This window comes from Mycetomoellerius zeteki, unplaced genomic scaffold (assembly GCF_001594055.1).
Source record: "Mycetomoellerius zeteki isolate Tzet28-1 unplaced genomic scaffold, Tzet1.0 scaffold122, whole genome shotgun sequence".
NCBI lineage: Eukaryota > Metazoa > Arthropoda > Insecta > Hymenoptera > Formicidae > Mycetomoellerius > Mycetomoellerius zeteki.
The window spans coordinates 2,849,355-2,921,443 of record NW_017256147.1 but is presented as its reverse complement, the minus strand read 5'-3'; the positions used below and the strand labels follow the sequence as shown (position 1 = coordinate 2,921,443).

General features: G+C 35.0%; 1 protein-coding gene across 1 annotated transcript; it reads left to right on the top strand.

The window, feature by feature from the left end:
• The first annotated feature begins 35,762 nt into the window (after window positions 1-35,762).
• Window positions 35,763-65,009, top strand: Tis11 (Tis11 zinc finger protein). The gene is made up of 2 exons (XM_018461406.1): window positions 35,763-36,518; window positions 63,541-65,009. The coding sequence occupies exons 1-2, from the start codon at window positions 36,459-36,461 to the stop codon at window positions 64,708-64,710; spliced, it is 1,230 nt and encodes a 409-aa protein (XP_018316908.1). The 5' UTR covers window positions 35,763-36,458; the 3' UTR covers window positions 64,711-65,009.
• Window positions 65,010-72,089: the final 7,080 nt, after the last annotated feature.

The window sequence follows — 72,089 nt, the reverse complement described above, 5'->3', positions numbered from 1 at the left end:
AATTAACACTCGAATATGTTAAAAAATTCTACACAAACGTGAGTGAACCGTTTCCAACACAAATACACAAATTTTTTTACTATATGTATTATGCTCGTTATATTTGAAAAATAATATCAAGCGTTTAAAAAAAAATTTAATAATGATTACGCAAGATATTCTTAGATAGTGCGTACATGTGTGTGTATGTTAAGTTATTTTATCCATTCATTATTCATTCACTGAGAATAGTAAAAAAATAAAGTTAACGTTTCCTAATTTATTAACATAAATTATTAACATATATATATATATAAATTATATTAATATTTATTTATTTGGGTCAAATTATTGTATATGTGTGTGTGTGTGTATTACATATGTGTAACTGATTCCATTTTAGTTATACGTATGTAATTATAATAAGTGCTACGCAGGTTAACTACTGATTGCAATGCACATATATTGTAACAGTCGCAACACACCGATACATGTACACATTCAATCGAAAAGTGTTTATTTCGAAAACTATGGAAAATTTGATGTTGATATATCATCATGATCTAACATATAATATATGGCACATTTACAGATTACGGGTTCTTGATATGTGTTGATTGTTTGATCGTGATAAAAAATGTGAAGTGGCATCTTATCAGTCTCACGGACTTGTCTAGAGACAAAAGAAGTAGTAGTAAATTTCCAAATATAAAATATTTGTGAAGCAAGGGGAAGAATGAATAATACTTGTTCAATGGAAGTTCAGTAAAATGAGTGTACAAGTATTATTAAATTTGTTTCATAAACAAGTGTCAAAAGGAGGAAATTATCAGATAAGAAATGTAACATTTACTATTGGATAAAAAAACGATGATAACCATGGCATACACAAACTGATATAAGAATCCAGAAATAATCAGGTATGTATCAGATTGCTTCTCGCCCTGCTGAAACGAACTTCAATGTTCACGAAACGATGGCATTTTATCAAGTATCAAAACACGGAGATAATCCGTAAACCACGTAGTCTTTTAAAAAAATCTAGAAATATATATATATAATTTTCTTAGAGTAAGAAATTAATGTAATATTAATTATGATAACAGTGAATCGTTCCGCATTAATTTACTTATATATCCCGCCTTTTTCTTATAATTTATTGAACATTAAAGCATAAAATCAATTTATACCTTTAAACAATACAGCCCCTATTTTTTTTTAAGTTGAATGAATAGAGCTGAAATTGATCTCGCGGGACGAAATAATACAGCCGTTATTTTTATCAAGGGAATTATTCGACGCGGGGAGAGAACGCGACGTTTCTCATTCATCATAACTTCAGCGGTGCCCGCCTTCACAATTTCTCATCTCGAATAATGCATCAGTTTCCAAGGTCGCAAGCGAGCCTTATGCCACCACAGTCCATTGCAAAATTCTGTGCTCGGTACGAGAACACAAGGCACTTTACAATTGGCCATCGTCGTAATTTATGTGATTTAATTCGCCAGCTTGTCAGTCATATCATCCTGCCGGCTATTAATCTGTAGGGGACACCGTTTTCATCACGTAACGTTGCAGTTATGCATTTATTTGGTGCAGCCATCTAGATGTGCGCGTCAACGCTCAAGGATTTCCGGCGTTCGGTGCTCAACATCCGTAAATCCGTATATTTAGCCGCGATGTCAGTTATGGAGCGCTTAATCGATACAGAACTTCAACGTCAAATATCAAACTGTGCTACGATCTATTGCAACACGATGTAACATTCCGAGAACATTTATTGCAACAAAATTTGTTTTTTATAGACAATATGTTTTCTAAGAACTGGTGTCGATGATGACTGATATAATCTCGATACTTGTTTATCTTCGACAACGCCCTTGACTATGCGATAACCTTTTCAATTCGAGATAAACCAGCACCATACTTTAGTTCTGTCTAATAAATTGTCCTTTATACGTTCAGCAGTATGCACGAAACTACAAATTTCTAAACTATCACCATATCGATCAGATGTGAGAAAGGTTTTTTTAAATGTAAAGTATTCCTATTAAGGGGATCCTAAAACTATCCGTATTACCGATTCAGTAAGACTTATATATTTACGTGTTATTGACATATTATACACTACTACATCAATATCGTACGCACACATTCGTACAAATTTTTTAACTATCTAATCTTTTATTTTAGGTATCTAAACCTAATTCTAAGACATCAACATTGTTCGTTCATGTAATCCTAGTCTAAATCAAAATTATTTTATACGTACAAAGTACAAAAATTTTATATAAAGCAAATATTGTTACACAAGTCGACGTCAGAAGCCGATAAAAAAATTTTTAATTTTCAACTATTTTTGTATAAAGTTTGAAGTACATTATCGTTTATACTTTAATTGTGAAAAAAAGATTTTTAAATCTGTAGAGATAAAAAAATACTTATTTGAAAAATAATTGGTAAAGCAAACGACTTTAGGATCTCTTTAATTGTATATCTGACAAATTTTGGATTTCTCTGGCCTAAATTTTCGAAATAAATTACTTTATGATAGATCGTAATACACCGAGAGTTACAATTCGCATTTGTTGCTAAGCGCAGAAATGGAAAAACGATGACGGATACGAAAAATCGCATAAAATAAACGGATTATTGATAAATATTGCAGCGGTACCATATTAGGTGCTTCTAATAAATCGGCTTCTTTCGGAGAGCGTGCAATTTCTCAACAATTCGCGCATTGAAATTGTAGTGCCATGTATGGCAGCACGGTAATCAAGGTACACCGTGTATATAAGGAAAACAGCGTATAACACACACATACACAGACCATGTGTGGAAGACTATGGTATTAAAGTGAGCCCCACGCGAGCCGCATCGGTCATGGTTGGTTAAGATCCTTCGAAAATGGGTGAACAGGACACGAGCCGTAGCGCCTCGTTGTTATGTGAGAAAAAAATAGATGGAAGGATAGATCGCGTAAGAGATATTTCGTATTACTTCTCATTACGTGCCTCGATTGCTTGCACGAGCGTTTAAGGATGCTACTATATATGAAATTTATGTATGAATAAAAAAAAGTTTTATGTATCTTAAAATTATAATTACATATAAAAATTTAGAAGTATAAAAGATCTCTCATTCTTCTTTCTTCCGTCCTTCTCTCTTTTTTAATATCCATTCTAATACATAGTAATATAGAGAAAGTCGCCGATACTGATATAGGTCTCCTAAAGAGCTAACTTAATCTTTATATAGTGTTAAACTCAAAAATTTTCTGCATAAATAAATTTTATTAAATTTATATTTTCTGTATAAATAAATTTTATTAAATAAAATTTTATATTGTGTTTCTTAATGCGTTGAGAAGCGACGCTCTAATCAAAAACACTTCAAATGAAAGAAAGCAATTCAAGATTTGCATATTTTAGGTTGTCATTTCTATGTATACCTAAAGGCGCATCTAATCCGATTTGTTAGATTTCAGAGATTCTTCAAAGTGAGAAAACGACCGCCGTTCTTCGCGCACATTAAAACCGGAAGTATAATGTTTGATAGGAGATCCTAAGATATGATATTCACACGATTATACGACCGCGACTTTTTACACCGTGTGGTGCTGCGCTCGGTGTCGCCGGCTCGATGCATTGCGTCACGCCGATGCATAAAGACGATGCCGCTCGTAAATGCATGCGCCGACGTTGTTCTCGTTCGTCGTTACGTGCCTGCATAAACGTGGCTGGGGTATCTCGACGGGTTTTAATGAGTTTCGCGGCACGACGCGACGAAGGCGGGAGCGGGAACGGGAACGAGGCGTTACGAGGCGACGCATAGGTCGCCGCGATTTTTACTTCTAGTCCTCAGCTTTATTGTTGGTGCTCCGTTGTGCCGATCGAAGGCGTGGCCGGGGAAGACGTTGCTCCTGCCTTGCATTCTCGCTCCTCGATATGCCGGTCCATATCTCATCTCCCTAATCGCGTTATTGGCGATCTCTGACATATGGCGGTGCGTTAAAAAGCCAACTGATTTGCGATAATTCATCGCTTGATTGCAAACGCTATTGTTTGAAATGCATCTCGTGCACTATTGTCTGTCCATTTAGTCATTTAACACGTAACTGATAGCGATGACTTAGAATTTCTCTCGTTCAAGTGATCTTCTGTGTTTCCATGCATTTAGTTTTTATCTTTCTACGAGCTTCATTTTTCTTCATGTTTGTGAATAAAATTTTGCTTCAAATCGTGGAAAATTTTTCATTATCAAAGATAGTCATTAGTGAAGATAAATTTTACTAAATTCGTTACTAATCGCTAAAAATATTATGTATAGCACGTTGAACAAACACTTCATTAATTTTTTGTATTAACTTGGAAAAGCTTTCAACAATAAACGATTTAAAAGGATAAAAAAGGAAAACATGGGAAAAGGGTTACAAAAGAAAAAGCACCGTTAAGTCTTAAGATACCCATATCAAAGAAGGAAAAATCTTCCATTATTCACACACACACACAATAAAGGATCTTTCAAAAGAATTCCGTCTATAGAAAATAAAAATTTTTATAAGAAACGAAAATTTTCACGTAAATATATTTTTTAATATTATATGAAAAAGATAATGAAGCTGAAAATAGAAAAATTGTTCATCTTTTTAGCGTGCTCTCTCTCTCTCTCTCTCTCTCTCTTTGTTTTGCCTGTAGATTAGAAGTATTTAGTATTAGAAGTATCATCTTTTCTGAGTGTGCTTTTTTGTTTATATATATATAGTAACATCTTTTTTTTTGAAAAAAAATTACTACAGATAAAAGAAATAAAAAAGAAGCTGTCAATCAATGAAAGATAGCAGAGAAATTTTTTGTAAATAAAAAAAAATAATTTAGTATTATTCTAACAAAATCAATACATACTAAAAATAAACACATTTTCATGTCAATTTAATTCGTGTTAACCTAATAATTAATTTATTAATATATTGCGTACACGTTAAATATTTTGGTATTCTTTTGCTGTATTAATTTGATGAATGTAATAGAGCAAATGATAAACAAATTTGCAGGTACTATCTGTTCCAAAGCAATTCTCTCTTCCGACTTACAAATGCCTTTGATCCCGGTGTCACATAAACGGTAGCGAACTCTACGAAAACATGACGATACGTTGAAGTCGTTCGGACCGATTCATACGAAGCGTACCGTATTAAGTTCCAGTAACTGACAACGTGCGCGTAAGGGGAGCCGGATACGATAAGGAATTATCGTTCGGGGGCACGGACGGCAGGCCCACACATGCGAGGTCCCGGCGTACACAGACCTCTTTTATCGCTTACACACCCGATATATCTCGCTGGCCGCGGATATACTTGGGAAACTTGGAGCAATACGAGTTCTTTGGACTTCGACGCTGCTCACGAGTTCCACATTGAAAGGCCTTCAAAGTGCTCCAATTGTATTGGGAATGATATAGAACAACATAGCGCTTCATTAAGTTTGAGATGCGATGAAAGATTTAAAAATTGCATTAAAAAAAATTTTAATATAAAAGAGAACAACTGCGAAAAAAATTTAATATTTAATATTAAAAATTTCGTAGTATTGAGATTAAAAGCAGAAATATAGTTCAATAGAAGTTAACCTACAGGATATTCATTAAAAAAAGAGATTGAAATCGTAAATAATAACTTTCAAACAAATATATACGTAAATATCTCAAAATCTAAATAGCTGCACTTACATGTATACAAGGTGTATCTGAGATTAAATCTGTCTTTAATTAGTGCTAAAAAAAATATTATATTTCTTGTGACAAAATATTTTGACATCAATATTTTACAATTAAAACATGATATAATTAATATTAAAGATTAATTTCCATTTAATTTTTTCTTTCGCGTGTGATGTATGTGTACGGATTTTTTAAACCATAGATATATGCTAAACATGTATCTCTTAATTTGTAGAACAAGCGAAGATGGACATTTGCATTTTCAATGTAAAACAAAGATAAAGTCGCGAGATATTCTCTGCATTTTGTGAAAATGTTATCACGCTTTGAATTTTGGCGAGATTAAATGTTTTCCGCGCGCTCCGCTTTGTTGCTTCATGCATTGAAATATCTTTGCACGTTGGAAAGTGTTCGCGGACCGAAGATATTTTCGGACGTGAAAACGTTTCCACGGTGCGAAGAGGTCGACGAAGTCGCGTCATAAAAGAGGGGCGATGGGCAACGAGAGAGATTTGCGAAGATGCAAATCCTCCTGTCGCAATAACCAAACGTTTTCTTTTCATTTGCGTCACGTCACGCATATACTGTAAATAATCAATGACTGCTGTGAGTTTATGTTCGTTTGCAATATTATTTATCTCAACGCAAGATTCATCGTTCAAAATGATGAATTGAAAACGTCTATCTTGAAAAAACTTAAATATAGTATTAAAATATATTGTTTGCAATGACGTAAGTTGAAATAACTTTTAGACGAAAAATAAAATTTGACGTCCACTGCTTATATTTTCACGTTTGAGTATTTTCGTTATTTTCATGCATGAAGTTAGGTACGTATATCATTATGTTTATAATGCCAGCAGTCATTTAATTTCAAATAGAATAAATTAAAGATTTTCGTTATTGCTTTAGTCAATTTGTATTAATGAAGCAACATTGCCAAGCTAGCAATAACTTATAATAAAAATGTATGTATACTGCGTCATAAATTTATAAACATGAATAGAGGTAAATTTATTTATTGGTTATTTTAATTTCTCACGTATAACATACACAACATATATGTATATGATGATGGAAAATATCTTTATACGGTATTCAAATATGTGCGAATTTGCATTAAAAATATGTTATCTCGAAATACACAACGTTATTAAGAGTAGTTTACTGTTGTTAAACAAATGACGCTCCTAACAAATTTTCACAGATGATCGCCCCGGAATCTGAACTTGTTGACTTGTCTCTCTTCTAGCACAAATATAAAATGATGCAAGATATGCTATCTGTCGCGACAAGACAGAATTTCAAAAGACGGAAGACATTATCAGAAAAGTCCTTTTATCGTCGTTTAAGTATTATATTTACCGTGGAAGATAGAAAATTCTTGAAAAAGAGATTTATCTGATCGCAATATTTCAATCAGATTTCGACTTATATGTTTTGATTTACCCCAATTTCATTTATTGTCATATCATATTGATTTTATAAAATTTAATGAATAATAGTAGAACACAGATTGATTAGAAAATCGTAATTACGCAAAATTATTACTTATAAATTTATAATTATATCCAAAATTATATTAAAATATATATTAAATGTGTGTGTAATTAATAATATATTAGCATAATTAAATAATTATGTTAAATACTCATCTTAACTATTGATATTTTGTGGCTAAAAATTAATATTCTTTGGATAATTATCTTTATTGTACTTATCTATCTCTGAAGGAATCTAAAATAAAAAGATAATAATAAGAAGACAATATAGAAAATATTTTCAATATCATAATTTTGAGTTAAAATTTTACTTCTTAATATTCCAGGATAAACCTTTCTCTAATAAACAAAGAGAACATTGTTTAACTCAGAGTAACTTAAAAAAAAAACATAATAGCAGTATTTTTATTAATCTTATAAATATATGTAGAAATTTCAAATAATTAAGTCTTTTATGGAATGTATAATAAATAGAAGGTAATTAAATGGATTAAAAGCGTCCATCAATATAGACGGATTATTCGATAGGTTCTCATAATACATCTGCATACAATAAGATTTACAAATCTGATGTCCAAATTTTACAAACGATCATCGATTAATCGAACATCGCAAGATATGAATTAATTTGGGTGCATGCATTAAAGAGTTAATTAATGGAAGATCTTCAGCATGGAACCGGCAACAGGTCCGTAGACTTGGCAACATCGCCATCGGTTAAAATGTAAACAACTGAGCATGGTACAGTTCCTGCTAGAAGTTACAGAAAAGTCGGGTCGTACAACTCATCACAAAAGTATTGTTTTTACGATAATTATCCAAAATTTAAAAATTTTCCAGAAGTAGACTAAAATAAATAGGTTCTTCGACAGATTTTAGTTCGCATTTTTAGAGTAACAGTAAAAAAGGGAAGAAAAAGCAGTTTGACCATTCTAGAAAAGGAAAAGAAGAAAGCCCATAAAGTAAGAAAGACGAGAAGAAACATGGAGCAAGATCATTGGAGGGGATGGATCCGGATAGAACGAAGAATGGCGAGGGGAGGGACAGTGAACGAGCAGGTCCCTAAGATCCCTTGAAAAATGAATCTCCCACAGGTTCAGGGTCGCCGGATTCTGGCTGTCAGTCCAGTCAGTGGACCATCAGTGCCAAACAGCGTCATCAATCTGCATTAAAATTCCGCACACTAAAATTTGTCGTTCTAGTATACAGGTATCCCAAGGCGATTTAAATATTATGGTTAACGAAAATATGACCTTCCTAGCAAGGCACTTTCGTTACTTAGGTCTCCAACAACTTCTGCTAAGATTAGATAAACTTAAGTGGAGGTAGCCTCCATCGAGACTAGTCGACAGATTATCAAAACTCTAAATTAACTTCTTGTCTTTTGCGTTTCAGAAGAATGAATGCGATTGAATCTTTTCAAAAATAATTTCTAAAATTATGTTGCTTTCCCCATATTTCCCTGTTTCGTATTTATATTAATATTTATATTTATATTCGTTATTTCCAAGCATAATTTTGAATTTCATTAATGGTATATAGTCACAAAATATGGAAAATCATTGAATTTTCTATCGCAGCGAATTTTTTAAAAATTGCATTCTTTGTACGTTCACATGTGAGGTGTATAAGGCAGGTTTATCTTTCGTGTCAAAGTTGTATTTTTCGCAATAGTATGACGATGCAATGAATGTCTAAAGATAGCATCAATTATCATTAAAATGTGACATTTAGATCGAGTATATACAAATAAAGTCTTACTTCATTGTTATTCCATCTGAAGTTTAATCTTCAATTAAAAAAATTATTTGTTTAAATAATTGATTGTTGTCATTAAATGTCGCAATCTCGGTTGAATTATTAAAGAAGTCACAAAGTTAAGTCATTTATATTAAAATACTGCATATATATGGAAGATTTGGAAACTTCTTATAGAAGATTGCAAAATTGCAACCTATTATTTAAATTACTGTCATTTAATTATTTACTTCTGCCTTTCAGCGTCAAATGTTTATGAAATTTTTTCTACATTGTGCAAAAATAATATCGTTAATAAACTTGGACGATAAATAACGCTGCAGGTAGCGCTATTATTGTAATATAAAGGAATCCGAGAGAAGGGATTTATATTCATATTCTTCTCTCTGTCTTTCACCGTGTTCTACAACGGCACTCTGTGTGTATACCTGCAAAGTATCGCATACGATAATGGATTTTCCTGGTTGGAGTACTGCGGTGAGCTGCCTCTTGTGTATTATAAGTGCCATCGAACATGACGTCCCGAAGAAACTGGACATCGGTTCGTTCGCATTTCAAAGACGTCGGCATATAATGCCGAGAGATAAGCAAATAATGACCCAGTTATTAAATCGTTAAAATTTCTTGCACACTTTTTCACATTCGTGAAAAATATCAAGTTCATAGCGAGATACCTCGTTCATGTAATGTACATTTTGCTTGTAATTGCGAAATCATAAAGCTGGTCTCACCAACTTCGACTTAATCGATCGATTGTTACATCGGAACTGACCAATCACGATTGACATTTAATCGGAGTTATTATATACTGTATTTGTTTGATATACCCTCATCCGCGATCGCTGCAATTATTACGTTATTAATAAATTTTACGTAAAATGCGTAATACTAAATTTCTCGCTTTTTATTTAATATATCATAATAATCCGATATTTAATTCGTATAATAAATGAAATATTATGTATTATGATAAATGGTTTTTCGGTATAATTTTTCTTTTGTAAAAAATAAAATTGCGAACAAAAAAATTCATCTACACGGGTAATGTCGCGCGATTACGCGATCGATTGCGATCGATGGACTCGCAAAAGTTCCATCAAGTTCCGAATTGATCGATGACAACAACATGCGATATAAATGGAAGATTTCACGATATAAATGGGAGATTCAAGAATTCGAAAACTCGCTCGCATTTTTGCGAAACTGCCTCGTTGCAATCTTGTCTTTACAATTTATATCACGTCTATTAGGTATGTGTGTGTTACGAAAGACTTTGCTAGCGAATCGACATTCTCACATCATCCTAATCTATTCCTAAAATATTTTTGACTACTTAAAAATCGAAATACTGCAGCAACATTAATATTTTCATCCTATAATAATTTTCAAACATTAATGCATAAAGCTGATTGTTATAATGTTCAAATGAAATAAGTTTATCAATACAAATAATGTCAATATGAGTCATTTAAACAGCATTAAATGCTGTTTTAATTCACAGCCGAACATCCAGCTCATATTAAATTATTTTTTTTTATATTGTTAGATTTAATTACTTGAGCCTGTTCCTTTTATTTTTTAAAATAAGTTTAATAATTAAATTTCAGTAATAAGAAAACTTTGCAAGAACTGTTCAATTGATACTTTCAATAGAACTTCTCATTTTATTGAACAGTTCAAATTTTAGGGAAGTTTTATTAAAAGTATTAATTAACGCCTGTAAACAAATAATTTACGGAATTCATTTTTAATATCTACAGACAAAAATTCATAGTTCATTAGTTAAAGTTTCTTGAACAAGCCTTCAGCTACTTTCAAATCTTGTTGTTATAATGTCAAATTACTCTTGCGCGAGAATTAATTATAATTTCTTTTGTATAAAGACGAGTTTAAAGCAAATTATGTAAAGTTGCTGAGATGCGTTTGCTTCTAATTTCCTTCAAAAGACTTTAATTACATTGTCGTTTTCTTTACGAAGGTCTTTAAGCCTTCAACGTCCTCGGGTTAATTGTCACGCGTGAGACGCTTAGCGTTATTATTGTAGAGCACAAAGAGAGTGAGAGGACTGAGAGGCATGCACGCGCGCATCGACCACCCGCTCGGGATCGTGTCATAGTAGAGTAGTAGAACATTTCGTAGCTAAGTGCTACAACAAGTTTCTAGATTACTAACCTGAGTTAACAAAAGCAGAAGACACGTAGGTGACTAGTCAGTTTATTTAAGCAATTTACGTGACAGTAGTTATAGTATCTATCATGGAATCTCGAGCAACATGGTAACAGGATAAATAAAAAACACTAATTAAGCTATTTTATTATTAATCTATGTTGACGTCATTCTAGCTTAATAATCTTCAAAAACAGATTTCCTTCCAATTAGTTTTAATTAATTTATTTTTACAGCTTTATGTAATACATATCACGTAATAAATCAAACACCAAAAAGGTCACGTATTCGATCGTGAGGCATAATTTTGGAAGCAGCTGTACCGCTGCTATCGTTCTGTTATTGCGGAGAAATTGATATAACCCTACCCACACCAGGCCCTTCGCATACGTGTAACCAAGTCCCGCCTGCGTCTGGTCTGATATCGCGGGTGTGAGAGGAAGAGAGAGAAAGCGAGCGAGAGTGGGAAGAGAGTGGCAGGGACTGAGACTAACTGCCCATAATGCCAGAACGAACAGGACAGAAACCTTCCATAAGATCCGAGCTGGAGAGATAGACCTGTGCGAGAAGGACGCGAGATGAAAATCGAAAAGAGATGCAAAGACGCCCATAAGATGAGATTACGAGGGACACGAATGATCCGCAAGATCGAGGAAGACGCACCGCTGGCAAGATCGGAGCGAGGAGTGAGAGAAATGAAAATGTACACTTGAACGAAGACTGAAGATCCTGCAAGACGATGGAGAGAGTCGGAGGGAAAAAGGGAGACCACGAAGATGAGAAAGATAGAGAGAGAACGAGAGAGACAGAGAGAGAGGGGGGGCAAAGACGATAAGAAGGGAGAGGAGGAAGTGACTGATTGAAGGAGTGGAGGAAAGTCTGGTTGGAGCGAAAGAAGGACCAAACGGTCGAGACGAGGAGGGAAAAGTGCCTCGAGCCTTGAAGCATCTCGGGGGAGATTTTTTATCCCTTCAAGGTCAGACCTTCAATATGGCTGCCGTTGGACCACGGCTCTGGGGAATGAGTGAGAGAGAGAGAGAGAGAGAGAGAGAGATAGAAAGAGAGAAGTTAGGAGTGTCGGATGGCTTAAGAGAACCGTAAACACCTTGGTCGCCCGGTATCAACCTGGTGATACCAGCTTCAAAACGCTAGTCCGGTTTTTCTCGTGGTCGTTTTCCATCGCCGAGGAAGATATGTTTGATGAGGAGTACTAATTAAACTGAATCGCGAGCGAATGAATCGTTTTGTGGTTACGAACGCAACAAGTGTACATCATAAGTCATCAGGATTTTCGTGTAATAATGGAAAAATTTAGATCTCATCATGATGAAGGAAGGAACCTATCGATTTCATTAATTGTCAAAAATTGAATCGAGTGTAATTATTTGCCAAATATCGTAAAAAGTTGCTTATACATATATATACATATATATAAATCTGTTAATAAAATAATAAAAATTTGTAGAAGCATTTCATTACAATGCTATATTGAACAGATTACATATTTTACGTTATAAATTTCTCATAAAAAATAATAATTTCTTGTTTAATATACAGTAAAATACCATTTTATAAATCATTTTTGTAAACATCATGCACAAGTTTGTATAAATACATTTCAAATACTAAATTATTTCATATGGTGCTCGACAGTGAATCCTAAGCTAATAGTGAAAAAAGAAATAAATAATTTATATAATACATAGTTTTCAATTTATATAATACATAGTTTTCAATAAAAAAGACAATTACAATAATAATAAGTTATAAAAACGAACACTTCTCTACAATCGAAAATCGTCAGACTATCAGATTAATAAATTACGGCGTTTCTTGCTTTACTAGCGTTGTTGTTTCTTTCCATCTACATACGTCATTGCGGGATCCGACAGTCGGAAGCGAGACTGTCTAAGAAGATTGCGCCTTGTTATAACTTAACCCACTTCTCGAAGGTCAAGTCGAAATTAGAAACTTCTACGATTCGCTTCCGACTTTCATTCGTATGATCGCGAGTATGTACAGAAATATTATATAGTATATATATGTATATGTATATATCTATATGTATTCGAGATGGAGAAAGTACTCTTCTTGGGATTCTTTCGAGAGACACGACCGTTTTGGAGAGGAAGCACGTCGGACAACACTTTTTTTTATTGTAAAAGTGAAAGGGAGAAAAAATAGAAAAAAATTTATTTCACATTCAATCGTTATTCTTGAAAAAGCTCACAGATAAGGTGCGCAAGTAGCGAAAATGAAAATGACTGTTTAAACTTTAAATTTTAAAGCAATGCAAATATCTAAACTATTTTATTCTTGAATTTTTAACCTTCCGTCTGCAATCTGAATCCTTTTTAGCACAAACAAAATTTCACTCACAAATTTCTTCATTTTTGTTTAAATTTCAATTTAAATGTTTTAACATATAAGTTAAAACTCTATATGTTGAAAAGTAACTCTAAATTTTTCCAGATTTTTTGAAAGTCTAACAAAACACAGTAAACATCTTAGATTAGACAAAAAAGATTCAGATTGCAGACGGAGGAAGTAAAAATATGATTACAGACAGAGGGTTAAGATTAAATAAATAAATGTAGGATGAAAAGAGAAAAGAGAGACGGGCGTGCATAACTCCGTGTAGGATTGAAACACGAGTAAGCGACACGGTGACATCGACGCCCGAGAAGCGGACCGGTTCCTTGTCTGATCTCCGTTCCTGTAATCTTCCTTGAGAGGGACACACAATTTGGAAATTGTAAAATAAATCCCGAAGACTCCCAAGTTCAAGTCATTATCCTACGCGATGCGCAGTTGCGCCGAAAAAAAGGGTCGCTCAACAAAAAAAAATATTGCTTTACGATGCTGCGGTAACATTCCTCGATCGAACCCCTTCTTGAGTACCCTTTTTGTAAGATGGCTTTCTAGAGATTTTACAAAGAGCATCAAAATTATACTTCTAGCAACCCTAAGATATAAGATATGTTGTGGTATACGTTCTCTTAACCAATAATATAACACTAAAAACATATTTCTAAATTGTGAATTTCTAAAATATAAAAAATTCTAGCAAATTAAATTTTATAGGTACTTGAAAATAGACAAATATTATTCCTGAATTAATATCAATTAAATCTGATTCTAACTTAAAAATAAAAATAGAAAATTGACAAACAATAATAAAACATGTAAGTGATTTATAAAAACATCTTAACAGTATTCGAAATATCAATATTTCTATCAGATCTTCGCTGATTCAATTTTCAATCGTTTTATTAAAAGTGACATGGAAATGACAGCTATCCAAAATATTTATAAAAGCAAATATGCAAAATATTTATGTTTAAGAATCGAGATCGACTATAAACTTCGTCATATCTGCTTCTTGCGGATGTATATGGAGATTAATTCGTCGTTGTTTACATAGCTATAACGTTATATCTGAAGCGAGACGCGACGAACCGATTGACAGTCTTTCTCAAGAATTTAACTCTGATCGTCGTTGAAATCAGCACAAAATGCAACGTTTATATATATTGGCACTATTATTTTTACTTTTTATCACGTGAACGCTACAATATTTCTTTTTAACGTTTCGCGATCGACAATGTCTTGCGTTACTAATCTACTGTTGGCCGTTAACGGTTGCGTAAATAATCGAGTTAACAAGACGAGTGCAAGTTTGCCGACGAAAGTCACGCAAGTTGTAATCGATTGTTACGTAAGAGACGAGATAAAGTAATGAACAGTAAACCTCCAACTGAGAAATATCCGTTAATTTTCGCTGCTACTACGTCTAATCGAGCAAACAAAAAATCTTGAGAATTTCTTACATATGAGAAAAAACAATAGGTAAAATTTTTTTTACAAGAAGAACTGAAAAATACTTTCGTCCAATGTCGTAAAATGACGGTATTTTACAGAGAGTTAAATATATGCGAATTGTGTTAAAAATATATTTAGACAGAAAACATTTCTATTTTCAACTAAATTGCTTGTAATATAATTGTTTTCAAACATGTCTTTATATAAGATGATTACGTTAGTAGAAATTACGAAAGCAATATCTAAGAAAAGTTGAAGGTTGTATCAATAACCTGTTGTATTCAACAATCATAATACTCTACATGCATTTTAGAAATATTTTTAAATGTAACAATTTTCCATGTAACAACCAGCACTAATTTCTTCTCATCTGTATCAAATTAAGTACATTTTCTGCTAGTAATAAGCATTAATAAATTCTTTTAAGAGTTCTAACATTTAAAAGATAATTTAAAGGCTTTTTCTGATTTAAGGACAAAATAATTATTTCAATATGCAAAACAATTATATATTACTAATATAAGCTGCAATAATACTTCCCACTATACTGTAATTATCCTTTATATTGAATATTAAATCAAATTTGGCAGTTTGTGTTTATGTCGCACTACGTATACGTGAACACTATTAAGAAGGCGTTCTTGTCCCTTCGAGGTCTTCGGCGAAGAGACACGCCGTCGGTCGAGACATTCACAAGTTTCATAATGCAGGTCGGTCCCGTCGATTCAACCGGCTGGATAAATAAATATATAGACGAGACGGTCGGGCACACAGGTGTCTCATAGAAAACAGAAAAAGGAACGGTAGAATGTTATGCGTGTCACCAATGACATGCAAGCATCTCCAAATGGATCTGGTGAAGGGCCAAACCTCGCAGCACGATCATTCTTTTTAAGGAGACCCAAAAACCCTAAGGTTCCTCACACGCATATTCTGTTGTTCATCCCTTTTCTCATTTCCCCTACCATCTTATCCGATTGCACACTACCGCATACATTTCCGCAAAGAAATGAGCTCTCTTTAATATCGTGAAAAGTATATATGATAAAGGGAGAAATTCTATTCTTGAAACTCTAGTAATCCCTAGAGAGAATCACAAAGTTAACACTTCAAACGAGCTGTTGAATATATAATAACGGAAATGCGTAACAAGATGCGCCCTTGCACTAAAAAGCAATGAACATAAGGAAATCTTAGTAACAAATATTATAATTATTAATTTTGTTAACATTAATTTCACAACTTGGATGTTTAAATTATTGAAAAATTAAAGATAAGATTTACGTACATGTGAATTTTTTCGGTATATCTAATATTGTTTAAGAAATAAATTGATTATTATGTACAATCCTGGATTAAATTGCTCAGTTATATATCACTTTATTCAATAAATAGATAGATAGACGCTCATTTTTTATGATTATGTTACAAAGCAGCTATCAATCGATTAGATCAAGAAATTCGATCAACCGTAGAACGCATCATATTAGACGTTTAAGGCGATTCCTTCATTTCGATCAAAATCACTCGTTTTTATCGTGATATTTTACTCCATCCACCTACATGCAGGGATGAAAGCCGCAGGTGCTGCGGTCTTAGCTAACCCCTCGAATCCAACCAATGGCGTGGCCATTACTAAAGGACCAAAGCATTTCTATGGCAACGCGATTGATGACGGTGTGCGCATATAAAATCAAACGGAGGAAAAATAGAAGAAGGACCCCCTATCCTTTTTTCCGTATAATCAGTTTAATCTTAAGCAAAGAAGTAACAGTTAAGATGGTATTCAATCATCGCATAATACTGAAATATCTTTCGAAATATAAAATCATAAAAGATCACTTTTACACGACTAAGATTACAATATCATAAATAATTTAATAACTAATAATGGATAATTAAATTACTTGCTGCAAAATTGTAATAATAAAATGAAGAAATGATGATAAATGATGATAAATGCGACGATATTTTATCGTCATTTACTATTATCTATAGTTTAGAATTTATAATTATTTATTTAATAGTGCACTATATTAAGCAGACATATATTATGCAGACATATTAAATTTTATAAATACTATGTGTTTTAAAAAACACAAAACTTTTTAGACTGTTTATGTAAAATTTTTAAATTGATCAAAGTAACACCTGTTTAGATTGCACATAAATTTGTACTTGAAATCATACTGCAGCCTGTCTCCCGAGGCAAGTTTATTTTCGTGCAAACATTTATTTTGGTCACGGACTTTGTCGCAAAGGGATCTGTTTCAAAGCGCGTCTACGCCCCTGCGAACGTCTTAAGCATCTTAGGGATGCGACGCACATGTACGCATTCCGACCGGACAATTATTGGCCAGCTAGCTTCGCTTTCCATCACTTTCATCCACCCGTAATTTCTGTCGTAATTACCTATTTTTAATCAGCATAAAAAGCGGTCGTGCAACACATATTTTTTTCTACGACACGATTTTCCAGACAAAATAATGCTAAATTATAGATCTCTTGCATTACAAAGTAGACCGGTCTAAAGAATTCCGTGTCATAAAAGTCTTTCCCACGAGCACAGCATTCATCCAACGATCGTTGGATAGCTCAAGATGCCTATGGGGGTGCGCAGGTCTGTTTTCACATATGGTTCGCGCAAAAAAGTACCCTTAAGCATTTTACGCCTAACGATGAAGGCCGTTATGAGGTCACACATCTACGTATCGGATGACTTATTAATGATTTACGACGAAATTTCGTTTTCCTAATTATGTACAAAATTTGAGAATAAGAGTGAGAGAAAGAGAGAGAAATTTTTCACATCGAAATATAAAATTCTTCCAGAATGCATATAATAATTATCAATTATTCTCAAGCATATTGGCATGTTTATTTAAGTTTGCCGAATAGATTGTATTTATATGTAACATGTAACGATATATTGTGCTTGTAACTATAACATGTAACGACCTAAGTGTAAATAATCAGTTCAATCACTATATTTTCGCGCGCATCGAAGCATCGCGCGATAAAAACCATTCCCGATGAAATTAAATTACTGTGAACGCGGAGGTGGTTATCCCACACCGGCGAATTATCGCTTCATCCTCCTCTAATAATGATATTAATTTCCCGGCAACTCTTCCTCGATCATTACACCCTTGACGTCCGCAAAACCAACCGGCGATTTATTTAGTCCGAAAATTGCTACTAGGCAACGGCAGAGAAAGATCGTTATCCCGTTTCAAGCTCGCGCGATCGAGACGCTATGGCGTGTCCACGATAATCTCATGATAAAGATCTCATTACAGGAGTGCGAAATTGCGAGAAGACGGCGAACGAGATGGACGAAGGGCGCAGAGAGATAATCGGAGCAAAGGTTAAACTTCTCTCCGTTAAAAATATTACATACACATTGTACTGAATATATATTATAAAATATATACTTTATACACTTATTCCATTAATCTTTATATATAATCTTTATATATTTATCTTTATACATAAAGAAAAAAACGATTTTGCTGAAGTATCTAAAAATTTAACTAGATACAAATCTGAAAATAATTTTGTCGGACTATTAAAATAATTATAAAGGACACTCAAACTGGTTGTTAGAACATCAAAATTTTTTGTAGCATCGCTCATCATGCTTGAATTTCCTATAATTATTTTAATGGTCCAACAAAATTATTTTCTAATCTGTAGCTATCTAAATTTTGTAATACTCCAAACAAAATTGTTCTTTCCGTGTAATTTTTTTACATAATCTTTTGTAACATTGTCGTGAAATTTTAATTATTGCTATGAATAATCAGCGTGGTGTTACAGTCACCGGAGAATACCTGATTCTAGCTCTCTGTATTTTTTGCAAAGTCTTTGTAACTTTTGAATGCTTCACTTGCAGTTTCTAGCGCTCTTGTACAGATGCATTATTCTGTGCACGAAAATCTTTCCACTCGCACAGTGTGCAACGCGCAATGGTAACCGATGTGAATAGTTGAATACATCTTATATAACGGCGTAATTTACGAGAAACGGACATTAATTAGGCGGATGATTTCCGGCAATCATCCGGTTTTTCCCGAGCGCCATGACGATTTCTCTCCGCGGAAGTGCACTCGTAACGCGAGTGAAGATCAGATGACGGGATTTCTTGCTGCGAATCATGGAGACGGGCTCATCATAAGAGGCCTCTTATTATTGCGATCAGGCCACGCGCGAGGAATTGTGAATGCAACCGACGGTTTACGGGATGATATTACTTGATAGAATCGATTTGGCGAGAATAGCAAATTAGACATCATGCATCGAGCTTCGATCTGCGAAGCGCTTATATAAAGATCGAAGAAGTAAGCCTTAATTGCAGTCATTTTTCAAAGCATATTGCTTTTAATTGCATGTAATAGCCTCCCATAAAAATAGAAAAAAATCGAATTTATATCCTTCATCATGTTTCTATTAAAACCAACTATTTTACAAAAACTATTTTACAAAAAGTCATATGATCAATTTCATTAAATTCATAACAAAAGTTTTTAATTTTTCAATATAATTAAGTTACAAATAAAATATCTTCAATTAGTTATAGAAACAATTTATCCTCATTAATAGTACCTAATCTTACGTTAATCAGACCGTTTTAACAATAATATTAATATAATGATTTAATAATAAGATTAATAAGATTTTTAATATAAATAAGATGTGTTTGTCAGATTTTTTATACCTATATTTGTGTATGTGGCAACTAATAAAATATTTTCCAACCGAGCAATGATCACTATAATTAATAAATCCATTCTTTTCTTCCCAGACTTGTATATATAGGCCTGTTCTTTTTGGCTGAACTTTTGCACCAGTTCATCTTTCTTCCTCTTCTTTCCTCCTTAGAGAGAAGGAAGAAAGATGAACTGGTGCAAAAGTTCAGCCCAAAAAAACAGGCCTTATGTGTCATCGATAGATTTATCGCACGGATATGGTTACGGAATGGTTTACGCGGTATCTTAGTATGATTTAAACGATATTTCGTATTCCGTCATACATATGTAACGTCGAGTTAACCTACATAACCCAGCGCATAGCTTTGTATAAACCTGCTGATTTTTTTTTCCACTCTGAATTCGACATGCGTATTTGACTTTTTAAACGGCGAAAGTATGTATCGACAATTTACCGCCCCTTCTCATGATTTGTTAAAAAAAGATGTCGCTCAGCAGCAGTGCGTCCGCAGTAATCGATACAAAGAATAATTTAGTCGTTGTTTGCTTCAGAAATCGATGCGGCGACTCGTCGAGAAGCGAAATTCTAATTTGTCATCAAAAGTCAATGAAGGCGAGCACGTATTGTAACGCAATATTGTGACACACATTGTATATGAGACAAAACTAAAAATGCCACTCGAAATATCGTAAAAATCTTAGAATATTTATGAAACAAAAAGCTTAGATGCTGCTTCATTATTTTCAGAATGAAATATAATAAATTACCCCTTATAGAATATAATTAACTTATACTATATAAGTTAAATACATATGTCTATATTTGACTTATATAGGCATATGATTAACTTATATATATATATATATATATATATAGTTTCATCTCGCAATAGTTTAACTGGCTAGAATATTGAATGTGAACTCGTCGGGACTTCACGAAGGTAGGAATTGTCGAAACGATACAGGATTTCCGGGGAAGAGAGAAGAAATGACAGACGCAGTGGGAGATGTAGGGAAGAAAAAAAAAGAGGTCAAGAGAGGTGAACGCGCGATCGATGCGATAGCGAGCGGGTCTCTCGACTTGCATGTCTCGCGCAAGAACAAGACTCGTCTGGTACTACGGGCCTTTCTTCGTCGTGTGTACGTAGAGATGCACGAGTAAGTATCAGCAAGGCCACGGGGGTGTATTCTCGGCCATGCATCGCGGACCATAACATTTTCCAGCCGCCACCAACGGAGCCTACCCTCTTCATGCTTAAAACGAATGCCGCCCGAAGCGCATGTTCTGCCTCACGTCAGAAATCGCGCAGTACGCAACTATCCGAGAGTCTGTCATATCCTAGTACGTAGAGTGATGTCATAGAGAGCATTGTTAGATATCAAAGGAGCAGGGGTAACCTAACACCTTGAGTTAAATAACATTACTTTTAATTTTTATGTATGTCAAAATGTAAATCAATTCATTTCTGTTAAATTGTTTAGTTTCTAAATAAACAACGCCCGTATTAACGCGTGCATTTAATAAATAATAATTTGAATCAAATTTAATACATTTTCTTGAATCAAGTTATTTAACTTCATTATTTTGAGTTAAATTAACGACGTAATGTAGAAGCAATGGCGATCTACAGAAATAGTTAAAAATAACTCCAATTTGATATAATTTGACATTATGAATTGAACAAGAAGATTTACGTTCTTTCTAAAAATTAGATATTAAATATTAACCATTTGAATACTGTAACTTAAATACTTTAAAATAATAATATTATATATTAACCACTTAAATACAGACTAAATTCAGGCATAAAAAGTTAATATGACAGCGAATATGTTGTTGAACACGATCAATTACATTGATATTGACAGATTTAAAGCATTAATAATAGCATTTTGGTCAAATTCAACGGTAAATATTGTAGCAATGTTAAATTGCATTAAGTAATAATTATTACTTAATGCTAAACTGCCCATGCGCGACCAAGCCACGTCATATTACGGAATGCGTACTTTTCAGCAAGAAGTCGCGAGATTTAACGCTATTATAGTCATGCACATCGGGATGGAAATATAATCAAAGTGCCTGCGGGACGAACAAACGGCAAAGAACTGGTAGTTTAAAATACTGAACACAATGTGATCGGGATAAATCGCTGTGTATGCCCATCCGTAAAATCTTTAATCGGCTGCAAAGCGTAGAGGGATCTAATGGCGGTAGAAAATGAAGTAATGTGTGTAGACATGAACGTAAATATACCTTCTGATCGTGAGCGTGCTCACGCTCTCGCTATCACTCGTTCCGTTGTTGCAGGCAGCGTGCGATAAAAAAATCGTAAAGGTCTGAGAAACAATTTATGTTAATAAAGCCTCCTTTTCATCATGCGTCATTAGGTAGAACGGTGCGATTAACGTCGCAAGTTTAGGTCAATGTTACAGCTGCGAACGTGAATACTTTTCTTCACAAAGCGCTTCGCTTTAGTCACTTCGTTTAAATTAATGATATTTGTTAATGTGCGCAATTCATCCCTAAATCTTATTCTGAACTAATAACGCAAATAATACCACTGTTCCATATCATTTTGAAATTTATAAATATTTTTTTCGGCAAACTAATACCTATTTCTAATGTAGATTAACTTTAATTTCGGTTTAATTTACTTTTCATTCTTTTCCAGTTCTAGGAATTCTAGAAAAAGGTAAGTGTAAATTAAACTGATATTAAACTTAATCTACATTAGTAGAAGTAGACATAAATATTGCATGAGAGGATGACGTGTGAAGATCATACGAATGTGCTGAATACGTATCGATATCGCTTCATAAAAGTCAGGTAACATATAAATAAATATATCGGAATAAGAATGTGATATAAGTTTTCGTTACCATCATTCATAGATGCAATTAAATAATTAATTAAGATAATTTTTTAGTTTCTAAGAACGGGCTGTCTAAAGGAAGAAAGTATATTCGGACATTTATATTCGAAAAATAATTCATTAATCGCAAGATAATATTTGATAAAATCGATAAGACGCCGAAACGCGAGGAAGGAACAGAAGAAAAAAAAGTCGTGTAACAAGCCTTTAAGGCTTCACACTCTCGTTACGAAAGTCCCACCGGATAAACAGAGGTAAAACTATCTTGGTGAGTGACTTTCACCTGATTGACTTTCCCTTTCTCTCTACGGCGCGAGCGGAGGTAATTGGACGCGCAGCTAACTGGCTGACTCTTTCTGGCATCGGAAGAATTTGTTGGCCCACTTCCGGATCGAGCGTAGCCATTTCTGATCGCTTAGCTGTTTACGTTCACGAGCTCGCCAGCGATCCGAGAGTTTAGAATTCATTAATTGATACTGGAAAGCCTCAAACGTATATATGCGTGCATGTACGTCAAACATCAGAAAGTTTTCTTCTAATGTTCAACAAACATGTACCTGCAATTGACTCTTCATTCGTTTATTTTTAGTAATCACTATTCGAGAACTTTATTGTGAGTTCGATAATAACCGTAAGGTAATTGAGGGGAAGACGCCACACTTAAGCCTTGATTCTTGAATAACTTCTTAATGTTATTGAATTAAGTTACGAAAAAATATTATTAATATTCTAGAGACCTTTCTTTATTTACACAAATTTATAAATTTAACGTTTAATATTCACTATTATTGGAAAAAATTGATATATCATACTTTGCAAAAGTGGTATCTTCCCCCTATATGTGTGGATAAGATGCCACCTCCTATGGGAGAAGATGTTACAAACAATTAAATAATGCAATATAAATTTGCATATTTTACTTATTTATAGTCCATAATGAAGGGTTTAAGCTATAAAAACACATGAAGGTGTGATAAAACATAAATTGAGGAAATATGAAAGAGAGTAATATTTAGGAAGTAAGTTGGACATACTTTTATTCGTTTAAACAGCATGTCATTAACTTAAAATATTTCGATTATATAAAGCATCCAAAATTTTAATTCATACAATCATTTTAATGACGGTTTCAAGCAGGAAAAATGGTGTTTTGTATTTACTGTCATCTTATCCCCAAGTGTAAGAGAAATATTCAATTGCAATTTTTACGCATATAAAAATATTATAAATTATAATCTATATCATCCACATGACCGCCAGGGAACACTGATTGAAACCGTATATTATTTGCCCGGTTTTACAGTAAGCATCGTAATACAGATCTTAGCTATTAACATATCAAATATTATAAAGAGCATGTTTCATGACCTTCCTTTTCGTATTTCGTATAATCTTTTCCAATCGACATTGACACGAACATGTTCATCGAAGCCGATAATTGCGCAACTGTTTGCCACACGTTTTTGCACAGTCAGTATAGTCAACGCGCGTTCTATGAAAAAACTATAAATAAAGTGGCTTCTTTCCCCTTGTGGCATCTTCCCTCGAATTACCTCATATATGTTGTACTATCCTACGATAGTATTATTTAAGAAATTTTACAACTTTTTGAAACAAAGAAATATTTTTAAAATACAATTTGTGTTTTTTATATTTTTCATTCTATATTTTCATTTAAAGCTGATGTATCCAATTATAAGACTTCCTGTTTTTATTGATAATTAAACCTGTTTTTATTGAAAATTAAATTGATATTTAAACCCCTAACTAGCACCACTCAGTGAAATCAGATAAGACATTTATTATTAAATAGATAACATTAGATAAAACTCGGTCACAATAATCTTGTAGCAAGAATAGAAGAATAACTTTTATTGCTTAACTCCATTATTAGTTGATAACGTTCCTTTTATACTTTTCTAGTAAATAACCTCTTGAGTAATTTTTCATATATTTTTCCTAAACTTTCTGTTAGCTCTTGAAGAATTCTAGATAATCTCGAAATAAACTCTCTACACAAATACTAACATAGAGAAAAAAGATGACTGAAGAGACCCAGTATCACGATTTATCAGGAAACATCGTGTCGTGTTTTGAACGAAAATGATACAATAAAATTTATCAAGAAATTATATAATTTTATAGATTACGATGAGTACAATTTCGTAATATGATAAAATTATATGATAAAACATTTGCCTTTTTTGAAGATACTTTCTCACAATAAATTCTTCTGAGAAACCATTAGGAGGAAAACCTATTCAATAAAAATAGCTGTACCTTTCTAAAATAATTTAAAAACTCTAGAATCACAAAGGAAACAGAGAAGGTCAAAGGACTCCTTATCTCGTAGATACATCGAGTATACGTTGGAAACACGCAAAGACACATCATCCAGGTATTATAATGTATTAAAAACCGGTTTAATGTGTATTCGTTAAGAAGTATTCGCTAGAGATAATAATAACATGAATTTAAATTAATAGTTGCGTCTAGCTACGTAACATGCTTCTTGTGACGAAAAACGCTTTAAAATATACTATAAACAAGGTAAATCATCCGCAAATACATAATAAAATTCCTAATAACCAACTCCTTATATTCCTTATTACCAATTTAATTCCTTATAATCAACAATAATATATTTATATAATTTTCGTACAAAATAATTTCCTATAATTTCAACACAAAGTTTATAAAACAATATAAACAAAATAAACGGTAACGGATTTATATCTTTGTTAAACCTATTACCTATCATCTATTCAATCTATTGACATTGTCCTGTCAAGACGCAAAATGTTCTGTCATACTTTCCACATATATAAAAAGCCTGTACATGATAATATTGATGTACCTAAAATTTACGCAGATAAGTTCACTAATAAGGAATAATAATTGCAATAATATGTACGAATATTGTAATTTGTGAGTAAATTAAATTTTCGTTATCGTTAATGCAAAATAAAAATTTCAAAGATTACACAAAATGCTGTACGTTTAACTATAAATATAAGTATAATTTTTTTTAAAATATCCTGCTTGGAATAACAGTCAATAAAGAAAAGGTTGCAGATAGAAATGTTCACAAGTGCTAATAGTAGATCGCGTTAAATTATTAATACAAAGGGCTTAAGCTTAGACATATGGACTATTTTAATACGTGAGATCTGTTTTCGCCTTTGCCTTTCGACCATTTCCGCCCCCGAATTAGAAGTGCCAATAAACGCAGAGTCCAATAGAGGCTCCGTTGTTTGATCAAGTGCATGCTAGATCGTCGCTCTCTGTCTAACTTTCTGTATCCGTCTTTCTCTCCTCCTCTTTTTCGTGCAACGATATATGAGTCGAGAGTCTCGAAATACAGCACAGCCGTGAAAAAACCGACAATTCGAGATGGTTAAACATGAGCTGTCTCGCGGACGTTGCAAGTGTTAATGAATGAGAGACATGATGCGGAGTGCTGCATCATGCAACGGATTCTTTCAGAACGAGGGAACGGAGCCTGAAGTTTGTAAAGGAAAAAAGGTACGCAGTGGAAGAACCGATAAGTCAGGAAAGAAGGATGTAGGAGGGTCTTATGTTAATTTATAATTCCCAAAACCATTTGGTTATGAAGGGTTTTTACGTTAATACTCGAACGTGGACTTTGTACAAATATCCGCTTTTCTATTCCATACTTTATACGCATTAAGTTAAATCACAAAATTATGTGTCATATCTTTAAATGTTTAAAACCACATTTAATGATTATACTGACGCATGCAATACAGCGTAATAAAGTACAAAGTACAAAGTGTAAAGAATGAAAAAAGAGCAATAGTACTAAGTATATGTGCATTTGTTGCTCAAAGTTCAAGTCGAATAGAAAGAAGATACTCCGAAAATTATTTGTCGTAAATATGTGTTGTTGAATTGCAAAACTTTGAAACTTCAGCTTTCACTTATTGTTAGATTCACAAACAGTAACACAGGTAACTAAAAATTTTTACGTTTTCGAATATCTGCTTAGGTCATCTTTACGGATAGAGAAGAAATGTGATCAAAATTCTTTGCCTAAAACTAATCTCTTTTAATAAATATTAGAGCCATTATAACTTTTAACAACTTCAAAGGTTCTAAGCTTTGAAAAAATTCAACACTTTGAAGTAAACTATGAACCTTCGAAATTTAAAGCATCTTGAACTTCGAAAATTTATAGTTAACTTCAAATTTTAAGATGCCTTCAAAACTTTGAAATTTCTAAACTAAATAATATCAGAAGTAATCACAGCCTCTATAGTGTCTTTTTAATCGATATTTATTTCAACTTATTTTTAACTTAATTACTCAATATTAATTTAATTATTCATTAAATTACATCATGTAACTAATATTAATTCTTAACTTTTATTTCTATCTAATTTTCATGATTATCGTAATATTCAATCTTGTTTTAAAACTGTCATAAGGATATCTATTGTCACATTGCATCACAACAATAAATACTTCATTAAAATAGCCCTCTGTCTAACAATAAGATGCATTCACGTTTCATGCACAAAAGTCAATAGCCATAACGATTCGTGCAGTGTACTGGATAGGAAGAAAAGTTGCGACTGCGTACGACTTAGCTCGTGCTGCGTTTGCGTGTTGCAATGATAGGCGGCCTCTCCAAGTGCGAAACCATTGTCGCCGGTAGGAAAACGAGAGAGTCACGTGTGTACGTATACCCCGACGATATGAGTGCCGTTCGTTAGTCGACACAGCTCAAAGTGCAATGACTTTTAAAGCCTCACACGACGTCTCACACCGATCATTCGTTGCAACACGATATAACAATAGAGCGCCCTTTCGAGCACCGTCTAAGACCTGGCGATCATTGCTGATTATAGAACTTTAGCTTATTAAGAAGTAGTACAATTTCCTTGTGTCACGTTCCGTAAAACAATAATTTTTCCTGAGGTTTAAAATCCCGCAAAATTACCATAAAAAAATTAATTTCTTTAAAACTTCAATTACCGTTAATAATTCTAAATCGATTATTAATGTTAAAAAATGTGGAGAAAGAGAATACTATTGGCTACCTTATGAAAATTGCGAACGATTGTAGAGAAAAACCAACCACGTTATGGATCGGTGGAATAGAATAATAGCATTTACTCCTGGCCAACATTACTGTTGCATGCGGTCATTAACCCATTGGCACCAATGAGCGGAATAATCCGCGCTCGCGAGTCGGTCCGTGCCATCGAAACGCATTATTCAGGACAAAATCATTTTGACCGTTGCAAATAAATTGTTTCTCTAATACACAATAATCATTTTTAATTCTTGCATAAATTAAATAGTATTATCGTAAATACGTTCATGGAGTATATATGTACTATTAATTAATTTTGAAATAAATTCTTTCTACTGATTTAGCTTAGGTATCCCTCATAGTGCATTTTTTAATATCTCTACAGCGATGAAAATGCGAAAGTTTCCTGTACCAACTAACATGTATCTGGGGAAGATATCTCGAATATTATCAAACGTACGATTGTAAGTTGCAGAGATTCCCAGGTACAACTGCGGGAGAAATTATAGCGATTTATGCAACGCTCATGGTTGTCGTTAATTTAAGATTAATGTGAAATGTGAAAGTTTCGATCAAAGTGGCGCCTGGCTACGGAAATACCGGAGAATAAGAAAGTAAGAGCGTAAACCACAGCGTACGTAAGTACTTATACGCACAATACACGCCATTACTGATCATGGATGGCGCGCGAGCGCGTGCTACGTACCACGTGAACTAACCAAATTATGTAAACATGCAAAATCACTATGTAAAAAATATATTACAAAGACAGGTAATGACAAATGTCTCGAAAAAGTGTGTCAAGAGGCGTCATTAAATTTGCGCGTGATATGTAGATAAATGTTATTGGTTTGCCTGTCATTCTGCATAATTCTCAGTTTTCCCAGTTCTCCCAATACTGTCATGGCATTAATGATATATATTGTGTAACTATCGCTTTTTATATTTCCAATATTTATGGATAAAGTAATTTCATAAGTTATTAATTATTAAATTTATTAAAAAATTAATAATATAGTCCTTTTTGTTACACGTACTTTTACTTTTGTCGAATTAATACTTAACATAATTAAATTTGTCAATGTATAAAAGCATTTTAATCATAGACTCTTAAAATTTTTCATTTTTAGGCTTTCGGCATTTACATTTTCAATATAAATTGTTCAAATGCTCTGACATTTCTAGATTTATAATATTACAATTAAATCATTAAAGTGCCGTATCAAATAGTTTCTCTTTTAAACTTTAACTTTCAAAAACGAAAGCAACATAATGTTCCGCTTATTAAGTGAAATATTTTTTGTGTTCTCGCTTATAGTAATACCCCTACATTTTATAGATTTTTATTTATTTCTCAAAAAGATGCCATCAAAGAACCAAGCACAAGAAGATTAAAAAAAATAAAATACAACAATAAAAAATAAAATATATATAAATTAAAAATAAATAGAGATATTAGCTTGGTTACTTCGATGTTGCGAGAAGAAGTATCGTGTGTGTTTCTTCACGAGTGGAGTCTCATGAGATACCGTCCACAGTGTGGGAGAAGCGACACAAATGCGCACCAATAACGACAACTTTTTCGCAAAACGGACTCTGGGAGAACTACCTTAAGCCGGTATTACATGAGCCGTCTTTCCGCTCGGTCCGGTTTAGCTACGTGCATTTACCCGTGTCGTTACATACCTGCTTTCCTGCCTGTCGTTGCCTTGGCCTTTGCGATTCTCGGAACGATTTCTGCTCCAATCTATCGATCTGAGATCTACGCAGGTAGTACCTGTGCACGACGCAGAGACGCCAAAAGTATCAGCTGTGGATTTGCTTAAGAGGGTACTTTAGCTGGAGGTTTTTACCTGAAAAATAAAACATATTTCGGGAAATGTTAGATTGAGCGAGTCTTAAGTTGCCTCTTATAGAGCTCGTACTAATTACCTACAGCGTAAATCATGTGCCATTTGCGACGAACAATAAAGAAAATCTTTGACAAGAGAAAATAATACTAGTAACATTTTCGATAGTCGTAAATATCATAGCTTCAGTCACGCGAATGACTCAGACGTCACATTAATAAATCTTTTGATGTCTCGCACCTACGCGCATATACTATGATGTGTAATAGGCTACAATATGATGCAGGATCAGCATCATTGATTAATGCTGCGGTTAGAAGCTTCTTCTGCATCTCTCTCGCTCTGTGACATTTTCATCGTGACATTTTACTCTGCGATTTTCTAATTATATAACTTAAGCGTACAAATTTTTTTCGCGATCATGGCTTTCCTGTATATCCCACGTTCCTCGCGCTTCTCCTCGACGGAGAATAGAGAAAAACATTTGTTGAGTCACTGTACCATCCTGTTCAGCATGTGACATTTTCCATAATATCGTTTTTCTTCATATTTTACATAATCCTACGAGTGTTTACGTGTACTACGTTTTCTCTCATATGAATATAACTGAGATGAAATACGTGAATCATTGATTTGTATTGTACGTAAGTACATCACAGAGAATTAAAAATCTGTGAAAGTTTGAATTTTAAGAAACTTAAGTTTTTTTTTCTAGATTCCAACAACCGTAGAACTTTTTCTTCTACCCAAACCGTTATTTCAAGAAGAAAAGGTCAAAGAAGCCTCTGTAATTTTTTGTCAAGAATTATAAACAGAAGATTATAAACAGAAGAAATAACTCAGAAAAAGAAATCGCAATTCTAATATTAAACTGTTGCTTTTAAACATTTATATATCGTAAATATTCTTTTAATATAATACATTGAATATAATTAGTCATTCTGACTCACAACTGTGACGTACGTTCGACACAAATGACGTTATCAAATATTCATAGTGACGTAAAAGTTCGAACAACGTTATGCTTTCAAATGCGTCATCGTTGCATTCACATGAAAATGCAAGTGACGTCAACAACTGGAATCGTAAGCGAAGAGAAAGAATGCGACGTCTTGACGCAGTGTTTTAAAGAAAGATCCAGCACGGAACAAAAACTACTTGACGTCATCATGTAAAGCCTGAGATGCAATTAAAAACACATGGCAATAGGAACAGAGAATAACAATGTTCAACCTATCAGACATCAGATATACATCAGAATATACGATTTTTGATTGGTTTAAATCTGTACTTTTCACGGTTCAACACTTGATCCTACAAATGCTTTCAAGCATTTTCTGATTGGTCAATTGAAATTCTTTCTTTCAATTGGCCAATCAAATACTTCGCAGCATTTGTAGTGCCAATAAGTGGACCGCACCTTCAATTGTGTCTCGGACTTTGCATTTCCAGCGTGACTATTTCGTCATCTCTGCTCTGCTTGTCATCAAAGCATTCGACATACAAGTAACAGTATTTTTCCATTAAATGTCTTATGCATTTTATTATTATTGTTATTACTAATGTTTGTAATAAGAAATACTGTCAAATTTTAATCTAATCGAATTGAAAGACAAAGTCTAACGAGTTCCTTTGATCAGATTGTCCGCCAGATTGCTCAACGTCGAACGAAATTGAATACGACTGTTTCTCGTTGCCTGTTTCTCCTCGCCCACTTCTTTCGCTGTCTGAGACATTACGGACGTGCAAGAGACGCGAAGTTGCAAGAAAGGTTTCTGACTAGGCGCAAACGTTGCTCTGTGCAACACATGTTACATCCGCACGCTTTTCACGCGCTCTCCCGCAATAATGAATACATACGCCACGCACGTGACGGATACTTGCCACTATCCATTCCTTTTATTTTTTCCTATTCTTTGTCCCATACATACATCCCCAGATGGAAAAGTTACGACATATTTTCTCTCCTCTCGGAATATGCCAAAGTCGCGAGGCTGTCGCGTAACTCTTTCGTATACGCAAATATATTTTTACAGACTTTTTACATTTTGTAATTTGCACGTTATACTATATAAAATACTGTATATAAAGAACCGTAAATTGCGCACAAAAAAAATATACCTGTTCTTTTACGATTCTATCAGGTAGTTTATCCTGTAGTCACTAATTTACCTGATACGAGTTACCTTCAACGGCTGTATTTTCTATGTAATAGTTTAGATGCATATCTTTTCGTTTACGTCGTTAATGCATAATGAATCTGCATCGAATATGCAAATATTATTACGTACGAATGTTATTTCACTGCAACGATGTAATTATTCCGTTATCGAAATTGTATAAAAAAAGATTCTAACATTTCAGAGTAATCTATATTTTTAAAATTTTATTAAGAATTTATATATAAAATATTAATTTTTGTAGTATTTCTACAATAATATAAAATTATCTGTAATTTCTAACAAGTGTGTTTAATATAAAAATATAATCCTTTAACATTTTATATTCAAATACGAAATGTAACTACTTTTATCGAAGCATGAAAAGTAATATATTTTATAAAAAAGCAAAGTAACGATAAGTTATGGAAATATTGTAGTTATCAATTAAAAATTTCATGCTTAATCATACACAGTTTATTAATCTATAGCAGAAATGGCCATGGAAGTATCGGAACTCTCTCTCTCTCTCTCTCTCCCCCTCTCTCTCTCATTCTTATACACCCTTCACAAAGAACCCGCATATCCCGGTCTGATATCTCTGAATATAGTTCGGCCACCATGACGGAAACTGACTCCCATTAGCCGTTATATTTAGTGGCATGAGAATCTGTTCGGGGTTGAAAACACCTCCCCATGAGATTCGACAGCTTACCCTCATAGACCCATATGTTGCAGCACGTACTATGAGACACTCCCTAATTAGACAGGAGTCAAACTCAACTAGTTGCTGCGTATAGTCGATTATATACGATAATGAAGTAGCTAAATCATCCCGCGTGATTGACAAATTGATATCGTTAACTCGTTATCATGTCAAGCTTCCGAATTTTCAAAAAGGAAAGGGAAATCATGACACTCGATGTAATTAAAACGATATTATAAATATATATTAGATGTTTCTTTTCTTTGTTGGATATAAGAAGACTGTTGACTTTAAAATGATAATTGATTTAAGCGATTAAGAATCAAAATAGCTTTTCCCAATAAATCATTCTTTTATCTAAAGAGATCCAGACATTTTATCGCTTATTATTTACTTTATTACGAAAAAGACTTTTGTTCTTTGAGTACAATTTTAATCAGTATTTGACATTGAGTTGTGAAACCAGCGAGAGTCTCACTTCCTACTCACGCGACCTCGCGGCAATCGAACTTCCGGCTTTCCCTTCGTGAAATGTCACTTCCTTCTTCGATTAATGGTGTTGTTGGTACGTGCAAAATTCCGTAAAAACGTTTGTTCCTGTTTTGAGTGCGTAGCTAAGAAATGGCGGATAAACTAACTCTCGATACGTGACATTTTTTTTAAATTAACAAGTACATTTTTTCACATATCTTGTTACACGCATTTCTATAAAACAGTAAAAATTATATAAACTGTTGATAACAAAATCTTATCTATTTGATACAGAACGATAGTTGACGTTAATAATTTGTAAAAGCATTTTTTGAAAGATTCCTTTCGAAATTACTCTCTAACAGGTGGCTGATTAAGCATATTACATAAATATATATGATTAAATAATATATATTATATAAAGAATATATATTATCTTATACGCGGCACAGATAATTACAGCAAGATTACGGCAAAATTGCAATGTTCCAGTAGTATTTCAATAAGATTGGAAATGTTACAATGCTGCTGCAAGCTTCTATGTTATATAGGATATATTACATATATTATACATAAATCATATATATAAAATCATATATACAAAATTTGCACTTTGTTTATTGCACTTCAGAAAGAAATTAAAACAAATTTATACATCGCAAATTATACTTTATTATGATTCATTTATAGTTCATTTAGACATGGCAGTATTTTATTACTTAAGCTAATTTATGTGTAGTAACTATATCTCACCCTATAATGAATCGATCGTTATAAAATTATGGATGATTGCTGCTAGCGTACATAATTTACGTTTGTGGTTATAAAATCATAAAAGCAATTCGCGACAAAAAATCATAACGAACGTAGACAGTTACTGCTTAGAATCTGCGGTCTACGCCGCAGGTGAATAGAAGCTGAATTTCATTCATGCCGCTGTTTGACCGCTGGAATGTGCTCGAGTTGTCGAGCAGTTGAGAGAGCCGTATCTAGAGTATATAGTTTTACATTCAGAGAAAGAAACAGTCTCGTAACTACATTCAATGCGGATCTATTCTTTTGCTGTGCGTTTTCGGAATGACGACGTTAGCGTCATTAGCGTCTCGATTAACGATCAAATTTTTATAAACATTCTTTTCGGAGCGGGATGTTTCCTTATTATTTTTGTTAGTTTTCTTTTAATATACGGAAATAATGGTTTTATTCTTGGTTTAACTGAGATATCTAAAAATTTAGCTAAATACAAATCTGAAAATAATTTTGTTTGGATTTCGCAGTAATGTTTCACGAAAAGGTTAGATTCTTTTATAAAAGGATTGGATTTTTGCAAGAATCCTGTAACGCATTTATATAACAAATTACCAACGAACACATCAAACACTTTGTAAATATACACTGTTGGAAATGTGACCACGAGCTTCCTTTACATGTAAATGAAGTCCGTGGTTATGAACGAAATTAAATGAATGATTTAACTGAAAATTAAGTTACAGTAGTTACTTAAATGTAATGAACGTGTATATTACAGCGTTTTTCACTGGCAGAACTGGTGCGCACTCAGTGCATATTAAAGCTGTTTTACACTAACTTAATTTGAATGTAAAAGTGAGATATCTCAATTAATAAAAAATACCCAACGTATATTTTATCAAATACCACAATTAAATATATTGAGAATTTCGCGGTTTAATTCGTTTCTATATTTTTATTGAACGTACATTTTTACATCGATTGTACAACGGCTTTAAAATGCACTGAGTGCGCACCAGCTCTGCCAGTGAAAAACGCTATTAAATTTATGAAATTTAATGTATTTTTCATCAAATTTTATGAAAAGTCCATTAAATTTCATAAATTTTTATGAGAAATACATTAAATTTCATGTACATGTACACAAATACACTTTTCAGTTATAAATACATTAAATTTAATGTAATGAAATTAAAATTAAATTAAAAGCATATTAAATTTCATGAAATTTTTAACAGTGTATGAAAAGAATTGTTTTATTAAAGTATCTAAAAATTCGGCTAGATACAGATCTGAAAATAATTTTGTTTGGACCATCAAAAATAATTATATAAGACGCTTTAACGCCAGAATATCAAAACTTTTTGTAACACAAGCGTTCTACATACTTGATAGTCCAAAATTATTTACAGATCTATATCTAACTAAATTTTTAAATACTTTAGTAAAACTATATTCTTTCTTATATTTATATTTCTATATATTATACATATAAAGTGTTTCTTGCATTCGTTCGCAATTTATTATACAAATACGTTACAAGATTCTTGCAAAAATCCAATGCTTTTATAAGAGAATCTAACCTTTCAGTGAAGCATTTTTAGAGTTTTTACAGTGTGATTGTCGGAATCTGAATAAAAAGTTGTTAGCCTCTTTGTAACGCTCCATTATGCTGTTACGATCCTATTATCGTTTCCATAGAAAGGCTGGCGTAACTCGCTCTCGCTCATTTTACCTGCTAATTGACATGTAAAAAACAATCGGTAATATTCAAGTGACTCGGAATACTAACTTGTGAGGGAGAGATCGCTTTGTGAGAGAGACGCGGCGCCTCGCCATGGCGTCGTCCATCGCGTTTTCGAAGGTCGCATTACCGCATTTCGCGATCTTATCCCGGGACCGGATTAAAACGAGCCCTTCGTCGAAGGGATGCGACCCCGAATTCCATCCAATAAGGGAGCCGAGGCGGCTGGGATTGGAGAGGTGCGGAACGGTGAACGGAGAGTCGTGCGGACAATTGAGAGCCGACATGACATGCCGACAGAGAGCCAACTTCACGTGAGTCGGTGAGTCCCGAAGCCGCGCGCGCGATTGCCACGTCGGAACGGTCGCTCTCCCCACCACGTGACGCGCCGGGACGGCACGCGATTGGTCGGCGCGTCGGTGCGGCGGAGTAACCACGGCCTGCATGTCCTCCCGTGGAGCACAGGCTACGGACTTTCAGTCAGCGGCGCTCTCAGTCAGCTTTGGGAGGCTCTGCTTTAAACGTTAAACACGGTGGTATACCGGACACACGGAAAATCCCGGTAAGATTTTTTTTCCCCTCTCCGTAAAATACGGGCGAACGTCATCGAACGCAAGTGTCAAGTTCAAGTTCGTTAAAAACGTTAAATCTCAAGACAAGAGGAGAAAAACGTCTGACGATCGACGACGACTCGTAAACTCGATAGTAACGCGACGAGACAAGTTATCGCTGTCGCGAAGTCGATCCGGAGAAAGAGGGATAGAAGGAAAGAGAGAAGGAAGAGAAGACAGAAAAGAGCCGGTCGATCCGTGCCAGGAAGCACGAATCCGAGAATTACGTTCTACGAATTCGCGCGCATTCCTGTTTTTATTATTAACGTTATTCCGAGACACGTGTCGATCGAGGCACGTACTGTTTATTTACGCGTGGGTGCCTCCAATGCGATCTACGGCGGCGGCGGCATCGCATAACGACGGTCGTAGTGGCAGTTTTATTGTGTTCTGAAGAAAGTTTTTCCACCTCCCCCCTCTCTCCCTCCCGCTGACCGTCAACGCCGACACCGTTCGACCTGCGCTGCCAAACATTTTTCGCGCCCGAGGGACGAGTGGCACAAGGAGGGAAGGATAGGAAGGAAGGCGGACAACGGGCTCCAGATACAAAGTGTGTTTTTGTGCGACAACCGAGGACCATGTCGACCGCCGTCATGAGTAATACTTCCATGTTCGAGTGCGGCGAGCATCTCTTTAAGGTAAAACTCCTGCTCTGCTTGTCTCTGTTGTCAATGTAGATTAACTTTAATCTCGGTTTAACTTGCTCGTTATTTTTTTCTAATTCTAGAAATTAAAATTAATCGACAATTGGTAAAAATTCGTCGATCTATCTCGTCGATTTCGATCTACCGTCGTCGTGTATAATTAAGCCTGCGGCAAACGGTGTGATTTTTCCTGTTGGCTTACTCGTGATTTAGTAAATTACTAGAATTGCACCCAGAACGCGGAATTTATAATACCTAATTTACTAAATCGCAAGCAATCCAGTAAGAAAAATCGCGCCGTCTGCCTTTAGGCTTTATTTATTTAAATATCGTACACGACGTTCTCTTCAAATCTTCTGGATCGTTCAAATTGTCACTGATAAAACGTATCGATAAGTAAATAATTTTTGCCGATTATTTAGAGAAATGCGTGTACAACATCGCACATCGCACATAAAATACGCAAAATACACAAAGGACGGGGGCGACATTTTGTCACGCTTGAATCTCGTATTGTTAAGTAAACGAATCTTGACCCCCGAAGGGTATTGTCATATTTTGCGATACTAGTAGGTATTATACGGGACTCCCCACCGAACTTTTTTTTCCAAAATTCTCTTTGACCTGTTACCGTTCTTTGCTTAGCCCCATATGCTTTTCTATTCGAGACCGGATATGCACAGGTAGATTTTTCTACTCCAAAGCAGGTATACGCAGAACGACAAATGCGAATTTTTGCGTTTTTCGAATTTTGCTCGCATTCGATCCAATTGGTTTCGTATCGCAAAGTGGCATAAACATGGAATTTACTCGAATAAACTTCATTTCGCGTTCGTTTATTCACGTCTACAGTCACTGTGAAGAGAAAAAAACTGGAAGAAAAAAGGAGCGATTCCTTAGCTTTGTTCCGTGAACTTATCTTGTTCTTTAGAAATCACAAAGTAGAATTTTTAAAATAGACTCTTGAGTAGTCACTTTCGATTCCATGGCATGCCAACAATGAGAATTAATTCATTTGTTTTTCCAAAAACTCGGGAGATTCTTCGAATTTATCAAATACCACATTGTATACAGATCGTGAGTTCTCGCAAGTTCTCCATTCTTCTCTTCTTTTTGTATGTAAGATCAAAGGGCCGATCAATCCATTCGTAATTATACGAGTCCGTATAATTACGAACTCGTTCTTTTGGCGTTTTATTTTTGCTAGAAATTATTTTACGCGATAAGGGTTGAAGATAACGTTGCCGCCGGGTGGATATTAAAATCCTCGATCGTATCGTTTCGGGGTCGGTCTTCCGCGATCGAATCTCGTTTCCACGTTGCATCGTCATTCGCGTTTGCCGATCCTTCCAAGAAGGAAGGCGATCGAGCACGAACATAACCGCGACACGCTTGATTCAAAGGGTCTGTTTTTTTTTATTCTTGCACTAAACTGTACTAGAACTTTCTTCTTCCTTTAGCCAAATATCAAACGTACGTAAACAGTTAAGTCAGTGACTCTTTTTTTACTTTTTTTTTAACCAAGATTCGACTTATTACAGTTTTTCGTTTAAGAGTCACTGATTCATCAAACTGCCCACGTGTACCTATTTCTCTTTAAGTTCCAAAAGTGTATACTATTTCAGCTATAAAAAAAACAGATCTAAAATCTCCTAGGAACTCGCGCTGTATAACGCGAGATTGCGTGGGTACGAGCGGGAAAAATATCAGGCAACGGGCGAGTGGATTGAGAGTGGAGAACCCTAGGAGCACCAACACGCGTCTACGTTTACGTGGCTAATGGCGCTACGTCTGTAACAGCAAGAAAATAACGACATTTAGAAAGCGAAAGAAATTTTCTCCAAGATATCGAGATTTCAAACGCGACATTTATCGATCGCAGATGTTTTTTAATGTTTATTTTATATATATAAAATAAACACACGTACATATACATTGTATATATGTACTATATACACATATTTATATATATATATACACACACATAACGATATTTAATCTCGTGATATCGTCCGATATCTTGCGGCGCGTCATCGATGTGATCGACAATTGTAGAACATTATCAGTTGAAGGAAAACATTAAAGTGCCTTTGATAAAGAAAATCTTGTAGATGATAATTTACAAATTTCTAAATCGGGGACCATAGTTATTTAATCACAAATATGTACATTTCTTATCGACACTGAAGTCATTATCGGTATATTGATTTTCTAAATTAAATAGATGACATATTTTAATTACAGTATATTCCTGTAAAATCTATTGTTTGAAAATTTTTCGTTTATCAGTTTATTGCCATTATCTTGTCCAGATATATACATAATCTGGAAATATCAATATTTTTAACCGATATACATATCGATCGCTTTCTTTATCTAATGTATAATACGATCGATACAAGGATATTTTCGAGCGTTTTCTTTGTTGATTAAAACTTTTTCGCTTTGTGGATGATTAAATCAAATATCCATATTATTCTTAATTACCAAATTTTAATATTTTTGACATAGTTTACGTTCGGCTTCTAAATTTCTATTTTGAATGTAGCATGCATACGTTTAATTGGAACTTGATTTGCGAAATTCGCAAAAATGACCTACGTTATAATAACCCTGTAACCCAGCGAGATCGAAATCAAATCGGCAGTCGAAGTAATCGCTGCCAGTCACGCGGCTTATTCTTTATTTCGTCGATAGATCGAAAGGCCTTTATCATTTGGACGGGCGGTCGCGCGTTTTCGCACGACGTAAATAAAAGGCCCGTCGCGAATCGAGCTGGAGACTCTCACCTTAGAGAGAACTAGGCACAACACTCTCTTTGGTTTCTCCTCCGACGAGTGAGTTTCTCTGTCTGACGCGAGCTTCTTTTCAAATCTCACGCGACGTCGCTCGTTATTTTAAAAAGAAATGTGGAGTAGAACCGATTTTCAATTTTTAATTGCTCTGATATGTATCGACGTAACATTGTTATTACCGATGGTAGAGAGATGACAACAGTCAGAGAAAGACATAGCAGTAATAACTATAAGGACAACTATACAAGTTTTATATGTGCTCTTTGAAGTGGAATCTAATGTTAAAGAATGACAAAGAGTGACTATTGAGCCAATGTTAAAAAAGAGTAACTCAATTGTCAATTTTTAAGAGATTTCACTCTTTAGATTCTACTCCAAAGATTTTGGAAAGTAGAATTAATAGTTGAATATAATAGTTGAATAAATTATTTTATAGTTTTTGCATTTAATTATGTACATTAATTTTACACATAAACTTGTATGGCTGTCACCTTTATAGTTGCTGTCATTATGTTTTTCTCTGAATACGGATGACTTGTCTTCACGGAAATTCCGAATAGCAAAACGATTTAATGACGATCGAAATATTGCTGTTTTAGACATTTTTATCTTGTTAATTTATCTATATGCCAAAAGATTGTTAATATTCATGGATTAACAATAAAAAAATTAATTATCTGAAGGTTCCATTATATAAACACGCTCGCTAAGCACATTTGTGCCAAATGTAGTGTTCTAAAGTTCAGCATAAAAGAAGCATTGAATCAGCATCTGAATTCCTTTTGGTAGGAAGTTCCGCTTAAGTGATTGTGTCGGGTTTCTATCCTCTAATTAGAAATGCGTAAGTTATAGACTACTTGACACGTGTTTCATGGCTCCGTCATAATCATTAAGTTAAGATGTATTGCAACTCATTGATTCTCTCAGTTAATCTATTTAGTAAGTATGTGATTATTTGTTTACATAAAGTTTTACGTTTTTCAATCCAGTTTTCAAAATCCAAAGTATTAATTATTAATTTCGCTTATCTAAGAGAGGGAATCTCTGAATGTGTGCCAGAACGTAAAAGAGAAACCAAGTATATAAGAAACAAGATGATAGAAGATAATAAAATGTAAATATGGCAAACACGCGCGCACATAAAAGCGCGATTATCGCGGACAGAAAAATCCATATTTCATTACTTTATAGTCTTTTTTTCTACCGCTTCTTGGAGAACAATTCATAACAATCGTTCTCCATTAGAGACGTGTTATTTTTCTATCTTATTGCGTCTCGATTCTTCTCTCGCGAAGAGAAGAGATGCGATCGATATCGCACGTGTCGTAGCGAGAATTAGCGCGCTATTCTCTCCACGCGCAGAATCGCGCTGGTACTCGATGGTACCGCTTACGAGCACGAGTGTATTGGTGCATGTTGAATTAACAAATGCATTCTCTCTCTCTCTTTCTCTCTCTATCTCTCGCTCTCTTGCTCTCGCGGTTCCGTTCTTACCTCACACTCTCGATTGCACCGTCGTGCAACATGACAGAGACAGAAAGGCGTATTTATTATGCATCCCGCACGGCGCAGTGTTCCCCTCGAGCGCTCTGACAAATACATGTGAATATTTACTCGGAAAAACTCGCGTGTACATTAATAGCGACGAGACATTAAACGAGACTTGGATCTCTGACGGAACGAAGCAAATATGTCGTCAACGAACAGTACGCGAGCCGTGTTTATTAATCGTAATTTTACTAATGAAAAGCAAAGAAGTGACGTACGGGATGACAATATGGCCCTTCATATATATAATGATCAAGATTGTTATTCTTTCTCGATACAAACTGTACCGGAATTTTTTTTCCGTGAACCTGTAAGACTTGATAAATATTTCCCATTCCATGTACACGTGTACATACAGGTAGGCTTTAAATAAATATCATTTAATTTATGCAATCATAATATTTATTAAAGGGAAAATGTATTGTTTGTACCAAGCGCGAGATTGTTGCTTTTCATATCGCAAATATGTGACTTTTTTGTATCTACGTCATAAATAGCCTATCGAAATCGTATTCTGCTCTTTTATTTATTTCCGAGTTTCACGTGTCAAACGGATGACGCGATTTGTTTTCATGTGTTTCTGTGTGGTTTTGCGTATTTACGAGGATTTCTCGATGTGACCTTGACAGAATTGTTCGCTATCTCGTTCGTCACAAGCTATTGTATGAATTCGCACAACGATGTCGATTTCGTCGATATCGAATGTGATTCTGATAATTATTAAGACATATCGTAGTAAACCGATTACGATTAACATCAAGTATCTTTCGATATGTTCAAAGAAATTTTTATAGATTGAAAAGATATGAAATAGTTTTTATATTATGATATTCCCAAATATCGTTTCGATTTATACACACAGAATATATTGATTTATTTATTTGTAATTAAAATGATGCAACTTAATGTGATATGCAAAATCGAATAGACAAGCACACGACAAATGGAATGAGTAAAAGGAAATGTTACACACACACTGCATATATTATTTAATTAATATTCGATTATTAGACAGTATGACGTTTTGCGAAAGAAGAATGATTACGATCTCTCTGTAAACATCATTTTCATCCGTTGTTTATCCTTCGCTCGTCCATTACAGAGAATAATACAAGGATACGCGATTGCTTCATGCAGAAATATTGCGAAACCGCCATTTTCCCGGCGTGTGTGCGACGCGATATCGCCTTTGCGTTATTGTCATTGAAACTGATACTGATCGAAAGGCTAAGCGAACGAAACGCGACGACAGATCGACGCTTTGTTGGCTCTTGTCTTATTCAACGTCTGTTACGTGCAATGTAACACGCGTACAAGAAATCGATTGTGTTCGCACACGTATTTGGCACGAAACTCTCAATCTCTCGACAAAGAATCGCAGCCACTGTTTCTCTTAGCTTTATTTGTGGTCGGGAGGGTCATCCAGTCATTCTCGGACATCTTGCGTCAAGTGAGCGGGAAAAGAAAGAACGGGAAGATCATCAGGTTCGCGACAATCCTGCCGACGCGTTACCGCGAGCATTATTTCCTGAAAGCATGCCCATATGTCGTTACAACGTTTCTTCGTCGCGTAATTATGCGTGGCGCGCGAGCGCGCACGATATCATACGATTTCCGGTGAGTCCGCTACTGTGAGCTGTTGGCTCACTTGTCATTTCCCGTCTTATTATCATGCGTATGTGGTTAAGCAGACGCAAATTCTGAAAAGGAAAGAGAGAGAGAGAGAGAAAGGTGGGGTGGAGAGGAAGGAAAACGGACTGTCTCAGAAATGATTATTGCGCGTCGTCGCCGACCTTTGCCAACGGTGATAGCCTGTAATCTGCGCGAAATCAAATCGCGATATTACAAATACGCGAAAATAATCTCTGTGTTTATTCGCGATAGCGAAAATACGCCATTTAAAGATATATTTTTTACATGTATACAGTGCCGAGAATTTATTTCACGGATATCACAACGCTTTCGTAATTGCAGATACATGTTGCCGTCACGATAGGATTACTACTTGACATTTGTGTAGCTCTGGGAAATATTTTTCTGTTTTGAAACTCGTGATTCCTGATTTTTAATTCAATCATAAGATTCGTTATTAACACGCATGTTTTTAGAAGATAATTCCCGTAATCATTTTTCGAATGTTTTTCTTTTGCCTTTCAACCTTGGATTTTACTGCGGACGAGAGTCTTTCCTTTTCTCCTTTTTGGACGGTAACCGTGCGTAACTTTCCTCGGCAATTTCTCCTCAGCTCGATTTCAAAACTCGTTCGATCGGGTGGACTTTCGACTTTCGATATTTCGACGAGCACAGTCAAAATCACTGTCGGTCCTTACGAGATGCGAAAATTTCGGTTGCAAGAGCTGATGTGTAACGCTCGCCGTGAACTTTACCGAAAATTCTATTTTTATCGTAAATTTCAGATGTCACGTATTTGCATTGATTAGCGATGTTAATTTGACCTTACTGAAATACATCGAACGACATGATGAGTCATTATCGAATCGATTATTATATCTACATACGACAGTCTGCCGTGGAGCTGAGTCAGAAGTCAAAAATAAAATGAAATAATGCATATAATTTAATTAAACAGCTCACTCATTGCCATATCAAACAAGTGCTGTACAATCGATAAAAGCAAGTGATTAACGTTTTTGGTGATATATGAAATCGATCAAATTTTAAATTTAAATGCAAATTAATCAAACAAAAGAATATTTGTAAATAAGATACTGTATATAAAATTATGATCAATCAGTTCTTTTGGAGTGGTATTCATAGTCCATTTTTAAACCGTCTTAAGTAATGTCTAATATGGCTCTCTGATTGGTTCATGACATCTTAAGATTGAACTTGAGACCTTGTCTTGATATATAAAATCCGACTATGAATATCAGCCTCAGTGTCCGGAGCATGAAAACAAATCGGAGATTATCAAAACTCGTTTCTGTGTTTAACACGGGAATTTGATTTTTACAACGTGTGAAATCTATATATATCCCATCTTTTTCAACACCCTCTCGCGAAACTGGCTCTCCGGAGCAGAGATACGTGTGCACGGCCGTGGCAACAGAATCCTTTGGATTTTTCTAAAAGCGAAAACCTCGCCCCGAGCGTGTAGCGTGCCCGTACATTGGTAGCGGCAACAAAAAGCCGCTCGGTGAACGCGAGCCATGAAGAAGGGGCGTAGGAACCTGTTGCTTCAGGTTTGCCGGTGCTGAAGGAGTGATCGAGAGAATGAAAGGGAGTAGAGAAGGAAGGAGGGATACTCCGGGGACCCCTCTTTGTGCACCGATCTGCCCCTGCTTCTCCAGTACCCGACTCTTAGCCAGCATTGGCGTAGCACGATCTTGGAGCCCCCTCCTCCCACCCTTTTGTATTCCCCGGGCTTCCCTCCGGCACGACAAATTTTCCCATATTTTTGAAAAGATCCACTGCACGCCATCACAAAAGGATAACGCCAAGACCCGACCGTTCTTCTGCAACTCGTTGCATCGGTTTCTGAAACTGCTTTTTCGCGAGGTATTGTGAGGCAGGTTCGGCCGGTTTTTACACGGGGATTTTTGTGCGATCTTGATCTTTTAGGCGGTTGAAATGGCCTGTTTTCGTCTGCCACGAACGCTTCTCACGATGCAAAAATGAGCGAGAAATTATGCCAGTCGCGATGTAAGAAGTTCGATAATCATAATGAAACTATTGTATAACCATGGCTGCTACACAACACGATACTGTGGGGATAACATTAAATTTGGAAGGTATTAGAATAAAGAAATTGTGCTATTTATGATATTTCAAACGCAGTGCATTAAAATCTAATTTATAATACGATACGATGTTCAAACAACGATCTATAAATACCATCACTGAAATTATTTATATTTCAATTCAATGATCTAAAAATCTTGAATTTTTTATTACATGTTTTTTTTATAAATGTATAAATCCAATTATTTTCGAAGATCCGAAGTCTATAATGAACCAATAATGTTTATTTGAATTAATGTAATTCGCATTGATTTTAAGATATTTTTGATAATAAATATTTGATCAGGAATTTAAATACATATACTTTTTTGAAGTATATATAATATATACATTTCAAATTTATATGTATATTCAATTTTCTAATCAAATATGTATCATTGAAAATATCTAAAGATTAGTTTGAATTCTATTAATTAAAAAAAAAATGATTAGTATATATATTATAGATTATTTTAGTATATTATAAGTATATTTATAAATTAGAGATGTTTCTCTTTGTGGTTAAGACGTCATTAAATGGCATTTTTTGAAAGAAACAATATACAAAGCGATTTATATTTCTCATCATTTTTCATCGTAAATTTGTGAATAGCTACGCAAACGGCAACGGGTTCTCTTCACGATAAAAGCCGGCCCTTTTCCCGTATTCATGAAAAGGGACCGGTGAACACAAAAGACGTAAAGAGGGAAGGACACGAGCCATTTCCGCGCACCTTGCACTTTCCGCGTTGGTTCGCCTTCGTCGATGCTCCTCGAACGCCGACTTAACCTTTCGCGATCCGAGATAATTTGGAAAAATTACATCATATTGAACGTTCTATGTTTACGTCAATATTGTCATTGTTGCGCAACGTTAATGGAGTTTTGCGTCATGTGCAATAACACATTATATAATTGAAAAATATCGGAAACTTGGAGCGGAATAAAATCAAGCGTAATATTAGTTATTTTATTAGCAGGATATAAAAAATTCAAGTTTTTTTTTATTCGAAAAATAGTAACGTTTTACATAAAATAATTTCACAAATATCATATTTCTTTAATTAAAATAAGGAAAATAAGGAACTTCCGTAATTCTTTTGTCTAGCAGTTTATGTCGTAAAAATTCCAATATTTTTGGTTTATGAAATATCGATGCGATGTATACATGCGATAAGCGTAAGCATCGATTATTGAGCCTCAAAGGGTTAAATTCTACCTTGTACGAGAGAAAGCGAGAGTACCGAGAAGCGTCTGTCGACGGCTCTCGATTTCACTTTCACGCTTGATTTAAATGATGATTTTCGAAGTTTCCAATCCGAGCTGTTTCGGCAACCTGATCGTCACGCTCTAAGTAAATTCAAGGACCGATTTTCGATTTTTTATCCGTTTACCTTAAGAGGGAAGAAAAATGAAAATTATATATCAATTATATTCGTTTGTATGGTTGATGTAACAATTAGAAAAAAAGAAAATCGAACAGCGGCTAATAATCATCGAATTATTTCATCTGTAATATAGTAATAAAAATAAGTTTTCTATATAAAGAGGAACAAGTTTTTTTTTTAAATTTAGGTTTACATAGCTATACTTTAAATTATTATGTTCCTATGAGAATGGAACATAAATGGTCTGAAGTAAATTTAGGCCGTTGTATAATACGTCATTATTTTAAGTCACGTCGGCTTGAAAGTATTTAATTAAAATACATTACTACTGTATGAAATTTGTTTCTCCGATCTTGATGCCGCGATGAATTATGCTAACCATGTACGAAAGCTAACAAACGCGCGTTTCAATTAAGGCTAGAAGAAAGAGATTTCCCTGACTTACGGTCGTCATACTTTCTTCTTGATTAAAATTGCTAATTGCTAATCTGCGTGTATGCCTGTTCCGCGTGCGCTATGATTTTTCGTAGAATGTCGCGTTGTATCGCGATTTATCTTCTGGCCACCGGTAACGTTAAAGTAACAACGATAAATTATACGAGGCCTTCCGCGTTAATATTTGCAACTTTTTGCAATATTAGACTACGTTGCAGTTACCATTCATTCATTTAAAGTGCTTGTTCAAGCCGCGGTCACCTGGTCTTCGGTCAGAAAAACTGCTGAGCAATTTTGGTCATTTGACGAGAGCGATCATATTTCATGCTATAGTGTAGATACTTCCGGTCTTCAATTTCGAAGTGTGTTTTCTTTCAAAGTATGAAGCAGAGAGTCAATATTTTTTTTTATTTCATTTTTCATTGAAAATGTAACGCGACTTATAGTAAGTAATTCATAATTACCGTTAATTATTCTAGACTTAGCTTAGCCGAATAAGAAAAAGTGTGGAACGAACGTAATATTTTCGGTAAAGTTACCGTAAGTTTTAAAACTTACGGTAGCTCAAAAAAAGAGTATTGCGCGCAATATTTACACAATTATTTTTAATGCAACGAAAGATAAGACAATGATCTAAGTGCACGCACGTGTTTGTTTTTTGACCAATCATCATGATGAGAAAGATAATTGCATGGTGCATGTTTGTGACGCATCAGTAGTGTTCGAGCGTGGAATTGAAGCATCGAAAATTAGACGGCCCAGTGAAATCGCGACTTTGTTAACGAAAAATTGATAAGACGTACTGCACGCGCGAAACGTGTTTGGCAAAACAAGATAAGTCAGTTAAAAATCTGCAATCATGCAGACTGTAATATACTCTGTATTCCTTCATGCAAGTAATCAGCTCGACTTGATTTACGTATACAAATAAAAAGATGCATTTCCTTTCACGAGCGAAGGCAAAGATTAAGTCCCGATTATTGCGGTCAAAGCGCCATTAATTGCGTGAGTAATAAAGAGCGAAATAATACACGCTTTAATATGAAACGGAAATGTATCCATATATTTTGCTTGCGGCGAAATAATTGTCTATATTCACCGTTTGCTTTCGAGATGATCGAAATTTACAGTACCAGATCGCACGTGACTACAATCAGGTATCCATGGTTCGTTCCAATGCCGGAAACTATATTACCGTTAATTCATTGCGTGATACCGGCGATATGCCAACTCGGTTATTTTTCTGTTGCGGACGATCTTTGGAAATAATTGAAACCTTCTCATAGGTAAGCTTGGCCAATGCACATGTCAGCATTAAGATTTCTTATCTGTCGACGAGTTTTTTTTCTCTTATGCTGATTGCATTCCACGTGGAAATTTTTTTAATAGAATCTTATACATAAAATTTGTATAAGTAATTATCTATAATTTATAAATTATTTATCTATTTAAATCTCATGCATTTTTTCGTAATTTGTTATCATTGTTAAAAGTAATATCTTAAATCATCGATTGGTTATTAATCATGCATTACTGAATGCATTTATAAATTATATTTTTAAAATTATCCAAGATCTTGTATTATTTCAAGATTGCAAGAATGATTGTAAAGTGTTTCGTCTCTTTTTTTGTATAAAGATATCCGCAAAAAGAGCGAGAAATATTTCCTGTGGTCGATACACACGGAATCATTCGAAGACCACAAATAGTTCTCGGAATGATTCGCCGGTTGCGTATTTCCCAGTAAATTGACTCGGTCGCGCATAAAAATCGCGGACCGTCTTCGATGTTCGCCTGATGTTTGTCGCATAATGACGTGGCGTCTTCGTCGTCGAGAATGAAAAACCGCGGAGCTGCGGGCCCGAAAGTCTCCCACGTTCTTTCTTCCTCGGATTTCTGCGAAAAAGAGCAAAGCGGGAGAGAGAGTGCGAGCGTGGAGGTGGGAGAGCCGTGGGGTCACGAGACGGAGGGAAAGAAAAAAAAAAGGAACAGAAAGAAACAAAGGAGCCCGGGGAGAGCCGGCGGCATGAAAACAGGCACAGCCTTCTGCGTGAACGTAAACGTCCACGCACACGTACGGTGCAAATACAATGACGCATCGGCGCATTGCGGATGGCGCATGCACCCGCGCGTTGTGTACGCAACGGCCGCTCGTAAACGCACGTGCGCGTCTTTTACGCGCAGGAAAGTCTTCGCGGTCACGCGGCCCGACCGACGCCTGAATCACGCATCTTATTTTACGAGCGGTCGGGACCTCGCACACGCGTATTTTAGTATATCCATATATCATCCGCGTGTGTTTCGCCGTCGTTAATGCACACGCGGGAGCGTCAATGCGGTCTGACACTCGATAGTTAAATTTCTCTGCCGTATTTGAGAAACGTGGATAGTCTCTCCACTTGCGCAATTGATAGTTGAGATTACTTCATTTTTGTGAAGGACGAATAAAAATCGTACGTGAAACTTCGTTATGAATGCGGATGCACTGAATGGCTCTCGATTGCGCAACAGTGCCATTTTCCCGTTCATAATCGCGCGGCTTTCGTTAATTGACAGCCATCGAAATTCATTATCTCGATTAGTTCGGGTTTTGATACTGAATAGACATTGGAGACTTATGACTTGTGTCTTTAGTTGACATTTTTAGCTCTACGTCTTAACTCTACGTCTATAATTATATTTATTCCTTTGTCTGCAATTAGAGTCTTTTTTTATCCAGTCCAAGTTTTTTTTTCGCTGTTCTATAGGTTTTCAAAAATTGTAAAAAAATTCAAGGTTACTTTTCAATATGTCTTAAATTGCCAAACAGTTTTTAATAAGATATTTTTAGGAGGTGGAGCTGGACTCTCCTCCGCCTTCCTTTATTTCGGAGAAATTTCAGAGTGAAATTTTGCTTTGTGCCAAAAAAGAAGACCTAGATTGCAGACGGAGGTTTAATACAGTTTTGCAAAGTTCTATATATATTCCAGGTATTTAATGAGGTATATTTTTACAATCCTATTTATCGTACTAGGAATGATTTTTGTACGACTTTTAGTTGCTGCAATTGTTAAGACCGGTGTGAGTCATATCACTTTGCTTCTCGACCATTCGAATGAACGTATGAATGCAGGTCTAAGTCGCGTCATCTGCTTTCATTGCTTGTTCACTCATCAAAACTGATTGCGATAACGATTGCCTTGTCGCGTATATTCGGTAGCTATCAACCTGGCATAGTTCACGGGGATAAATTTAGCATGCAGCATTGGCACAACGTTCCTCGTATTGTTCCATTGCATTGTTCTTTATCGCGAATCGGCGTACGAGTTGAGCTCCTTCGTGAGGCCAGAAGAGGAAAAAAGATGCTACTTTTTCCTCGCACGTCGGACGCGTATTATGCGCCGCGCGCACGATCGTGCGCGTGATGCGCGTTGCACGCGAATTGCCACGCCGATGCGCTCGACGCATTTTTTTTGAATGCCGGCGCTTAATTTCCGATTAATTTGCATGTGATACGATCTCTCGGAAACTAATTGAATTCATCGGAGATTCGCGATGGAAGGGGGATGGCCGTCACATGTATTATGCATACCGGTCCTGATTTATTTTACTTTGCTTGTTTATACTTTAGACATTACTTGATTTTATAGTTATATCACAATTTTTTAATCGATGTTACATCTTCGCGATCTGGGTAATCCCCGATATACACATATATATGAGTAATCAATTAGATTAATTGAAAGTCGAAGATCTTCCTCCCGATTTATCTTGTGTTGAATTATTGTCAATTATTATCAGTTTGTAATTGCTTTCGATCAACTTTAATTCACAGCGTGGATACAATTAAACTCGTAAGAGCGTACATATCCAATTAAATCGAAATAGCGAAAAATACTTAATTTATTCATTATACTCAATTACATAATTATTAATAATTTTGGAATTGAGTCGGCGATTAATCTTATCACATAACAATTAAATGAAACATTTAATATTCGTAGGACATAGAAAAATATAAAAAAAGTAAACGGTGAAAAAATCATTTAATGTATATCATTTCTTAATTAGTTTTATTCAAAACTTAATTTTATTATACCAATGAATTAAAGTCGAATTTTTTACATTCACGTTTAATATAATTAAACTGAACTTAAAAAATGTATCTTGTTCAATGACAGCAAAAAGGTATTGTTTCTCTCGCGCGATGGTATTTCTATTATTTCATCCACTTAATGACGAGTCACGGGGAAAATGGTGGAACGCGTAACGAACTTACCGTATCGGTTTTTTCCGCTAATTGCGAGAAGAAGAAACGAGCGCCGACAGATTGTGCAGGGCGTGACCCCTTTCTTGAATTTAGTCGAGAGTACCTTAAATTATAGTGTCTCCCGCTGTACGAGCGTCGATTTAATGCACCTTGAAGTCATTAGCGCAATACGCCGATGAGTCTGAATCACGCGGCGATGTGTTTCGCGAGCAATTAAACCTTATCCGTGTTCACGAGCGCGCGCAGGAACGCGGCGGAGGGAAAAATGTCACCGAGTTCCGCGATTATTCAACCGTGGCTTCAAGCCGCTGACTAGTGTGCGCATTGTCGACCGGTAATTCTCGTGAAACACATGCGGCATGATTACAAATTTGCTAACGTGGATTTATGACAAACCCTTGAACCCCCTGCAGACAACGGAATGTACAAAATCAGCTGTCACTAATATCACAATTACATTTGACATTTGAAAATTACTTTTTGGCGCGCGCTTTTCTACATCGTCATTCTTCAACTTGACTATAAAATATTCTTCGTTGTGTTAATTATATTTGCTATATTTTCGTATAGAAATGTAAATTGATTCTTTTTAGAAGATAGACATGCTTATAGTTGTACGCAAAGAAAAGACTGCCTCTAAATTTTTGCAAGGAAAACAATTAAATTATGAAAATTTTCACGATGAAAAATTAAACGCTCATGGCCCAATTTGTAATTCACACGTTATTCGTAAGAAAATTCGCTCGAGATCCTTGAAATCCAGATGCTGACAGGATCCAGAATTCTTCGAGGTGTATTCTGAACTACGAAAATTTCACTTTTTGAAACATGAGATGATAATTTCACAGAGATCAGATCTTAATTTCAATATAAATATTTTATTAAGTTTTGTATAAAGATAAAGAAATAAATTTAAAAAATTAAATAAATAAATATTAATTAATATATATTTATTATTAATTAATTAATTAATTTTTTATCTTCCGACTGAAATCCTGGCTCATATAAATATTTGTATATCCAACTATATTTTAAGAACTAAATGGAAAATTACATCTCCACAAAATATTTTAAAATATCCTATAATCTGTATATAAATAACGCATAAGTATTGTTAAAAATATGCATATGCTGAGACACAAATTTCAGTTTTAAAAGCGTTATTTATGGCGAGAGACAGTTTAATAGAGTTGCACACAATCCAGCCATATTGTTTTCTTGTGAATTATGATCTTTTGGAGATTATATATCGTTGAGCAGTAACGTATTTCATGAAGCTTCAGCTTCACCAATTGAACGTCCTACACACGCAAATCGTCCTACGCGTGCAAGTCTATGTGCAGGCAGTCGTGACCGACTGAACCGTGACCGATTCTTGACGGCATGATGACAGTGTCAACAACCGCTGTAGCCTGCAATATTGCCCCATTCGCATTACTGCTCTCTACGATTCATAATTATCTGCCTCCAGAGAGAAAAGAGGCTTTAATAATCTGAAGTTTTAACTCGTCGCTAACTGTAAAGGGATGAGAGTTGTAAGTAATGCATTTTCCCTTCTGAATCATTTAAAATAATCGCTTTTGTTTGTATAAACTATTGTAAAGTTTATTAATTCTCTCATGTAGGTATAAAGAATTACTTTCGTTTTTTTGAACAAAGAAAAAGGGAATGTCTAAATCACGCTTTCTAATTTTTCGTTCTTACGCATTATTTTCATTTTTTACTCAATTTTCCTCAAAATTAATTTATTAAATATTATGTTTACGAGAAACGATATTATATTATATTTAAAGATGTAATATTTCAACAATTTTTATATAGAAATTAAAAAAATGTAAAATATTGATTTGATATATCAGAGAAACATGTATAGGTAGATGTTAAGCAAGGACTGTCCATTAGAACAAATCCGTTTCCTTATCCACTTTATCCGCTAATACGTTCTAGTACAATGTAACGTGCAGCAGCATCAAACATTGTTACATTAGATTCACTGCGGATAAACTAGAGGATGTCGAGCAGGGAACACTAAATCACCGATAAAATCTGACATATCTCATACCGTAACTTTACTAACTCGATTTATACCGACTACTAGTCTTCATTTTAACATATTGCTTTCTCTTTGTCTCTTCACTGTGCAGACAATATCTTTTTTAAACAACCTCTAGACACTCAATATTATTGTACAATTATTTTGTACAATATTATTGATGCCCTCTTTGAACAATTTAAAACAAGTAATCTGGAGGCTCGATATAGCTTGTAGATGATCAATAACATTGTGCAATAATATTGATCGTCTCGAGGCTGTTTTAAAGGCGTGCATTTACAAAATGTGCGACCTCTTTCCGATTTTCAACTCCCGTCCTTTCGTTGCACAATAACGGAGCAACGCTCTCACTTGTGCCTGTTAAAGTTTCTACTCGTTTTTACGAGACGTGGGCGAACAAGTCACCAACGATTATCGCGTTAGTTTGCGCTCAGCCAGTTTCGATCGTTCGCTCGCTCTTGCATTTACAGTCGATGCACTGAGAAAAAAAATTGTTTATTTGACTAAATTAATTTTTAGGTTCTTTTTATTTCCTTCATTGGGAATATATGTATTTAAATCATATATGTTTTTAAATATCTATGTATATTCTTAATTGAAAGAAATAAAGACGAACTAAATTAATTTAGTCGAATGAATAATTTTTTTCTCAGTGTGACATTTTTAGATATGCTGGCGTGCAAAGGAAAAATCGACGAGTCGATGAGTGAACCGTGACCATAATGTGAAAATCGCCGCGTGAAAAGTCTGTAATTCTCTAATTCAGACTGATACAATGAAAACACTTCCTGCAACGTATTGCGAAGGCCGCCACGTGGAAAGTTCGCGGAAAGCCACTGAATCGCGATTATCTTGCTGGCGAGCGCACTCGCGCGTTTCTATCGAAGAGGAAAGGCGGCAATAGTATCAGCCATCAGCTATCCGATCTAGAATGTTCGTATAAATATAAACCAGGAAATGATTGTTACATCCACAAGTTGCTTTATCCGTTTTTACTGCTCTGTTCAACTTAATATTCCACGATACTTATAATAAGCAGACGCGATATCGAAAGAAGCCTTGATGAAGAAATATAAATAATGGTCATTAAAAATATGTATTCATTGTTCGTATTCAGAGAAGCGTTATCGTCATCTGATTAATTTGGTAACTCACAATGATTCATACTCTCGACAAAAAAAAATCCAATGCGCACTTTCGCTGTTTTATCATTGTGATACCCGTGCGATATAATTGCCGCCCTAATCCTCATTGTTACCGTGATTAATTCGCCGGCACGGTTTGTATGCCAGCTTTTCTTTTTCACGCGATGCGATGCAATCCGTACGCTTACGCGTACGGACGCCGTAACGTGCTATTACATTCTGATTACCGGGCATAAATTATGCGATTCAATCGCTATCCCGGGTTTCCTAATCGTTTTCACGTCTTTCGCCTCGCCTTCGATCCTGGGAGTGTTTTTCCCGCCCGCGAGGGAGGGAAAAAAGAAATTAAAGTTCACACTAAACGTACTTTCACTTTTCGCTGTTGTGCATACGACACGCTGGCGCGCGAGATAATTGCGCGAAGTGCACCAAGTTGCATTGTTATGGTACGAAGGCGCACTCTGTTTTCCGCGTGCGGTTTCTTCGCAACTCGCGCAACTCGCGCTACCCAGTCCGTGATTCATATTTCTCATTTATTCACCGCGCACCGATCAGTCAGTCTCATACGCGTGCACCGTGCAAGGTTCACGGAGGAAGTAGAGTGGAAAGCCGCACTTCTCGTATCGGCGAATGCTAATCGTAACTTTTTTTTTCCGAAAGCCGCCACTGTGTGCGTCACAAAAGCAGTGCTCGGTGAAAAAACGCGTAGCGAGTGGAACTGTAACTTTTGGATATAATTTGCGCATGTCGACTTTAGTGTGCAAGATTTTGACATTTAATGATCATTTCTCAATAGTAGAATTTCTGAGTTTCTATCTGACTTTTAGAAAATGCATATATTAATCGGTTTTAATCCAAATTTAAATAAATCCTTATTTTATAATTTTGAAAGAATTTCAATATTAAATATCTCCGAATTCTATTCAAATAAATCCTATATTTAAAATTGATTAAGGACAACATTTTTTTATCGTTATTTGGCTCAGATTTTTATATAATCTTTTATAACTGATGAGTTATAAATAACTCAAAATCATCCGTTGTTCATCTTCGATTTTTCTTCTACGAGTGATTTGAAGAAATTGCAGGACCTTCAAGATAATTCACGTATCAAAAGTGCTACTGAAATTTGTATGCAGTCTTTCAGACTTGTAACGCGGCTTGTTTTCGCTTCGTACGCTTTATGCGCGAGAAACTTGCAAAAAAGGACGAAGGAGAGTTTCAAGGGGCGACACGCTCTTCTGGGTCGGAAAGCGAAATGTTCGCCGGTTCTCTTGTGTTTCTTTTGTCCGTTCGTCAATGAGTGAAAGACGAGGAAGAAAGAAAAGACATGTAGGGATGCCAGCGAAGCGAAAGAGAGCGAGAAGAAAAAAGTAATTTATTTGTTATTTCGAAGCATTATGTTAGAATAAATGCAACTACGAGGAGTCGTACATGAATGTAAGAATTATTTCTTAAAAGTGTGTGTTGTGGAAAAGAAATGCAATTAGAATGCAATCTTAGAATGCAAGATTAAAATCTATATCATTATGACTTATAATTAGCGGAAAAGAGAATAATTTATTTTTAAAACAATTGACCAAGATAGAACGAAATTCACTTTCAAACATTGTTCTTGCCCGTGATCAATATCGATTTAATTGATTTCGATCAATACTCATTGTCAATCCATTGCTGTGCACAATTCGCGCGCGCAATTACATTGCATATGCTATCCGTTGAAAGTCCACTCGAAAGGTCAATCGCAGTCGAGCACGACGTTGATCGGGTAACGAAAAGTGTAACAGACCGCGTTATAATCAAATCTGCCGGTTTTTCGTGTGTAATTAAGTAAAATTTTAATGTAACTCTAAATTTAATGGAGCAAAACGTTGTTATTTTAAATAAGTTATTTTAATTACATCATAGTTGATTCACAGCACAAAATCTTTAAAAGCTAATTGCGAAAATTCACATCCACGATACAATAATTTTTTATATGATATATAATATATAAAAAATATAAAACATATATATATATATATACACACATATATGATATTGAATCATCGCTGGTAAATTATCGTAGTTGTATCAGTAAGCGTCATGAGTAATACAAGTACGTGTGATTAAAACGAGAGAATGCAGATAATGCAAATGTATATGAGGCTCCGCTAATGCACTCAAGATAACGAGGCAGGAGGAGGGAACGGATGTTTTTTTACAAACGATTATAAAAGCGCAAGGTTCGTTGGGCTAAAGGACAGACAGCTGGCGATCAACATAGGAATTCAAGACGTCGGGGTTCTATACCGGACAAGCGAATAATTAGGATAATTAGGAGTCCCGACGATGCGCCGCGCCGCGCGCAGTACTTATGTAAGAATCAGTGCGCGAAGCGCCGCTGTTCCATTCAGTCGGTCGACCGGCCGGCGCCATGCTCGTTCTTTAGTCGGTTTCTTTCTCTCCCTCCCTCCCCCCATCTCGATTCTTCTGCCCCGTTCTCCACGTTACTTTCACCTTTGACCTTCGGGATCCACGTTCTTAACCCGCGAGTACGTGCGCGATTTCTTCTAACGCGAGTACGCGCCGTGAGGTGATTGAGCGCGGTCACGTCTTCTCTCCCAGTTGAAAGATATAATTAAATATTATAATCTTATAGTTAAGTGGAACATACGTACAGGTCTTTTTTAACTATTTAATTTTGAGCCGTTAATTAATTCTCAATTCACGATTTACCTCATAAAAAATGGATGATTTTTACTAACGATTGATAATATTTGTATAATAAAATATAAGCATCTGATATCTTTATAAAATTATTAAATTCTTCATTATTAAAACGTATTTTTTAACAATTGATTTTTATGTGTCTTTCGTTTCTTCTAAATGTAAGCAATCAAAAGAATTTCGCGGTGATATATAGCGGTGATTTAAATAAATCATCTATTAACACTTCGATCCACGAGCGTACTTTCACTGTCGACCGACCTTGAATATCTAACTCTTCGAGCAATGCGCGTTTTTTTATCTTCCTTAGAATAAAGTGAAAGCGCAATACATAAACCATCTTCGTTTTCCTTTTTTTCAAACGTTGCAAATATGATTATTTTATTTGCATTTCGGATATGCGTTTCAATAAAGCGATACTCGCATCGTTTTCAATTTATGTAAGATTTTAACGGGCAAGTTTCTCCACACTGAATGATGAGTTTACCTTTGACCTATAATATCCCGCTTTTGATCTCTCGAAATGGCACATATCATTCCCGCACGAAGGAACTACTTCGACACGTATTGTCATTAACGTCTCTCGTGTGATTTCGACATTCTTGGACAGTTATGACATTTCTACAGTTATAACAGCCATACCGAGATCCGACAAAGAGTATAATAATATACTTGAATTCGCAAAAATTGTTAGTCTTACATCATAAAAGATTTATTAAAATCCATTGTCTTCTTAATTATAAAAATGTTTAATTACGATACAAAAGATGTTATAGCTCGCAGTTACATATTTCATGCATAACGCAGAAATAAAATTTCCCAAAGTAAAAGCTTAATGAATTTGAACTTTTATGTATTCTACGTAATAGATAAGATATTTGACTCTCATTATTGTTACTGAAGCATATTTAAACAAATTTTATCGCTGAACTTTGACAAAAACATATTTATCTTAATCAATTCAGGCACTTTAAATTTCGAATGTCCATTGACGATTTCGAGTGAAAAGCACCGTAACAATTTTCAGGAACATAAGTGATTTTTTAAATAAAAGGATCATAATGATAATATTGATCATGATATGTCATATGAAATATTACTATGAAATCTTTTGCAATAATCATATTTTATTCGTTATTGTTGCATAAACGGAACAAGAAGAAAGACGCGACACGATATGACCTGTCACTTTTTATTTACTCAAAAATAAGAATATAGGAATTATCGTTTCTCCGTTGAAAATCCGTAACTACTATCGCAAAGACATTAAAAATAATCTTTCTGTTGGCCCTGGCATATAAATGCTCATGAATCATACATATATCGTGTCAGAGTCGCGCGCATCACGCTACTTTCGCAAAACTAACTTATCCCAGCTGTTAAGATCGATATCTACAAACAGAGACTGTTAAATAATCGTCATTGTTCACAACACTCGATACGCGGAACGCGACGCGCGATGCGAATATTAAGTTCGCAATGTGAGATGGCAAATAAAACGGAACTGGTAACACGCGCGGCTATAATTGAACATACCTACTGCCGGTGTTGTTCTATGCATTCAAAGTAACGACGTTTGAAGAATGTAGATAAGAATAAATAAAACTGAATAGAATTAGATTACGTTATAGTTCGAAAAAAATAAATTATCTTCAATTATAATACGTATCTTCAGAAGATATAGAAAAGTATCATAAAAAAAGATTTTTACAAAAAAATAAAATTTCTTTTGGTTCTTCTAAAAGGATTTTCTTGTATAAAATGGTTTTAAATAAAACTGTATCAAGCCAAAAGCCAAAAACTGATGAAATTTTTATATCTTCACGAACAAATGAGCAATATTTCAAAGTCTGATATTAGCATCGAGCTGCAAAAATTGATAAATAACATGTTAAAATGCAAAGTACTTGAAAACGATATCTTTTCGTGAAAAATACAAATTAAAAAGTATAAACTTTTCAAAGGAAAAATAGATTTTCCCTGTAAGAAAAAAAATAATACTAAATGTTTAATGCATTCATCTTATAATATCATCATATTTTCATGCGCCAAAATAATTTGGTTCAAGTTCAAGTGGCACTGCAATATATCTCAGAATGGGCTTAAAAATAGACTCTGTTTTTATTGGCCTCACGTTTTGTCAGCAAAATGGATGAATGGACTCGCCACGTGTGTTGCAACTTCACAACGTGAGTAAAAATTAAATTTGCTGAGTCGCACGTTCGCCTTGGAATAATTGAAAATACAGTTTATGCCAGGCTTTTTCGGGACGAGTTAGCCTATTATAGTGATTCATCGACGACGGTGGAGGAAACGCCGCTCATAACCATACGTCGTCGGCTTCGTAGGATCGTAACATCTACGAAGAAAATCCAACCGGTTTATTTTTTCTCTTACCGATATAGGCGGTACTTCCTCTCACTATAGGCGCTGTGGAACATACACAGTCAAAAGTCTGCGCTAGAAATATATACGGTACTTTAACTGGCGGAATCTATTTCCGGAAGAAGATTTTAAACTAATCTTTTTCTTCTTTTTCTTTTTATTTTAATAGAGAATGTTAACCTATATACATACATTTTATATTTTTTTATGTATGTAAAGAATTTATATGACATTTTAAAAGATTTAATTATTTGTTTTAGATATCACAAATTTATGAAAAATGTTATTTTATTTTGAATACATAAAGGACTTTTCGTCGAAGCATCAAAAAATTAAAACAACTGTTTAATTATATTGTCTAATATTAATTGGTAATTATCTAGAAGCAAGTAGCATGAATTGCACGACTAAAAACTATCATTTCCTGACTGTTTGATTTAACACAGTTTTAAATTATTATGGCGGGCGCTGTGAAATAAAATACATAATTATTTAGAGCGTAACGATCATAAATGAGGATAATTTCTTTACCAACTTTAATTTTTCTGTTAAAGAAATATAATATTCCTAATATTTTTAAAATAAAAACCGATGCAAATTGGTTGTGTTCAACAGAAAAAATAGCTTTGCAACAAATGTTGTAAGATTCTTGGTTTTTGTTGCCCTCAATCCTCGGCTTAAACGTATATTAATTACATTAAAGAATCTCACAACAGTTGCTAAGCTACTATTTTATTGAAAACGCAGCCATTGATTAGTATGAATCTTCTATACTTTCGTAATAACGATCGCTTCTTGCCCAGAACGAGTCTATAGGATGAATCCGCCTTAACGTCGCTACGAATATAAAATATATAATATTCTTCCGCGGAGAGTGCGCAAATCGGCGTGATTAGATACGCGATATATTCTTATCGGTGTACGTATGTGCGTGCGACGCGAAGATTTATGCGTACTCGTAATCACGCATACACGCACGCACGCGTGAACGATAAAATAGGCGCGCGTATGCGTGTGAACGATTACCAACGATCGTGCTCTTACGATAAACGCACACTTTAACATGCGGAGGCTAGGTGGGAATAATTACGACAAGTAGTGTGTGCAGTTACTTCTGCACGCGTATATATGTATATGTGCTCTGCGCTCGCGTACTGACAAATGAAACAAACAAATTCACTCTGGCACGTATGCGCACGTGCTGGTGGAAATTTCCAGACTCTCGTGAATCCTCCCGCGTGCGATCTCACGCTCGGGAAAACGTCAGATTTTTTCTGTATACGTCATCGAGCGCGTAACTGATAATTAGTACCATGTCGTCTGCGACGAGACAAAATAGAAGAAAGTTACGTGATAACGATATCTTATAGTTTGTCGCAATATTCGTCGTTTATTGCCAATAGATTGCATTATTGCAGTAGATAGCAAAATCTGAGCAAAATCATAAACTTGCGAAAAGCAGATAGATAATATTATCAATAGTATTGTAAGACATTCTCAATCTATTTTTAAAGATAACACATATGTGTATTGTAAATTCGTCACATATTTAAATAATCTGTTATATAAAGGAGATATGTTATAAATAATTTATTCAATGATGATCACTACTGTGTATTGATGATATTATCTGTCTGCGTTTTACAAATTTAGTTTGCTCGGCTTTTGCAATTTATTGTCAATAATCAATATATAATATTGCGATAAATTATAAGAACTTACATCTTTACGGAAGGTTGTAGGAACCTAATCGTTTTTCATCGGAGAATAACCTATTATAAAATCTGATAATATACAAAGCCGTGTTAAAAGTTTAATAGATACTCTACACTCTACGACTACTTGTCCGATTTTTCTGCGATAATTCACTATGAAGTTTTCATTGTCTTCTACATTAAAGTACGGGCTAAAAGCAAAATTATCGTCCTCAAAATCTGATCTCTGATCCTCAATATAATAAAATCTCGATAATCTCGCCTATCGATTGCGCGATATAAATAAGATTGAAAGCTTAGTTGATCTACGATGATAATATTTTCATGATAACATCTAGATGTTCTAAAATGATTAATATTATATACGGTAAAATAATTAATCCAATTATTATTTATAAAAAATAAGGCGTGGAAGATATTATATTCGTCTTTTTATGATTAATGTTGATTAAGTAATATACAAAATTTGCGTTCCTACGCGATGTTTTTTTTTAGAGATTTTTTTTACGATAGATTCTTAAAAACATTTATGAATCTTGATGCTCTGACGTCGCTATATTATTATAGATTCGTTATTTATCGCTACATGGTTTTTTGTACGCGTCACGTCTCGCTCAAGTTATTTTTTAGTCAGACTATATGTGATTATTGTACTCGTACTTTACGTGACTTATCGTGTCATCAGCTTGCAACATTACATAAATGTTGAAAAAGATCATTATTCATTAACATATGAATACTCATGCTACTGATAGTTACGTAGTAATATTCTGAAATTTTCCACACGTATTATCTGCTTGCTATTTTTAACATTTAGTTATTTTTTATTTGATCCAAAATGTGATTTTATTAAATTATGTGATTCATTTTAAAATTTTGCTTAATTCTAAAAGCGTATTGAGAGAAATTTCACAGTGCTCTTAAAATACATCGCATAAATTCTAAAAGCGCCTTAAACATTCACATAAAGTTGGCGCCACATAATTTATGATAATGCTGTTTTTTTTTTCCGAAGAGATGCATCTCGTGTAATGAATCAAGTGACTTAATGGAACATGATTTCTAGAAGCATGTAATCGCTCGACAATAATAGGAATTGTAGTCACCAAGAGAAACTACACATGATTCGAGGAAGTAGAATGCTAGAACCCTGCTTGTGTTCCTTGTGTGCATCAATCTTTATGAAAGACCATATCGAATTAGTTGACAGCATAATGAATGAATCGCTCCAATGTGATATTCATATGCACTCCGTATTTTAGACACATACACGTATCTCGATGATATGCCCTTAATAGCGAAACATATCGTATCAGAATTAGATTAGCTCTTTAGTAAAAATATTCTTCCTTTTTAAACGTAAACGGTCTTTTATCGTAACCTTTATTTTTTCCAAGATTATATGGAAAATAATATATAATTTGTAGGACGTATATTTGCGGAAATTGAGAGATAGTTAAAAATTGAAATGTTGAGTTTATTATACTGAACAGCAGTTTTTTATAGCAGTTTTCACTCAGCTGGCTTAAAAGTAAGAATATTGATTCAAGTAAAGACTCAGAAAAGTTCTTGCAAAAGAATAATCAAATTATCCAGTATAATAAACAAAAATGTTTACTTTGATTCGAAAGATTATAAATAGCTCCTAATGTACCTGCTTGCATTTCAGTTATCGTGATTTATTATTTTTTAACAGATTTATCGTTCTTTACATCTAGAATCTGTTTATCTTTATCTGATTATCTTTATTTTTATTGAAGTAATTAAGAAAAATATTGTCTATACGGTGGGGGGGGGGGAGAGAGATCTGGGTTAAAAACAAAATAACTTTGTGGAACTAATTGTTGCAATAGCTGTTGAAGTGGCATCACATAAGATACACTACGATTTTATCTGACTCTCTTTATTCTCTATTTTCTATTATCTATTGATTATGCTGGGTGAGGAGAGATAAGGGCTTATAAATGAGATCAGATTGAGGCTGATTGATATGTCTGTGCTATAAGTTCATTTTAGTGCGTTGAACTGTATAACGTTAATTTCCTCGATAAAAATATTCGTTATTTTAATTGATAATATCAAGGTCGAGATTGTTGGCGATATTTCTCTTGTATTATATTAAATTTTATATAAAATATTGCATACGATTACTTTTCTAAATATCAGTTAACGCTATTTGATTAAATTATCCTTAATAATAATTTTTGAAAAATGTTTAAATTTTATGCAATCTCGTATTAATATTGTGACAATTATCGAAAGTAATATTCATGTAATATAATACGAATAATATTGCATAAATTAATAAATTAAGCTTATTGTAAAATCAGTAATATATTCTATTAGATTGAGCACTTCAATTTGGTTTAATAATTTAATGTAATCGTGGAAGTTCAAATATTGATATGCATATGAGAAATTTCTTGAAAAATAAGGTGAAAGTCGAGTTAAAGCGTGTTATACTTACAATTAGGTATAATTACTTTCAGCACTTTCGAATCTTTCCAAAGTTCATCTGCCACTTGCATAAGTCTCTGTCGCAACGTCTACCTTCCGTTTTCTAGCAAACGACATATTATTTGAGTCTCCATTGAAACGAACAACCATGCCAGCGACAATCCACTGCCGGTCTATTCGATACGCTATCTTACCGTCACGATGACATCGCCAAATTGTCAAGCCTCAGTTATCATCCGCGCAGCCATTTTAAGGTCAAATTACCCGCGCGACACCTCTCCATTCATTCGATAACGCATCTATCATCGCGGTGTCGCAATAATATTGCGCGGTGAATAACTACAATTTCGGAATTGTACGGTTAACTGAACGCGCTTTTTTTCTTTTTAATTACAGAATGCAGCCTCGACTAAGACGAAGGATCCTTCGTCATCTCCAACGACGACGAGCACCACGAATGGCGGTACCGCCGGCGGTAACAACGTCGGCAATGGACACGCGCCTCTGAAACGCAGCTACACCTCCTTGATGACCACGTTAATCGAACAACACCGAAAACTGGACCGTAGCGTGAGCGAACCGACATCGCGCTACAAGACAGAGCTCTGCCGGCCGTATGAGGAGAGTGGCTCGTGTAAGTACGGCGATAAATGCCAGTTTGCGCATGGATATGGCGAATTGCGCAACCTGGCACGTCATCCAAAGTACAAGACCGAGTTGTGCCGCACTTTCCACACGATTGGCTTTTGCCCGTATGGACCGCGCTGTCACTTTATCCACAATTTCGAGGAAGCTCGTATACACAATCAGAAAGTGAGCGCCCAGCTGGGCTCAACGCAGCCCAACATAGTGGGCTTAAATCCGTTGATGAGTGCGGCTGCAGCTGCGGTAGCATCCGCGACCGGCAACGGTACCGCCGCGAACAACAATGCCACTGCCAATAATGTCAGCGTCAACGTCAGCTTACTCGAGCAACTCGCCGCGTCGTCGCACGTGGCCGCGGCCGCGGCGGCCGCTGCCACTACGTCAAACCTCATGCGAACGAATTCATTGAGTCTCGGTAGTACTGCTGCCACTAGCGCGAATGGCTTCAATCAGCCACCGTTGCTGCGAACGTCATCGCTGAGCCTGGCCACGAATCATCATCACGCGGTACATCTTCGTCCAGTGAACGCCGTTAATACGGTGATGACAAAACCGAAACCGCTCAATCTTAGCCCGACGTTCTCGCTCGGCAGCTCCGCCGATTCAGTCTCGCCGTCATCTAGCCTCAGTCAGTCACCGACGAACTCCATGGCGAGCTTCTTCAGTGATGACTGCAGCCAGCAGACGCTTTCATGCGGGAATATTCAGACGACACCGTTCAGTTATAGTCAAGACTTCAGTCTGCTCGCCTGCTCGAGACAGAGCCCGAGCCCACGCAATAATGGTGTATGCAGTCCCCTCGCGTCCGATGAGGTAACACCCAGAACTCCCTCCCCGTTGTCACCTAACACGGAATCCAGGTTGCCGGTCTTTAATAGGATCAGCAGCACCCTGGGCGACTTCGATAACCTCAAGATCTAGAGCGGTCGCCGCGCGAACCGTAAAGAAGAGAGACGCGAATTCTCGACGAGTCTCGCTCGGAATAAAAAAGAAGTTTTCACGTGAATTGACTCGAGATTTGGGCGATAGCTTCTCTACAGTGGATTCTGTCCATGATGGAATTAACGTCTTTTTTTTCTTTTTTACGCAGATAGAAGTTTGCGTGATGTGGTTTTCCCTTATCCGTCATCGGCCGTATTCCTGAGAAGCATTTTAGGCACACGTCAGGTTTCATTACCCTTTAACTAGCATCTTTTCCTCTTCTTTTTTATATATTATTATAATCATAATCTTCATATATATCTCATCGTACTATTGTAATATATTATTATATTACTACATATATTATATTATCATATTATTATTGATACATACATATTTATCATTTAATATTCTTTCTTTTTCTTCTTCTTTCTCATATTCTTAGATTTCGACGCATATCGTTAGACGCGAGTGACTTTTTAGCAGAAAAGTGAGATCAGCCCGGAAGTCTCAGTCTGCTCGTTTAGGCCCGAATATGAAAATGGTTGGAGGACGGTATGAGAAAAGATAGAGAGAGAGGGTTCTGTGGATAGATCAGTAGGTGCCAGAGGACACCAAGCGTAAATTTATTCCGAAATGTGACTTTCCTCCGAGCAAGTTGTTTATTGATCTCACTTGGTAGATCCTCATTACATCTTACGGTCCCCACGAACCCACTGTCTGCGTCCGTCACCTTCTTCCGTTGGATTTTCGAGTTACAAACAGCAACGTCGCTAAATCCGGGGCAGGTAAAATGTTGCAATATCCAAATAACATATACGATTACGTTTTGTCGAGTTTCTTTTCCGAAGAAGGAAGGGTGGGGAAAGTTGTCTCGAGAGTGAAAGGAGAATAAGCACTCCAGCGAGCGAGCGAAAGAACGAAAGAAAGATCGAGTGAAAGAGGAGTATATGACAGAGTGAATGAGTGAGTGAGTGAGTGAATGAGAGAGAGAGAGAGAGAGAGAGAGAGAGAGAGAGATGCGTGAAGCCAATTAACGCACTGCAAACGGCGTCGTTTGTCGCAAAAGCGGTCATCATGAAATTTGTGGATTGAATACGTTTTATCGTGACTGCCGCTTTTATCGCCATCGGTTTCATTAATCTTCGGGAAATATTTAGCACATCACCGAAAAATGAAACCGATTGGTGGCGTGAATTCATGATAATGTATTTTCAATTCCGCTTGTTTTATGCCCGCATAACGTGAACGCTTCAATATTACGGTTGTTGTACGTATGTGCGACTCTGTTTTAAAACCAACACCCATGCTCTTGCTAGAACAAAAGGTTTTGTTCCTGACAATTTTCACAAATGGACTGTAAAGCTGAGACTGTAGAATAGTTTTAGGATTTTTATTTTTATTTTATTTTATTAATCGTATGAGAAGCGAGCAAGACAGTTAGACCTTTCTCTTTTAAACACATTCGAAAAATTCACACATCGACGCCGTTTCCAGTGATTCCGATCGTTTGATCGCGCAAGTGAGTGCCTTTTGTAAACTTCGATTGTCTTCCATATCACAATGAATAGGCTAGACGTATGAAAGATGGGAGAGAATGGCGATGATATTAAAAGAGAGAGTGTATATGTATGTATGTACGTATGTATGTGTGTGTGTGAGAGAGAGAGAAAGCTGAAAAGAATCTACTGGACAATAATGAAAAAGAAACAGTATGATTGATACGTGTTGCGTTTGGGCAAATTAAATGTATGAAAAAATAGTTATATTTTACATGTATATATTTTATAAAATATATGCATAATACACGACACATACACACACATACATATCGAGAAAGACATATATACTTTGTGTGATTGAATTATCCAGAACGCTCATGTCGATTCCCGACTGGCGTTCTCCTTTTTCTCGGATGAAAGAAAACACTTCTTTCTCGTCGCGAGGCTCGTTGACTTCTGCCTTTCATTTTTTTATATATATACATGTATATGTTACATATTTAATGATATATGTTGCACCCATGATCGCGACGAGGAGAGAGAGAGAGACTCACTTCGGCGCGAACGACAGAGCTATGGTGATGCCGATTTACTTCGTATGTATTGCCCTTTCCCAACAAAAAAAATGTGATAACTGTAATACTATATTAAAAAAATGTGGTAATTATTGCATATAGAAATATTTACTATTATAAAAAAATATGCTATAATAATAAAAATGCAAAGAATAAAGATGCGTGAGAGAAAAGAATGAGCAAGATTGAATGAAGGATGACTGAACCAATGAGAGAAAGAGAAAGAAAATAGCGTGAGAGGCGGAAGTCGGAACGCTCGCGCGGGCCGTGTGATTTCTCGAAGAGATATTTTTCACATTTATTTGTGACATTTCGTTCGAGACACAAATCTGAAATTACAAAAAAATTGTAAAAGTCCATCGCTCACGAATCTCGATGGGAAAACGCCGACCCCGCGTTGCTTCGACGTGAATTAATAATTATTACAAAAAAAGAATACGAGCGCCTACAAACTGACGTGGTTTTCGAAAATCGATATCATTCTGTATATAAGCGCTAAACTCTTTCTTATGCTTATACGAGAAATGTTTTCGTTTAATTTATACTTGGATGCAACTTTGTTATTATATATTTACTTTATTATTATATTATTATTATTAATATAATTATTTTTATTATTATTAATTATTAACTAATTATTATAATTATCGCTGCATTATATTATTATTATTATTATTCGCAAGTAATGCCACTTCATAATCAATGCTCCCAGCAACGAACGAAAGGTTCTGCCGGTTGCCTCTTTACTTCTTTTCTTTCCTCTTTTTCATATAAATAAACGCGAGTGCTTCCTGTCCACAAAACGCACCACCCGATCGCAAACGATGTCGACGGTGTTCTAATATATTGCTACTACCGTGTCACATTACTATATACTATTATTATTATATATTATTATTATTATTATTTTCATCGGCATATCTATTCTATTTAGCAACGATCATTCCTTCTCTTCAGTCACTTCCATATCTCTCATTACCGTCGTCGCTAAACCAAAAAACCCGTGCTTTTTATAATCAATTGTATATAGTTCACGCTATATATAGAACCTCAAAATTATTAGCGATACGTTTTACGACACAAACAATTCGTATTATTAACGTTTTAATTGACAGCAATGGAATTTAGAATCGTGACTTTCAACTTGATCTTCGAACTGACATCTATTACCTCTCTTTGCCACTCGTGTTTTGGTCACCCGTAATTAAGGCATGCAGTTTCAGGAACCGATTGTACCGTAAATATGATGGTATTTATGCTTCTGATTCTATTATATTGGAATCATACTTTTCTGAGTACCAAGTTTTTATTGTAATTTTCTTCCTTTTCAAACGCGATTTTATTTATAGATAAAATTAATTGCTAAAATCAATTTGCTAAAAAGATCAATTTACTTCAAATTTTATCAATTAAGTTAAAGAAATATTATTCTATATACCACGTTCTTATACCATGACTACTTAAGAAATAAAGTGTACTCCTAAATTACACGTGTTGAAGGTTCGATTTTACAGTATATGATTACCTAAAGATTAAAGGTAACCAAGAAATTCATAAATGAATTTCATTGATGAATCTGTTGGTAATCTTTAATCTTTAGGTAACCATATATTGTGAAAACGGGCCTAAGACACGAACGGCAAAGGATAATGCGTGTCAATGCGAAAATCGGAGCTAAATTCTGTTATTGCAGGAACGAAACATGAAGATTATTCTTTTCCTTAATTGAAGGCGTTGTGAGCGACAGTTACATTTTATCTCGTTTAGAAATATTAAAATTAAAGTAATGAAAAAAAAAATTAAAAATTAAAGTAATAGAATGTAACTTATTAAAAGTATCTCGCAGCGCGCGCGTGCAAATTTATTATTTAAAAATATATCATTTCAATATACCTCTGATAAACATTCATTTTTGAACATTTACTGTATATTCTTAACATTTAATAATAAATGATGACTCTTTAACGTTAAGATTCTGAACTTTTTAACTAAATTTAAATAAAACAACATAATGTATAAAATAAGAGAGACAATTTTAAAAAATTTAAAACTCGAGCTTGAAGAAATGTCCAATAAAATCGAAAAGAATTAGAGAAGCTAGATTGGAAAGAAAAAAATTTAGTTTTCAAGTAATAATCGTGAAATCACATTTAGCGCTAATTGCGCGACGTACCTAATTGCGAAGTGTGTAAGTTTCTTTACTCGAGGGAAAATGCAATTGAAACGCTGCTAAAATAACGCCTTCAATCTTCACCGTTGTGCCAGTCGTGCAATTAGAAATCGGGGACGGAAACAGAGAGAGAGAAAAAGAGAGAGTAGGACGAGGACAGACTGAGACAGACGCGGAGAGTGAAAGTCTCTCCTTACGCAGAGACGAGTTGTAAGACGTCCAGGCCTCGTAAGAGGACCAGAAGGACCGGGAAAAAGTAACTTCTTGTCAGTTAGTCTTTTATAGAAAAGAAAATTATGAATTGAAAAATTACGAATATTCGACGTTGTTTATCGCGAGGCCGACATGTCCAAGAGACATACGCTTCGCGATCGACATCGTCGCCGAGTGTACATGGAAGCGACGACGGCGTCCCGATCGAAGCACAGCGGCTGGACGATTGGAGTCCCGAAAATGCGTTCCGAGACGCCGCGTTCGATTCTAATTATCGAACGAATCGGAAATCGCCGATCTCTCGAGTCTTTTCACTTATCTTTGATTGTAGCTGGACCTGCTAAAATTCTTTTTTTTTATAGAATTGAATGCATGCAAATATTTTGTTTCCTTTTTTTCTTTTTTCGCGGAACCGCAAAAAGTGGAAACATTTTTGTTTTCGTCACTGAGATCGGCATTACCGAACTTAAAAAATTTTTTTTTTAATAAATTTTATTTTTAATATATTTTCTTTTATTTAAATTATTGCAAGTTAAATATATATCATTATTTTCGAGCTAAAATTATTTTCTGAGTCCGATATCTCTTATTCTTAAATTTACTTGTAGAATAAGATTCATTACGTCACTTAACACGGAAGATAAAGCCAAATATTTAGCTTATTTTTGTTTCAAAAAATATCTTGTAAATCTCATAAATTTTGGTTTATCCACCCTAAGTTCAAAATATTTTGATGTTAGTGTATCGATATATAATTTTTTCTTTAAAATTAAATAATTGAATAATTATTAATATACACTCTTCCGTGAACTTTTGTTAAGTGAATCAACTTATTAACCCCTTGGTTGCCAAATATACATACATAACGTTCAGAACGTAGAAAGCTTGATAATAAAAGCGAATATATAATTTTAAGAATAAATAATTAACTAAAGTTCTTCTTTGTTGTTAATTTGTGAAATAATTATTTTAATTTAGCTAGGGAAATAGTAAATTTGAGCAATATATATGTCGTACCGGTGCATTTCTATTTCGTTTATTGCAAACTTGGAAAATATTATTTCATGTATCGCAACTAAAGGGTTAATTGTACTCGAACTCGGACACATCGATGGATTCCACATGTATCCAGCCAGTCTCGCGTTTATATCCTCCTATAGACTTGACTTGCATATCAAATATCTAATTTTTCTGCGTCTAAATATCTAAGAATAAAATAATTAAAAGTAACAAATAATCTACCTTACGTGTATGTCTCTTTTTTAATTTAATATATTTATTTTTTCAATCAAGTATTTATATATTTATATAATATTTTATACTGCGCTCTTCACAGATTAGATACACGCTATATATAATGCGCGTTACGATGTAATGTGAAACAGGTCGATCTCTTGGCTCTCAGAGGAAACCGATATATCCCGCCTGTGCACACAAATATACACATATACATATATACGTACACGTAATGTGTGTATGTGTGGGTGTATATTGTAAATATATGTACACACACACATACATATGTATAAACATACACATATGCGCGACAGACATCCCGCGTACGTTTTCGCGGCCCGTTTCTTCCTTTGTAACGCTTCCGAGTCTCTTTTCCGATTTCCTTTCGTCGGCTAGCGCAATTCATTTTTTCCTGGCCGGAAATGTCTGCCGGGAGGCATGGCGAAAGTGAAAAACAGAGAGGAAAGCGAAAGCTTTTCGCGTATACTTAACGCCTCAAATGTGATACACGGCCAATTATCCTCGCGCGCGGGCAGAAAGATACTCTCTCGCGCGCAAGATATTCAGCTGTGAAAAGAAAAGTGTCTTCGGTGATACATACTAAATATATATTATAGATTTGTGCGACAATCGAAATGAAACAACGGGAGCCAATTGATAGGCTGGCGGAAGTCGTTCGAGTCCCACTTGTACAGAGACTTCTGGTCTATTTCCTTTTACCCCGAATTTATACATATTGCGATCGCCATTTCTTTCTTCCTTTTTTAAACTTCATTTGATTTGTTTGAGTCGTGAATTCGTTTGACTTTATATATTCTTCCGTGACAGGAAACTGATTTTAAATAGACAAACGAAATTTTTGACGGAGTCAAGGACGATTGGCGATCGTTGAAAATTCTATGAAAGATAGGATAGATTTTGTCCCTAAACGGGTATTCTCGAACGGCTTCGGTCTAATCCACAATGGGACCATATAACCAATGATAACCGTGAAATGCGTTTAGATTTTCATTGTCAGAGGACTCGCGGGCTTATAAAAAGAATTGTAACGGGAAAAGGAATCGGAGTGCCGTTTGTCTCGAAGAGAGATCTCGAAAGAAAAAGAGGGTAGTGTCGATTATTTGATTTGTATTTTTTATTTTGTACTTTTTCGGATTTTCCAGTTCGAGACTTTCAGTCGACCGTTTCCTCTCCCCGATGATCTTTCTTTCTTTTGTTTTGTTATGAAAAAATAACACGCTCAGTATACACGGAGTATACGGAGTCGAAGTCTCATGTAACACACGGAAACGTAAAATGTAATTTAATAAGTATTGCCAACACTATCTATTTAATACATTTTATTATTACAAAATAATGAGATTGACGTTGTTATTTTAACTTCCCCATTCCACAAAGATAATAGATACATTTAGAATTATATATACATTTTTCATATTTTATCAAAACAAGGAAATTATATTTTATATATCTTTGTTTTCAGTTTAATTTAAAATGTTAACGTTAAATTAGATTTTATATTTTTTATTTTATATGTATTATATATATTATTTCTAAATAAATTCGATGATTTCTAAATAATTCGATTATATGATATTTATGATACAATATATGTGAAAATTTTTATTATTGATTATAGGAGTTGTGATTTTCAATTACAGACATAATATATTCTTTAGTTTT

What these genes read in the sequence shown, in the direction of transcription:
- Tis11 (XM_018461406.1), top strand. Translation starts at nt 36,459, where the DNA reads ATGTCGACCGCCGTCATGAGTAATACTTCCATGTTCGAGTGCGGCGAG. An exon ending in GCGGCGAGCATCTCTTTAAG is followed by an intron (nt 36,519 to 63,540) that starts GTAAAACTCCTG and finishes TTTTAATTACAG; the next exon opens with AATGCAGCCTCGACTAAGAC.